Genomic DNA, 61,849 nt, shown 5'->3' with positions numbered 1-61,849 from the left:
CCCTTCAGTTCTCCACATCCGGCTTCAACCACAAACGATGGATCCAATATAACATTTGATTTATGCACGACAGGTGCTTTGCTTTTCAACATACACAGATTGTCAGAGCATTTATATATTTTCGATTATAATCTCATGTGAAAGATTAAAAAAAAAACAATATAAACATAAATCATTTTTTGAAAAAACAAACTGAGTTGAAGCTTTTTTTGTGTGTTTTCTATAAAATGACTAAGTTTCCTTTCCGGTTTGTTAAATCACCGAAACTCTGCCGCCCCCTGCTGGGAGATCTCAGAATTACACGTAGAGTCTCGTCTCAGAACGGCTCTTGTCTGAACTCTCGCGAGAGTGAATGTTTTCTCCTCGGGAGTTTAACTGAATGCTGAAGTCCAGACTGAAGTTTTTCTTTCTGGAAGCTTCTGCTGGAAAAATCTTAATCATGGAAGGTAAAGGAGTGAAGTTCACCTCATGATGAACTGAAACTGTTTTAGTTTAATTCAAACCAGCAGTGAGTTTCCTTCTTTATCCAAAACATTTGAATGAAAGTATTAATAGAAAAAAGAATGTGTTACCTTCTACAGACTTAAACTGTAGAAAGAAAATAACCCTGCCCCACCTATTGAATAATACTTTCTAAAAATATGTTTATTATTAATTCAATTCAAATTAATCACATCGATCTCATGGCACTTTTACAGAGAGACTATAACACATGATCAAGTATAGATGAGAGTGGAAAAGAGAAAAATAAACCTTCAGACCCCGAATGAGGCCCAGTCCACACCAGATAAAAACATCCAGGCTCGTGAATCTCCGTGTGGATGATCGGACGAAAACGCATCATTTATGTGTTTTCGTTTCAGAAAAGTCTGTTTTTTAAACAAAAACATTTTGAAAGCGATCGTCTGAGCAAATGCAAAATATTATGTAGTTTTCATGTTGGGCCACTAGTCGGCACTGTTGTTTACACAACAACAGGGTTTTTGAAAAGTTGCGGTTTCATGGAGACAGAGTTGGAGACTGAGTCCTTCACACCATTCTGTTCACAAAACTCTCACTTTATTCCAACATTTAATCCCAAAATTCAGAAATGCAAACTTCAAAAAAAGATTTGAACCCTAATGTGGTTTTATTTAACAGAAAACCAAAAGAATTTCATTTGATTGTCAAACATTCACAATTCAGTGAAGCACATTTATGTTCAAAGGAGGTTTCATCCCAGATAGACGATTCCCAGATAGACGATTCCCATTTAGACGACTTATTATAATAAGTGAATTATTTGTAACATTTCAGTGACCTAGGATGAATAGGAATGTATTTTTTTTTATACATAAAGACACATAGTTTAAAATCGCAGTGGGGGATGAAAAACAAAACCATGTCGGACGAAAAACATGTTTTATAAAAACACATATGTTTACACATCTTTATGTGTAAAAATATATTACTAATAATCCTAGGTCACTGAAATGTAACCAATAATTTATTTATTATAATGAGTCGTCTAAATGGGAATCGTCTATCTGGGAATCGTCTATCTGGGATGACACCTCAAAGGAACCTGCTTTCCCTCGTATTTAGTGATGATTTTACACTTTTTAACTGTTTATGTGAACTCCATTGAGCAACATTAAAATAATTTATTATTTGTTGCAGTAGAAACCTGATGCTCCTTCAATAATGTTTCCAAACGATTAAAAAGACTAAACAAACAAACCGTATTATATTAATAGTTTGTCTCCATTCATTCGATTCTCCTCGTCTTCGATGTTGTGAAGCTTCATCGGCTGCTGGTGTCGCCTGAGGACGGGCGGGAGTGAAAAGGAGGCTGATTGATGGGCAGAACGGCCCCCTGCAGAGAGGGATTGTTGTGTGTCTGAAGCCTGAGGTCAGAGGTCACGGCCCACGGAGCCGCAGACAGAAACCAGATCACAACAGAAGGCTAATTATCATGCATTGCTGCCGGACCCCGGCTGGGACTCAGCAGCAGGTCACCAGGGACCTGTGGACCTGCAACACTTTAAACCTGCTGAGAAACATCTTTATTACAATATCCCATGTTTGTGTGTCGACATTGTTTGTTTTTTAAAGGTCTTCTTGCATTTATTATTGTTGTTTTGCATTAGTTTGCTTCAACAACATCATCAACAGTTGGTGTGCTTGTTTCCTGTCGTGGTGTTTAGATGCGTGCTTCTGTGAAGTGTGACCGGTTTCTCACGTCCCAGGTCTCCAGAATAATGTGCGGTAGGACTGGAAACGTCGTCGTGTGAGTTTCTGTGGGCGGCTTGTCGCGCTGAGCCCGGCGGAGTGGCGGCGTCCTCGGCAATGAGGACTCATTATCTGTGAGAGTCGCGGGAAAGTGGACATCCACCGTGTCGGTACACTCTCATCCAACCTGGTCGGGTCGTCTGGAGGAGGGAGATCAACGTCCAAGTAGAAGCGTTCCTGTGAGAACCAGCTGTTCCTGTGAAATGAGTCCAGAATGAACCGTTCCCCAGAACGTTCAGAGACGCATTACAATCATTACACAAACTAAAAGGTTCAGCTGAACACGGTCACATGGTCACATGGTCACATGCCTGCCTCACATGAAAGACGTGGTGGTGAAGTGGTTTGCATCGTTCACTCTTAGTCTCTCTTAGTTCAAACCTGCTCCCTTTAGTGTGTGTGTGTGCGTGCGTGTGTGCATGTGTGCGTGCGTGCGTGCGTGCGTGTGCTCGCACAAGTCATAAAATATTAAACAATCACAAATATTCAGTATGACGGTATCACTAGTGCCCACTAACCTCCTCCTCCAACACAGAGCAACAGAACCGTGATGTCAAAAGGTCAGAACACGTCACGCGAGCGGTGAGCCAGCAGCGCCCTCTACTGGCCAGCTCTGAAAACTGCTGCACAGAGATGACAGGAGCCCACACTCTCCTTTTACTCATCTCCATTCATTGTTTTCTGTGCGTGTGTGTGTGTGTGTGTGTGTGTGTGTGTGTGTGTGTGTGTGTGTGTGTGTGTGTGTGTGTGTGTGTGTGTGTGTGTGTGTGTGTGTGTGTGTGTGTGTGTGTGTGTGGGCTCACTGATTCACAGACAGGAATAGTTTTGGTCCCACTTGATTCCTGATGGTCGATCCTCAGAGAGCTGAGATTGGACGTCATGTTGAATATTCAAGGTTCCGGGTAAGTCTTTCTACGTTTCTGACTTTAGTTAAAAAAAAAATATATATATATATATATATAATGCGATAGCCACTAATGGTAAATGTTAAAAATAAAGAGTAAATTTAGGTGATAAATTCTCCTCTGCCTGGTATGATATTTACTCAATGTGTTAATCAAACATATATTTACTATAATAATTATATAATGTATTTCAACACCTGATATGAGCCAATTATAAAACCCAGGCACTGAAATTCTCCTGTTCCTTTGTTTTTCAGTTTAATTTCCTTGGACTCTTTCTACTTCAGTCGTGAGTCGGTGAAAAAGAAAACCTCACAACATGTAAGTGTATTTGATCCTCACAAGTTAAGAACTTCTGCAGATTTATGGGGATTAAATCACAATAAGTGCACAATTTGTAGTGTTTACCACACAGGATTCTGTCATCGGTGGCTGAACAAACTGTTAAGGCAGCGATGAAATGCTGCTTACAGGTAGTAGTAGTAGTGTCGTCAGGCCACTCTGAAACTTTAAACTGAACATTGATCTCAGACGTACCTCATTTTCACTTCTTTAACACCGAAGGGACCATTTCTAACTTGTCACGTCTCGATTACTATTACACTATTAGAAGCTTGTGTTGGCTCTCACATGTTTTTGAATCACGTTTTTGCTCATTTACTGTCAAACTTTTCACTTTATTTCTGCACTCCTCACCCCAGCTCGATCCATTAGCAGCTATGAATTCTCCCAAATGAAGGTGAAGCCAAACTCTGTCAGAGTGGAAATGCTTTATTATCCTGTCTATACCTCCACCACGCTCCTTCAAACCAACCAAATTAAAACCTTTTCACGATAATTAAATGTTCTATTAAGCAAAGCACATTTCTTTTTACCCTTCAGGCCGGAGGTATCACACCTAAAAACAAATGTGGCACGAAACCTTTACTCTCTCCCTCTCTCTCTCTCTCTGTCTCTCTCTCTCTCTCTCTCTCTCTCTCTCTCTCTCTCTCTCTCTCTCTCTCAATGACACACGTGTTGTCTATGAGCAACTGCACTCTCATCTCACATTGCATTCTCCACAGCAGGCTGTGAAATCCTCTGTTCATCTCTTCAGCCTCAAAATGTTGGCCAGGGGTGGAGAAGATGAGTGGAGTTGGACTCATCTCAATGTGTTCTTTTTTTTAGCACACACACACACACACACACACACACACACACACACACACACACACACACACACACACACACACACACACACACACACACACACACACACACACAGGACTGTGTTGGAGTGTCGGGTCGGATGCAGCACAGGGTCCCCGGACCTGTTTAGCAGTTAAGTGGCTGTAATGCAGTTAAGTGTAGTGACTGGGATTATAGGGGGGGGATTGTGGGGGGGGGGGGGGGGGGGGGGATTTGGAGGGAGCTTAGCCGCAGCTCTCCGCCTCATTCTTAGAAAGTGCTCCGAGGTGCTAATACCAGCCGGATTTATGGCGCTCATTCACAAGCAGCCCCACTTCTGCAGCAAAGAGTCGCTCGCAGCCTGAGCGTCTCTTCGTCCGTCCGTCTCTTAGGCCGCCTCACCCCCACCGCCTTCACGCTCACACCTCCGGCCTGATCGAAAGCATTCGCAGAGACTTGAATCTCGCGTCTGCGCCGCCGTCGAATGTCTCCCCGGTGCGAAACCCGCCGCCCCTCCAAGTTGCCTTGCATGCAGAATTCGCCCTACATTTCTCAACACACACTTGTCTGGAGAGTGAATGAGCCGCCGGAGTGAGAGGGAGGCTGCAGTGTTCCACTATAGAGGGTGTAGGAGATGTCTGGTGAGCCCACTCACGATACACTTACATGTGTGTGTGTGCGTGGGCGTTTTCTTCACACGTTTACCGGTGTTAGATATTATGTCTGTGAAATGTGTACAGTAAATACACGACCGCCCTGCTTGTGTGGAGGCGTACATGTGCAAACTAACACCAGTAATAAACCTGTAAGTCCTCTACCTGTTGTGTGTGCAACAGTGGCTGCTTGTGTGTGTGTGTGTGTGTGTGTGTTTGCCAAGAGGACGATCATTGTACACAAACGTGTGTGTGTGTGCGTGCTCCAGTACACGTACAGCTTATGTAACACCCAGGCATGTTAGAACTTCTCTGCACCCGCTTTGTGTGTGTGTGTGTGTGTGTGTGTGTGTGTGTGTGTGTGTGTGTGTGTGTGTGTGTGTGTGTGTGTGTGTGTGTGTGTGTGTGTGTAGGCAGACAGACTGCAATGCCGCAACCAGCCAGCTCTCGTCATTGACTAAACTCGCCATCTGTGCCTGTAAGCTATAGAAACAGCACGTTGCACTGCTACACAGCGACCATTAGTGTCTTACGAAACCACAACGGGACACTGCTGTGTGTGTGTGTGTGTGTGTGGGTGAGTGTGTGTGTGTGTGTGTGTGTGTGTGTGTGTGTGTGTGTGTGTGTGTGTGTGTGTGTGTGTGTGTGTGTGTGTGTGTGTATATGGGTCACTCAGGATTTGGACTAACTCACTCACTGGGGCTTTCACTGATGGCAACAAGCATGATGACCTCACCGCAGCACGCGGTCATTGGCCTGCGGACCCCGAGCCTCTTAGCCAATCACACGCTGCTCTGGTGACGTAGAGCACAGACGGGACGTTCTGATTGGCTGGGGGAGGCGGGACTACGGCTGCTATGTTACTTGGACTCTCTCTGATTGGCCGGAGTCGTCGAGGCTCTGGGAGTTGTAGTTTCTTTTGGGCTCCTGTTGAAACTACATTCAACCTGTGGCTTACGTAGATCCCAGCGGGAATACATACAGTCTCTTAAATAGCACAGTCAGCTAATTACTTTTGCCGAAGCAGTTTTACGAGCGTGGGGTAAAGGTAAATTACAATAGATTGTTTGAGTGCGGATATTTAATTTATATTAAATATAATGGCGTCATGCCGCTGCTATTAAACAGGTGTAAATGCATTAGGAAGCACAGACCCCCCCCGCCGCCGCCCTCCCCCCCACCGTCCCCCCGCCGCCGCGCCTGTATCAGTGTTTGCAGACAAATGAAGAAGGGATGAAACGAGCAGAAAGAGAGACGGGCAGACGGAGGAGGAGAAGGAGCCTTCGTTCCTGTCCTGCGTGCCTGTAGGAAGTCGCAGACAAGCCCACAGAGCGACTCCATTGGCCGCCGCAGCCTCGCTCTCCTAACAGCTGTTCACTGTTTTCCCACACTGCGATTGGCTGCCGCGCGCTGTCACTCACGTTCACTTTGACGCCCGGCTCCGCCCCCTACGCCCTTACGCGGCATCCCATTGGCTACTGTACGCATTCGTGCCTCGTGATTGGCCGCGCCGGCTGGTTGTCAAGGCTTCGGGGCTTCATTCACCATTTTGCGACTGTAGAGTAGAATGTACAGGGCAGTAGTTTTTCCTCCTTTAAGTCGCTTCTGCCGGAGGAACATGAACCGCCGCTGACTGTCAGCCGCGGACGACTGGCCCTCCTGCCGGACAAGAGCCGGCGGACTGAGCGGAGGAGCCCGGCGGAGAGCGACCGCCGCTCCCGGTGAGTACGAGCCTACAAATCTCCTCCTGCAGCACTGCAGTGGGGCTTGTTGTGCTTCCCGAGCCGCCGGCCTGGTTCCTGTTTACTGTGGCCGTAAACAGTGTCATCCTCCGGGCCGAGCAGCGGACTCTCTCCGTGTCAGTGTCCCGCGGAGGGCGGATGGGCTGAGTGTGTGTGTGTGTGTGTGTGTGAGAGAGAGAAAAGGGAGAGGTGCGGTTCACACACAGCTACAAAACTTTTCCACTAGAAATAAATTCAACGCCATAACTGCCACCGGACTTCCCACAGCGATTCTAGTGTTGAAATGTGTAAAAGTCCCGGTTTGACATCCCTCCTCTTCCTCACATTTTCTTCCTCTCTCTCTCTTTCTTTTTTTTTTTTTTTTTTTATGAATCAACGTGGCTGTTCGCAGGTTTGATGCGTATTTTCGGCTCTCCGGGCCTCCTCCGTACTGACACTTTGCCCCTCTCGTAACACGGTTACAACCGTGTAAAAGACGACCGGGGGTCACTGCCAAGTTACCCGGGCAGCCTCAGCCGGGTCACCCGCCGCCTGTCACTCCCGGATGGGACGAACGATCCACTTTGTGCGCAGTTTTCTTGTCGCGAGGACGCGGTCGTCCCAAAGTTGCGACGTTGCGTGCGCTCGGAGAATTTCGCACAGTTTGCGCTGCACGGAGGGTATCTGCCGTTAACCGCGCGGCTGGACGCGTTGTTCCCCCCGGTTCCCCGGAGTTGCGGATCCTCCAGCGGCCTGCTGTTCAGTCGCGGCCTGGTCGCTGCACGCCGCACGGCCTGCAAGTGTTGTGGAGTAAAACTGGTAGTAAACGGTACTACGAGGGCTTGACACGGTCCCTTCCGGCTCCAGAGAGAGCAACACCTCTCCGCCTCTTATCGGCCTTTTGTCCTAATGAAGTTTAACAGCTGTTATTTATACTGGTATATGAGTGAGTGTGTATTTGTGTGTGTGCGTGCGTGTGTGCGTGTGTGCGTGCGTGTGTGTGTGTGTGTGTGTGTGTATGTGTGTATATATTTATACCCACCGGCCCGTCCTCAGTGCAGCTCCATAGTAATCCTGTTATAAAGTTTTAAAGAGCTGCTCCTCAAATAACAAAACTTTAAACATGTTTATCGGGTGATTACATGTCACAAAGGTCATCTTAGTGTCTTGACATTAATTATAGTGGATCCAGTGATGCGATGGAGCTGATGTATGCAACTGAAAAACGAGATTTATTCTTCACATGCTTGAATAATCATGTGTATTGTGGTTGACGCCACACCAGCAACTGTACAAGTAACTGCTCTTTTCTTTCTTTTTTTATTACTTCATTTCAGATGCGTGAAAATATGTGTGTAATCACACACTGATGTACCTTTATCCATATGCTCCATATACACACATACATCTACACATTCATATATAAACCCCTTGATGATGATATAATATAATAATTGAATTAGTATTTTATGAAAATAATATTCACACCAAATAGATTACCTATATTCAAGTATACCCACACATACTTATATACATACATACATCATATATCTAGTACAGCCCTGAAAAGTAGTAGGAAGTAGGAAGACGTAAAACTTATCTAATCCTACTCTTACTTACTTATTCAGTAGTCATATTTTAGAATTCTCTTTCTACTTCTGTTTACAAAAAACACAAGGTTGACAATACACTCAGAATCTAATAAACTCATGTCAGTCACATTTTATTTGTACGGGTTAGAACAGTTTAAGGTGCTTGGAAGACAAGGTGATAATAAAATAGTTCATGTTTTTTTCCTAATTTCATTTTTGAATCATGACTCCTGGTTTAAATTATTTCAGTGTCTATATTTTCCCAGTAATCCACTTTAAGTTTCATCATTATGAGCCATTGACAATTTCACTGTACTTTGCATGTGTACAGCTGTAGTGAGAGGCCTGTATGACTTTATCGGCTTTATAGGTGAAGTTATTATTACTGTGAGAGAGATGTGTGTTACTTGCTCCTTTGCGGGGTCGTGACAGTACATGGTGTGACCTGCATGTTTGATTTGGCAGCAGTGTTTCACCAGATGCCCTTCCTTACACGACCTGAGTAGTTTTGGAGGTAACGGCTTTAGTCACAGATCCCCAACAGTACTCGTCAGCGATTATTCAAACTGGGGAATTTGGGTTTACAAACTGACTTTTTGAAGTTCTTTGCCTCTCGTAAAGTCATTATTACTAAAATTATCGTTATTACTTGAAGTAAAAAAAATGCAAGATAGCATTTATAGTGTAATGTACGTAACACATACAACAGTTTTATTATAACACAATTGACGTGAAATGAACACTGAGTTTTAGATGACAAATAACAATTAAACAAAATGCCAAAGTAGAATAACTCATAAGACTATATCTGCTCGCCTGCAGTCCTGTTTACCACGTACTCATGTCAGCTTCTAAAATAGAGCAAATGCTACTCTGCAAATAAAATATGATTGAACTTGTTACACTGCGCTTTATGTATACTTTATGATCGCTGGATGTGAAACACAAGAGGCACGGGTCCTACTTGAGCTGGGATATGGACTTCCTTGCTCCATATTTCACCTCCAGGAGCGTGCATTGCATCAGTTAACTGTTATCATAAGGCCTATGACTGTGACACCAGCTGTTGTACACAGAGCACTACTGAGTAAACACATGTAAGCATACCTCTATCGTGACCAAGTAAGGTCAGCTGCCAAATTATTTTATATTAGCTGCCCTGCGCTTGTCTGTCCTAAATAGGGATTTACATAGTGCACAATGATGGCTATGAGCTCTCCAGCTCTCTATGCGCACTATCAACTATCATCATATGAATGTTTGCTGTGTGTGTGTGGCCTTGAGACGGGCTCCACTCATCTCGGAAAATGGATTTCTCTCCAGCCTTTATGATGTGGCAGATATTAAAAGGGCTTGAATGAATGCAAGCCTTCACAGACAAACAGGGAGGCAGCAAAAAGGAGTAGACACGGGCAGACAGAGGAAGAAAGAGACTGGTGGGAGGACGACGGATGTAGAAACACGGACAGACAGGCAAACATGCAAGTTAACTGACAGCCAAGCAGTCAGTGACAAGTAGACATGCCTCGTGGAAGGTTGACAGACATCAAGACAGAACATTTTGACAGTGAGTATCACTGCTGGAGTGAGAAATCACCCCCCCCCCCCCCCCCCCAAAAAAAAAGAGAGGACAGAGCATCAAAGAGCTGTGTGGAGTCTCTCTCTTACGCGTTGTTAACATCTTTCTGTCTCTGTGGTGGAGACTTGTGCTTGACGAAATGAGGCAGAGCTCCACCTGAGGCAAGTCCCACACGAATCAGCCACACAGCCAACAAACCAGTCGAATGACAACCGTCGTCAACAAGTCAGCAAAACCAATCCGTTTTACTTCCTAAATGAATACCAAGCTGTGAATGTGTCCGGTGTGGAAACGGCAGATGTTCTGAATGACTCTGGTGTGGAATAACAATTATTCTCAACAACTTTGCTTTTCTGCATGAATGCAGCACACGGTGAGGATAAAGACAAAGTAGGGTAAGAGGGAAGCAGGGAGCTGAGAGGTAAAAATGTAAAAAAAAAATCAATAATGGAGAAAGAAAGAAGGCAGGCAGGGAAAGAAAAGTCTGGTAGTAGCAGAGAGATGGAGGAATTAAGTAACGGGAAGTTAGGTAAATGGGCTTCCACAGGAAATGGAGTTTGTAGGGGCGGATTGACTCCACTTTGAAATACATAGATAAAGGTAGCCAGAGAGAGAGAGCGAGAGAGAGACAGAGAAAGGGAGGGTTTCAGTATGTGAGCGAAGAAGGAATTCCCCCGCCTCTACTGCCCCGGCCAAGAAGTAGTGTGTGAGCGTGTGTGTGCAAAAAGGCTTGTCTGGGCAAATTGCTGAGCACTTCTCACTATTTCCATGCTGTGTTGTAAGCCTGCATTGTGTTTACCCTACAATACGGCCTCCTGTTTTTAATATGTACCTGGTATGGATGCAGGCCTTGTGTAACGTGAGTAGAAGTTATGTAATGAATTAATGTGTAATGAATTTGTAGATGAGTCATGTTACTTACTACTCCCGTGGTGTGGTGGATCGTTTGGGGGGGGGGACACATACCCTGGACTGATGTTTAACTGTTGATTGTTTTTTTTGTTTTTTTTTTAATTTATTGTTTGTGATTTCTCGCCCCTACTTTGCTGTACTTTCATTTTGAATTACCTTGATCTCAGTTGAATATCTGTATAAAATCTCAGGTTAAGCTCAATCAGTCGCTTTTCTTACCAATGCCATGCCATTAGTAGCTGTTATGTGCAGTGATGAGAGCTTGTGCATGTCTGAATGTGTTTGCCACTTGAATAACCCACACTCCCCTTTTCTTTACTTTCAGAGTCTCTGGAATAAGGTGGACATGACAGGATGAGAAACGGAGGCCCTCAAAATAAAGAAAACTGAAAATACCGCACAGGAGGGGGAAGCAGATGAAAAAAACGAGGAACGCTAAAGAGAATCCCTCAGATAAATAAATAGAGTTGTTGAGGGAAAAAAAGCAAAGTAAATGAGAAGATGAAGCCGATAAAGAAGCAGGGCCGGCGCTCTCCTCCATCCACCCGGGCCAAAGGGGGTAAGCGGCGTGGAGGAGGAGATGCCTCTGATGGAGGAGAGAAAAGAGACTCGGATGAGAACCGAGAAAGGAGTCGATCCCCACAAAACTCCTCCTATTCATCAAATTCACACTCGGAGTCCTCTCAGGTGGAGTCAATGGTGAGAGATTCCTCGGAGGGGGAGGGTCTGCACCGAGAAAGCCTGTCAGAGTCGATTGTGATGGATTCTGGGAAACTGTTGTCGTCCTCAGATGACAGATTGGGAAGGCCTGTGGTGAGTGGCAGCAGCCACTGTGACAGTGGCGGCAGCAGTTCTAGTAACAGCAGCACACCGAGTGCCAACAACAGTCCAAACCCTGCCGCCAGCCGAAAAACAGCCACCTTCAAGGCCCGTGTTCCTAAGAAGAAGTACACATCTGAACACTGCTCATCTACTACTGCTGGTAACCATAGCAACCCTGCCTCCTGCACGCCCCCTCCTCTTCCTCTGAGCGGCGGCGTCCTCAACCAGGGGTCAACGGGTCCAGGAACTGACATCAGCATCTCACATTCTGATGGCAACAGCCAGAATAGGAGCCTGATGGATGACTTCCACAACAGGTCAACTGGGAGGGAGGGGCCTCAGGGATCACCAGGACCCCCCACCCTGTCACTGGGAGGGGAGAGGGAAAGGCCTGGAGCAGGTGAAGGGGGTGCAGATGCAGAGCGAATATCCCCGAGCCTGCCCCGCTGCTCCTCAACGGACACCGCCAGCGAGTACTCGGCTGACCTGGAGGTGGTGGGAGATACGCACACGCTCACACAGATGTCTGCACACATGGCACCCAGTCTACCTGATGCACTGTCCGACGCCTTGGCCAAAGGTTTGAAGAATCAGCGCATCTTAGCTCGCCAGCTCAAGAGAAGAAGTGACGAAGAGGGAGGAGGTGAGAGGAGGACTGAAGGGCCAAGTTCACACCTGGTGTTCAGGGCTGGGGTGGTCCGCAAGGTCAGCGGTGAATTCGGAAGCTTGGAGGTGCAATTGAATGGCGAAAAGACACTGTGCCGTTATCCGTATCGACATGACAGCCCCCCAGGAGTCGTGGACATTATCCTAGATGCTCCACCACCTGGTGTCCATGGAATACCTATTGGCACTCGTGTCTGTGTGCCGTTTGGTAATGACGAGGGTAACGAGGGCCACTGGCAGTGGTATCAAGAGGGCGTGGTGACCCAGGTAGATACACATCCCGCAGTGGCCAACTGCTACCGTGTCCTGCTGTCTGACGACCGACCACAGTCCATGGAGGATGAGGACAATGGCAGAGGTGCTCCCCAGGCTGTATGGGTCTCCCGACAAACACTCCGGCTCTTGGTACCACCGTGGGACTTGGACTTGCCTTCTAGTGGGGGACGAGAGGGAGAAGAGGGGGTCAGAGATAAAGAAAGAGAGCGGGAGGAAAGGGAAGAGATAGATGTGGAGCAGGAGGTGTGTCGCTTGAGCCGGGGAATGACTCCTGGCATGGGGTCAGTGCTAGAGAGAGGGATGCTCTACCCAGGAATGGTCCCTGTCTCCTCCACATCAGGTCACAACATTACCTCTCCAGTAACTCCAGCTTCAGTCCTCAGTCTGGCTCCCGGCCGAGAGTGGGAGATTGAAAAAGACCTGGAGAGAGAGAGGGACCTCCAGCAAAAACAGGAAAGAGAGAGGGAAAGAGAAAGGGAAAGAGAGAACAATGCAAAGCAGCAGCAGCAGCAACAACAACAGCAGCAGCAGCACCATCCATACATGCCGCTTACCCCCGAAGAAGACATGGAGGTGTCCCATTTTAACATGATCCCGATGGGGGCTATCACCGCTGGGGCCAAACCCATGACAATTCCTCAACACCGCCATATTGTTTCTAAGCCCCCACATGGCTACCTCAATCCCCACCTGTCTGTGGTGCGGGGCATGGGAATTCCCTCCACTCACCTGCCCATGAACCCCCACCCCCCTCCATCCCCTGTTCTGTTAGGCCTTGACCACGCAGCAGTCATCACTGCCCCTCAGCTCCCACCCCTCCCTCCCATCTCCTCTTCCAACACACCCTCCTCTCGAGTAGAGAAGGCCTCAGGGGGAGGCACTCCAGGTGGTGGATCAGCTGGTGGTGGTGGATCCGGATCAGGCTCGACTTCGTCTTCATCACGTTCCCGGACTCCGCTGACGGCCGCTCAGCAAAAGTACAAGAAGGGAGATGTGGTGTGCACACCAACAGGCATCCGTAAAAAGTTCAATGGAAAGCAGTGGAGGAGGCTGTGCTCTCGGGAGGGCTGCTCCAAAGAGTCCCAGCGAAGAGGATACTGCTCCAGACACCTCTCCATGAGGACCAAGGAGATGGAAGCCAGTGGAGGTGGCCGTGAACGAGGGGGAGCCAGCAGCACGGGGACCTTGACGCCCTCTGACCTCCGGCTGAGTGGTGGCAGAGCCAGCTCAGAGTTTGACTGGGACGAGACGTCCCGGGAGAGCAGCGAGGCCAGCAGCCGCGGAGGAGACTCTCGCCCTCGCCTCGTCCTGCCGTCACTGCTACCACAGGATCTCTCTCGCTTCGATTTTGACGAGTGTGAGGCAGCGACGATGCTGGTGTCCCTGGGGGGCTCTCGTTCTGGCACACCATCATTCTCCCCTATCTCTAACCAGTCACCTTTCTCCCCCACCCCTTCGCCATCACCCTCTCCTCTCTTTGGCTTCCGCCCTGCTAATTTCAGCCCCATTACTGCTCCATCTCCACTTACTCCACGGCGCCCTCGGCAGCTCAGTGGCACCAAAATGGGTACGGCAGTTGCTGAGAGAGAGCGTCACCTGTCGGGCATTGTGCCCACTTTCCCTACCAATCTTACATTCACAGTCCCTATGAGCCCAAGTAAGAGAAAGCTCGACTCTCACCCGCCCCCCCCACTGCCTGCAGTCCAGGACTATCAGACCAAACCCGACCAGCAGCAGCTGGTGGGCATCGGGGGTGGGTTGGTGGGAGATCCAGCAATGGGCCACAACCCTGCTGCCTTCAGAGTTCTCTCCCCTCAGAGTCAGCCCACAACGCCATCCTTACTGTCCTTCTCCCGCCCTCGCAGCGCCACCAGCAGGCCCCCATCCTCTGCTGCCTCCACACCTCCACCCATGCTCGTCTCCCCCACTCCCCCTTCACCTTTGCCCCAGGATCCTTCCCCGCGCCGCATTGTGCCTCTCCGTGATTCCCCCGTCATCGTCCGCAACCCCGACGTCCCTCTGGCCAAGTTCTCAGATGGCCCGTTGGGAAGGAGAGAGAGGAGCAGGTCGAGGGAGCACAGCCAGCCTCAGCACACCGCCCCACCAGGCCTGCAGGCTCCTGTTCCCATCAACGGGGCTACCACCAATGGAGCAGTTCTCCTACGTAACCCCACATCGACACTCGTCCTTGTCACCTCGAGTTCGGTAAGAAATTATCTGTTGTCATGAGTATTTTCCAACGATACCGCAAAATACTATATTTATTAATGTATTGTAAACATTTCCATGCCACTATCTTGAACTCTGAATAAAAAGTAAGCGTCATGTCTAAATTATCTATTCATATGAAATAGTTTTTATTTCTTAATGCAGTTTAGATCAACTTGAACAAAAAGAAAAAAATATATATATTTATTGTGCCGAGCCTAAAATCTAAAACAGCATTGGTTATATCAGGTCACATTTTTTAAAGTCATTACAGGGTGGAGTTAAACTTTAGTCCCAAACAGACTTCGTATTGTTCAGGTCAGAATTTGTGGAAGATTACTCTTGACTCTTTTTTTGATATAATCAAATATACTACTTAATGACCTACTGGGGTGATTTGGAGCAATCATTCTCTCCTTAGGTCATATTGCACACTAAACACAAAGATCAATAGTTTTTGCTTAGTACTGGACCATTTCTTGCCACTTAAGTCTTGCAAATGTTATTATATTAATTGGTTATCGTATATATGTATCCAAAGAACCCAATTCAACCAGACCAGTCCGGAAAAATGTAAAATCTCTTGTATCACTCTAAGCGTATTTCACTGTCTCTTGTGCAGTCCTTGACTCCAGCCACGGCAGGCCACGCTGCTCTCTCCAGCTCCTCCACTCCTGGATCCATGTCGGCCTCGCTCGGCTCGATCTTGTCCTCGTCTGGTTCTGGAGGCAGGGAGAGGGAGAGAAAACCGGAGGGGCACCAGGACGCCTCTGGAGGGGCGCTGCCGCAGCCGGTAGCCTGTCATCCCACGCCGACAGCCCTGCTGCCGCTCATACTGCCAGCCGAGTCGCCCCACCCTGCTCCACGCAAGCAAATCATCATGGGACGCCCGGGGACAGGTAGGGACCTTTGACAAGACCAACGTGAAATCAGGCTGAGCTACATGGCAAAACTGTGATGGGCCTGCAAGCTGCCTTATCCACTCAAACCTGGTACTCCCCGCACTCATTATCTCCCTCAGGGCTACAGCAGTGCCATCACAGTGCTTCAGCTATGACTCACGTACACTTTACTGTTGTTTGCTCACAATACCAGAAAGTAACCACTCAAAATATTTTTTAATTTCTTTGCTGATGTTTTCGGAATAAAGATGAGATGATTTTCCACTGCTTTGGGTGGCATACAGAGAACTCAGTTGTTTTCCAACAAAAGCTGTTTGTTTTGCCGAGTGCACAGAGAAAACAGTCACTTCATGAAAGGATCCCTTAAAATCAGCTGCGGTGGACAAGAGGGGGTGAAGTTATTGCATTCAAGTGTATTATGTTGCACAAACCCCGAGGACTCGCAGATGAAGTTGTTAATTTATGAATTTATTGAATATTCAAACTCAGACCCATCTCAGGCCCCACATATTTTGCTTTGTTTTTGGGAAACACAGTTTATCACTTTCCTCTCAGCAGGCAGAAGACGGCACATACAGTCACATTCAGAAATAAATCAACATTTGAAGTAAGACTGAGAGACTAGTGGCAGTGGTGGCCTAGAGGTTAGAGAAGCGGATTAGGGACGTAGAAATAGAATGGGTTCATGCGGAAAAAAGGAGTTTCCCCAAGGGGATTAATAACGTGTGGCTAGTTTAGTGTATATAACTTGAAACGGACTTTGTAAATTCAATAAGAAAAGAGTTTTGATTAGAAACTTGTTGCCTTACATGGATTCAGATGGAAGCTCAGAATCCAATAGGATTTCAAAGGTTGGACATTTAAAATTCACCTTGCTCACTAATCTTTGAGCTGCTGATCAGAGTCTGAACCAATACCGACCATTGGAGATATAGTGGTTTGACCCTGCTCGCCATACTGCTTAAACACACTCACACTAACCCTGCTCCCACCGACAAGGGTGGAAACAACTGAAAAGATTTCAAGTTAGAAAATTCTGAGTACTTTGCAGGTTATTCAATTTGACAGTGAACCTAACACAAACCCTCTTTATCAGAAGCGAGAATCCAACAGCTGGTGGGATGGAAGAAAATTGGACAGTGAGAAGTAGAGGCGTTCAGGTTTATCATATACCGCGCGCTTGTTTCCATGCCAACTTCTTGTTATTACGCTCTGAGCAAACTCGGGACTCGAAAAGACGGCTTTCAGTCTCAACGCATGATTCCACCTGTTGTGCTGTTTGAAAGCGCAAACGTCTAAATATGAAGCTTGTAAGTGTTACAGGTCAGACTGCAGAGGGATTTTGCTTTCATGGTTGATACAGACATGTGAGGAAACAGCGTTGTGCATCCAGCTCACGTAGATGATGAATATCCTGACATTTTGGGGGCTTGTATGTGTGTACGGGGAGCAAATATGCTGTACAATAATTTGGTTTGAAGTCAGAGCACAAGTGGTGAAATTAGCAGACTCACCTTTGAATTCCTGATTTGAATATTTCACATGTAATGATTTGACTGAGACGGGGAGATAAATATGACTTTAATGTGAAACATTATTTCTGAGGTGTGAATAGCAAACGCTTGGATATATCAGTCGCTCAGGCAACCACCCAGACATACTGCTCGCTGTGTGTAATCTGTGACTCAGTGTGTGTAGTGTCAGAGCTATCGAGAGTGCTTGTGTGTGAGTGTTCAGGGGGGGTGTCACCCTTCGTGTGTGTAGGAGAGGGAGAGGGAGAGGGAGAGGGAGAGGGAGAGGGAGAGGGAGAGGGAGAGAGAGAGAGAGTTTCACTAAACTAAAAGGGCGAGAATATTGACATGTCTAGACATGTAAGATGAATCTGAGAACAAGTGTGCAGAGTGCAACAAGGACATTCATGGCTTTGCTGTCACACACACACACACACACACACACACACACACACACACACACACACACACACACACACACACACACACACACACACACACACACACACACACACACACACACACACACACACACACACTTATTTTCCCATACCCTAAAGGAACATGACATTGATTTATTTTGTACAGAATCCTTCAGTATAACTGCTTGTCAATTAACTTTATTTCATCAAAGTCAAGTCTCACTTTATTTGTCTTTGTCTTCATCCAATGTTTTTTATTTTTTTATTTTTTTATTTTTTTTTAACATTCATTCTTGGGAACTTCCAAATTGTTCCCACAGTGGCATCTGTTTTCATTGGTCAGTGTGCAACATCAAGTTGATATCTCCACCAATATACAGAAAGAGAAAACCACACACACACACACACACACACACACACTCACATTGGTGTTCCAGACAATCAACAACCTCAGACGGGGCGTTAAGGGCAAGTCCAGCGTTATGTGAATGTGTTTCATTGCTCTCAGCAGAAAGAGGAGTAATCGTATTGCTGGCATGTTGTCATGGATACGCCGCTTCCACCGGTAGAATTAGTGCAGTAAAGCGTTCAGGCCTGAGCTGATTACCGGCGCTCGCCTTTCTTTCCCTGTCAGCCTCTCCCGTCCCTCCAGCAGCACCGCTCACAGCCACCTGCCTCTGTAGCGTGGCGTTTCCCTCTCGCCATACATTTTTAAAAACACCTCGAGTCACAGCGGGCCCAGAAACAAACACGCAGGCAGAAGGCAGCGCGCGCCCCACGGCTGAGTTCGCTCCTAAATATAGCCCAGCTCCAGTGCCGCTGCATTAACATCACAAGTTTCATTACCGCACTCTTTGAGTACATCTGAAACCTTCAGGGGTGAAGAAGAAGGAATCTGAGCCCAGCCGAAGCTCAGGTCGCAGGAGGGACTATTAGAGAACTCTGTAGGGTGCCGATGTCTGCAGTTATGTCATTTTTCCTGCTTAAAGGATGAAGACAGCCTGCCAAGGTGCATTTCTTTATCTGCGCCGCCTCTCGCTCACCGTCACTGTCTGCACTCCAAGTGAACCAATGGAGATGGATGATGTCCCAGCAGCTTCCCCTGCCTCTGACATTTCTCACTGCTCTCCAGTAGAAACTCCTCGCTTCTTCAGGTTGTCAGCAGCTCCTTCAAAACTTCAAAGTCTCTCACCTCTGTTTATTTGGAGAGCTAAATGTTGGCCAGTCTAGGTCAGCTCTTCTTTCATGAACAGTGATTTTCCACCTCACCTGGGGGGCATAAGATCATTTCAGGAGGCGGCAGCATCAAGAGAGATAAAATAAAAAAAAAACAATCTGGTTGGCTAATTCATCTCCTGTTCCTGGTATTTAACAGCTGCTTAGTTGTATGGATTATTATTATCAGATTTTATTAATTAAAAAATGCTTTTTCTAACCTCTTGTATTCAGACCAATGTGTAATTGTAGATCTGTGTGAGTGTAGATCGTGACGTTTGATGCTCCACTGCCACAGTGTGTTCTTATACAAAGAAATTAGAACTGACAAGTGTTTTCCAAGGACACTGCACAAGCTATATTTACTGAAAAAAACATCAGATTTTTTACTGGAAATATATTAATGTCTGAGTCTAGTTCTCCGTTCATTCCTGCTTAAAAGGGAATTTTTTTTATTCCACCGTCTTCTATTGTAGCTCAAGTGCAATATTAGTTTTTTTTCTCTGTAAAGCAGTTTGGAGATGACTGGTATTTCTTGTGCTACACAACTAATATTGTATTTAACTGAATTGGAAATATACCTTGTGGAATATTCAGCACTGTCTTCGGTCGGCCCATCCTGATTTATATTCTTAGAAAGTGCAGCGAGTTTTCGATAAAAGGACGATGTACAGTGAAATCTAAAGGTTTTGAAGCTTCGATGAGTATTTTGGCCGCCTGGTGGTGTGACTCAAATACAAACTATTCTGTTTTACTGTAATCAACCTACAAGTCATCTCTCTCAAAAATGTGGCACTTTAATGCATTTGAAAGCCTTCGAGTAACGGCTTACGCTCTATTACACATTATTTAGCCCCTCCCCCCCACACACTCACACACACACACACAATCCTTTAGCAGTCAGTTCGTTGAATTCAATATTTTTATTATAAATTTGAAGAGAAAATGTTCAGTTCTCAACTGAAAATGTCTTGAAAATGATCAAATTAGTTTGAACCGGACGATGTCTTGTGTCGTCTTTAAAAAATATTCAAAATTCAGTGTTTTGGGTAATTTTTATGACTCATTAGAGGAGCAGCAGTCGTGGTTTGCATGTTCTTCCTGTGAGTTTTTCTCAAGTACCTTCCTGTTGGTTATTATATAGAGTAGTAGTGTCTCTGTTGGTGTGTTGGTATTTTACCCACTCGGCTGATGTGTCCATGACTGCGCCACTAACAATTCTTTTTTAAGAGATGCTGTAGTGTAGCTAAATAAAGAAACGTATATTTGTACCGTGAAACAGGCCAGAACTTCTATCCTTGGCATTTCCTGAACACATCACCTTCTGGTGTGTGCAACATTTGAATAAGCTCCTCAACTGGAGTTCCTCATGCAAACATCAGTACGAACTGTTAGCAGTGCAAAGGTCCCGGTGCAGCGATAACGTCCATGTGACACGAGAATCAGCGTTCCAGAGAGTCCATGAACAGCTACGACACGTTCAGGACGTTCTCCAGCCTGTCCCGCTCAGCAGGATCTCAATCTCCTCTCCAGAGGAGCCACGGCTTGCAGAGGCTTCACTATATATAGACCGTTTTAATACTTTATTATAAGATTATTAATGGCAACGGAAACTGGTCACTTCAGTGCTGCAGCATTGGGGTTGAGTTCACGGGCAGGCTGGACCCCAGTCGGGAGGATCCGGTGCTCAAAATGTTTATAACTCGGCCTAATGAGGCTGAAATCTTTATCACAGAATCAGGCAGACGACTCAGAAACAGAAAGAAATATTTAACCCTTTCATTGGGTACGAATAACTGGGAAGGTTGTTTTTTTTTGTACATGAATTGTGACAATACAAACATAGTGTTTTAACTGTTATTGTGTGGATTATTCAAGCATCCTTTCATATATTATTTGATGAATACGTTGTCTTTGGTGTCCTGTTCCATACAGAATGAACTACCTACTGCATGAGACATGAAATACTACTACGCGGAGACAAACGGTTGTATTTGTGGTTTTCTCTGTCATGTTGAACCGGTTTCTGCTGGTTAACCATGAGTACACATGCTTTTATTAACACTGAGACAAACAAGGAACCATCTGGGACTTCTGGTGTTCTTATCATGAGCGTATGCTCTCATCAGTTTGCTCCTTGATACATTTATTTTTCTCAAAATTACAAAGACTTTTCCAGTTTCCTTCATGACTAGTTACAAGTTAAGCTTCATGAGCTGCAACATTACTAACCGATATCATTTCCTGGTGTTTTGCCAGGCTGTGTTTCTGCTTTTGCAGACGTAGTGGAGACTTCAGGCAACATTGTGCAGCATTTGGTATAATTATAACATATTGTTAGTTCAGTGTGTCTTTTCCAGTTTCCTCCTACACGTTGAAGCTTAACATGGTCAATTCTGAAAGACTGACATTCTAAAAGTGGACAAGTAAAGTTATGGCGAGTTCAATGAGCTGGGATCTTTCAAAGTTGATATATATATATATATATATATATTTTATTTTATTATTGTTCCTGCCTTTTCTTTATGTGAAATTCCCACTTCTGAGATGGGAGCATTCTTAAATTGCACTAAAAAAAATATATTGCATTGAGTGAGCTCAATTTAGTTTTTTGGATCGCTCTCTCTCTCTCTCTCTCGCTCTCTCTCTCTCTCTCTCTCTCTCTCTCTCTCTCACACTGGTAAGTTCCCATTACCACAGCCACCAGCTGTGCTACTCTTGCTTCCTGGAAATGGGAACTTTACCACTTCGCAGTTACTCGTGAATGCACTGTTGCACACGGAGGACAAACAAAATTGTGTGTGTGTGTGTGTGTGTGTGTGTGTGTGTGTGTGTGTGTGTGTGTGTGTGTGTGTGTGTGTGTGTGTGTGTGTGTGTGTGTGTGTGTGTGTGTGTGTGTGTGTGTGTGTGTGTGTGTGTGTGTGTGTGTGTGTGTGTGCTGACAGAGGTTGTTGTAGCCACACAGAGTTTCTTTGTACTGTGGTAAACTCTGTGCTGTCTTGACTGAGCGGCCCGGCGGTGGTGTGACACTCGTGTGGCAGCAGTCTCGACGCTGAGTATTCTGGAGCTTCTGTGGATTAAATAACAAGTCCCCTCATCGCACCACATGACCCTTCAACTCCCAGCGTCCCGAGGGTCACTCCTCATACTGTATGTACGTGGATGTGTTTTCCAAGAGGCAGGAGACAAGGGGACCGAATACACACCTCCATTCATGGTGTTCATGCCGAGGTGGTTTCTGTGGAAGAGTAGTTTTTAGTAGTGCTTGAGCTCATCGCTGGCTGACAGTCACACAGGCCTTCACATGCTGCCAGAGGGCAGAACGCTGCCTTCTGTCTGCAGTTCGCGATACCGAGAGAGATAAACATGATGACATTTCACTTTTTTTCTTCTTCTTTTTTTTTTTTTTTACTCTCCCTTTCTCTTTCCTTCCCACAGTTTGGACCAACGTGGAACCTCGCTCCGTGCCAGTGTTTCCTTGGCATTCGCTCGTCCCTTTCCTGGAGCCCAGCCAATCAGGAGCAGCCGCCCAGCCTGCCGACGGCCAGCAGCTTGTCAATCAGAGTAAAGGTAAAAATGAGCCCTTTCCTCCATTCTCCTGACATGACATCATGAGTTTCTGGGATCGCACGACACTTTGGTTTCTGCCCCAATGTCTGTAACAGCATTTTAAACAATATAACAAGTGTGAGAGGAAACGGTTTCTAGGTTCACAAACGACGGCTGCCAAAATACTCAAGAACAAACCAGCAGCCAAGTCAGTGTTTCCCAAAACTGTTGCAACAGAATTGCAAATCACAACAGTTGGTGTTCACACAAATTTAATTCCAGCAGCATTGTTGATAACACCACCACTGACATGGTGGTAAAGTGTATTCATCCACCGAGTCTGGCTGGTTAGGCCAGTGAGTAATCTAAAAGCAAATTAAAAGACACAGTGTTTGTCTTGTGTGAATGGGTGAATGTGAATAACATTATAAGGGACCTTGGGGGGCTGCTGCAGCAGTGAAAAAAAAACCATTCTCATTCTTTTTCTATACTGATTGCTTTCGCTAAAACCACAATCATTCGAGCTACTTCCTCAGGAAACGTCATCTCAACTGAAATTCATCCAATCAACACACTTTTGGTTGAATGCCGGACTTTCTAATATCCATCGTTTACCTACACTCAATCCCAACCCAAACTCAGACCAGGGACTTTCTTGTTCAAGAGATGCAAGAACATTAACCTCTATACTCTTTTCCTGTTGGGATTGAGGTGTGTCAGGTCTTTATATACAGCCTGCAACCATCACTTCACATTTTCCCACAATTTATTCTTTCCATTCATTCAATTTACATTATATTCATTTCTGAAAGTCTGACAGTTTTTATCCTCTGTTTATTCATGTTTTAGTAATAATTCTTTTTTTTTTTTTTTAAAAACAAACAGTAATTACAAGGAAGAAAGCATGCTGGGAAAGGGCCTTCCTTCCCTCATCCACACAGATCTTGGTCTTTTCAATGTCTAAAGGATGAGAGTGTGTTTCAGCTGCTCCCTCATGTGGTCGCCACGGCAGATCCTGATCTGCATGCTTGACTTGACTTGGGTGGCAATTTAATAATGTATGAGCATGTCGGCTAAGACAAAACGTAATTTGCTGAAGATGTTTTTATAAAACACTGAGTTTTAGGTATTTTTCCATCTGGTTTAAAAAGATGGCTGCTCAGTATTACTGAAAGGATTAAAATGAATCTCTGTTTAGCCAGTTTGACTCAATGCCACAATGAGCTATGTGACCAAAATAAACACAACAAAAAAACTGTCACACAAGCTTTATAATGAAGATTGAGGGATGAAAGGCTTCTATGAAGCACAGACTTAATCACTAAACCGTTCCCTTTCTAAGCGTCTTTGTCCTCAGCTGATATGAAGTTTTATTTTCGCTGCTGCAGTAGAATCTAACATGTATAATGTATTCAGAGCTTGTCTCACCTCCCACAGTGAGTTGGCCGGAGTGCAGACCGTCACCACGCTGCATGCCGAGTCGCCCTGTGTTTACACATATGGTGTCGTTACTTACTTCCATGAAGAGTTTCACTAACCACCACCAAAAAACTTCTTCTTGTTTGTTTTTTGTTTTTTTCAGAGCCTCGCTTTGGCGTGGCTCTGGTGAGCGATGGTCGCACCGGGCCCCCAGACCTGGAGAGGGGCTCGCCGTCGTGCCCTCCCCCGACCAACGACAATCCTACTGCGGACAGGGGCGGGGCAGACAGCGAGACTGAGAGTGATACGGACGACCCGTGAGTACAAAGTGTCCGTCCGTCCATCTATCCATCCATCCATCCATCCATCCATCCATCCATCCATCCATCCATCCATCCATCCATCCATCCATCCATCCATCCATCCATCCATCCACCCACCCAGTGGCTACAAATGTAAAAAAAAAGGAAGAAGTGGAAGAAACACTAGAAAGAAAAGATTGAATTTAAATCCCAGTGAGGAGTAGCTCTGGGTTGCATTGAACACATGGTGAAATGAGGCCAGTCCTCAGTGAGACTCAGGCAGCAGCCAGACAACTGTTGATCCAGTTCACCACTTGTTTACACGCCAGTGGAGCAATTTATAGCCGCCTGCTGTTCGCATACGGACCCACTGACGTGAAACTTTGGTAAACTTATGTGCTCACTTTTAGTTTGTTCAGCCGTTTTGTCTGCTCAGATGTAAAGATTCAAGTTTACTTGAGAATTACCGGATGTTTTATATTTACTAAAAGTAAAATTCATATATATATATATATATATATATATAAAATTTCACCTCAGTAGAGACACACAGGGACTCCAAATGGTGCCAACTCATTTTGAGCAAACACTTCTTACATTATGTTGACTTCCTCTGTGCAACTCTGGGTATGAGTCATTAGATAGCAGGTAGTAACTGTAGTTCATGTCACAATGCAGTTTGAAGATGCTGTTTCAAACTGGCTGCTTAAAAAACAAACAAAAACAAAAAAACTCTCAAGGATGTCACACTCCAAACAGGTGCACTGAATTCCAGCTCTGCAAGCACAATCCAGAAGAAACACACAACTCTGTGTGTGTGTGTGTGTGTGTGTGTGTGTGTGTGTGTGTGTGTGTGTGTCTGGGTCTGGGTTATTGCTCTTTCAGAGTGACTCAGACAGGCTGCTGCGCGGCTGTCTGGCTGCTTGTGTGGTTATGAATGTTTCAGGGTCACTCGCCTCACAAAAGGCCGCCGTCGCCAAACGAAAGAAAAGCATCAGCAGTATCTCAACGCTGCAGCGATTACACGGGTTATCAGCCAGCATCTAATGCCAATGAGATAAATAAAATTAGATGCCTTTAGCGGGATGTGGGCTCTGTTTTCTGCTTTTTCCTCCCTATCAGCCGGTTTATAGATGGACACACTTCTTAATTACTGCACTCAACCTGTGGTTTGTATTTGTACCACAATATTTCGTTTTTTTTTCTTACTGACACATGGACTGTCTTCTCTGCATCCACTCTGAATGGTCCTTTTTGTCGTCGTCTTCTTTTGTCTGCCATAACGGCTGAACATCTACAGCAACATTAATCAAGAAATGAGCACTTCTGTTTGGACTTGGTTTCCCAACACACAACCTCTCAGCGTTTACACCCCATGTCCTGGTTTTTACTTTACGCGTCTGCTCGTGTTCGTGTGTGTTTGACAACTTCTACACATGAAGCTAAACACGTCTTGGTACCCCGGTTCAGCGACACACAGGAAGAATGCAATTTAGTGGACGTAGACCCAGCCGTTTCCGTGGAATTAACTGAATAAATACTGTGTGCTTATCACGCACGGAGGTACCGATGGCTGAACAGATAAAATAAACAACGTCCAGTAAGAAAGTGAGGAACAGAAAGCACTCGTGCACAATGATATGGCTACTATATACTGAATTTGAAAATGAGATTTGTTTCTCATACATAAACGCAGCTCTAAAGCTTTCAGAACACAGTAATCCATTTTGTATTGTTAATTATAGGACAATGTGTTTGCATGTGTTGAAAACTTGCCCTTGCTGTGCACAGGACGGTTCATACATGGACCGTCTCACGTTCCTCTAAATCATTTACAACCTTTCGCTTCCTCAGTGTGTCTCCCTTGATTTTCCATCTCAGTTTGACTTTCATTTTCATTTCCCTCTGTGTGTTGATGCAGATTTTCCCCGAGTGTCGCCAACGACCCAACGCCTTCCTCTGGACCCATGAAGCGACGCACACAGTCCCTCAGCGCCTTGCCCAAGGACGGAGACAGGAAGGTCAGTGCACAGTGCAGACACACGCTCAATCAGGAGGAACAGCGGGAGAGAGTTTTGTGTCTCATACTTCTGTCCCGCCAGAGGGAGAAGGACCACATTCGTCGTCCCATGAACGCATTTATGATCTTCAGTAAGCGCCACCGGGCCCTGGTGCACCAGCGACACCCCAACCAAGACAACCGGACCGTCAGCAAGATCCTCGGGGAGTGGTGGTACGCCCTGGGGCCCAATGAGAAGCAGCAGTACCACGACCTGGCCTTTCAGGTAATATCACGCCAACAATTCTTTCATTGGCACACATCTGCTTTGAAAAGAGGAATTACCCGGGTAGTTACCCCAAACAACAAGATTTTGCTGCGTTTGCTTTTTTAAACCCATTTTATCACATGGGGGCCCAAACTCTTATTATTTGTTTGTTTGTTTGTTGGCGTACTGTAATATTGCTGAATATTGGTCTTGATTTGGGTCATGATTTATTATTATGGGATGGTGGCGGGTCTTAAAGCCAGACCAGTTGAGGACTACTGCTCCGTGTTGATCATAGATGTGAATGTGAGTGTGTGTGATCATCTGCGTCTCTGTTTGCGCTGTGATAAAGTGGTGTAGTCACCCACGGTCAGCTGGAATCAGCTTCAGCTCCTCGTGACCCCAAGTTGTATAAAGCAGATGGCTGGATGAATGGAAACTTGTATTTACTCCAAATGTCCACAGCCCAGCAGAGAATTGGAGCACTTACTGCAACAACAATATCAACTGAAACTTAGAAAGCCCCCCCACCCCACCCTCCCACCCCTCCTCTTTTTCAGGTGAAGGAGGCCCATTTCAGAGCTTATCCAGACTGGAAGTGGTGCAACAAGGACAGGAGGAAGTCTCTGTCGGAGGGCCGCGGGACCCCAAAGGAGTCACGTGAGAGGAGCATGTCAGAGAGCACAGGTCTGTGAATGTCTCATGATTTATCAACTCCTTTTTCTATTGCAGGTTCTTTAATGACATATAATACATTTAGCGTACTGCAATATATTCTAGTATATATGATTCTAGCATTAAAATGCACAATACTTGAAATATCAATACAAAGCTGATTTGATCTCTGACAGGTTTGAATTACACGTATCAGAATTTGTTTTGATGCTCCCAACAATCACATTCTTTGACTGTGAGCAATACAAACTGTGTTATTTCATTGATTTATTCTCCTCTGCGTCTCACCAGATGCTCATTCAGAGTCCCAGGTGCTGGAAGGAAGGGGCGGGGCCTCAGGCTGGCCGGGGGGATCGGAGCGTCGAGGGGGGCTGTTCGGGGGCCAGAACCCCCGGCCCCGAGCCTTTTCCCAGAGTGCCGTGCACACCCTGGAGCAGAGGGAGCGGGAGAGAGACCTGGAGAAGGTACGAGGTCGTTAATCCGTAGCTGCAAGGCAGCAAACACACTTTCAAAGATGGTCGGAAAAAAAAACCTGCTTCACATCACAAGCTCACGCCAAGTGGTTACTCAGCCAACAATGTACCTTCTCAAGAGAAGAACTTTTACATTTTGTTGGTGCATTAATATTACTGTTTGACTTTACTGCTGAAGTTCACTTTGAAGGTTTTCTTTTCTTCTTTATTTATTGAAACATGCATTCAAAGAGGTTAATGAACAGCTGAGGGAAACAAAAGTATTGACAATATAACAGTGACAGTGTAGCAGACTGCAGGGATTGCTCATGGAAAGGCAGCGGAGTGTGTGTGTGTGTGTGTGTGTGTGTGTGTGTGTGTGTGTGTGTGTGTGTGTGTGTGTGTGTGTGTGTGTGTGTGTTCAGGACGTCTGTCTTCCACACAGTTTCACCTCAACTCAACCACTGGAAGCAAACAGTTCAGAAACAGTTCAAATGGACTCACTTGCTTCTTTATGTGAGGGTTTGAATTGTTTCTGCTAAAAAAAAAAATGAGAAAAAGAAGAGAAAACTCTGGGGGAGCTCAGCCTTCAGCTTCAAAGCGTTTACTTTATACTTCTTTGGTTCCTTTGAAGGTACAAGACTCTTTCAGTACAAATCACAGAGGAGTAAAACAGCATCTGGGCTCTCTGAGGCATGTATGCTTTGATAATAGCTGTATATTATTGTTGTTATTTTCCACCCATCCATCTTCTATACCGCTTTATCCTGCTCAGGGTCACTGGAGCCAATCCCAGCTTACTATGGCCAAGAGCAGGATAAAAGAAAACCCACGCACACACGGAGAGAACATGCAAACTCCACACAGAAAGACTCCAGCCATTACTTGAACCGATGACAGAACTCTCACCACTGTTGTGTTGTTGTTGTTTTTACTTTCTTGCTGTTCTGTATAAGTTTTATGTTGCTGAACCTGGGGTTTTTAACATGACGAGGAATTTTGAACTGAAGCTTAAAGTTTGATGCTGGACGTCCTTCCTGACACAATCTGAGCACTCGAGAGTTAAAGGCCTCCGTCGGGTACTGGTGGGATTTGGACTAGCAACTTATTACAAGTTCGCTTTAATTAAAAACAAAAACTCTTGGCTGTAAAAACTAATTCTTCCTTTCTTTTTTTTTCCTTTTTAAACTCGATTATCTTGTATCCATGCTGACCTCATTTGTCTTTTTTGTTTTCAGGAGGATGGGGCGGGTTTGTTTCGCTCCCAGCCACCGTCTCAGTCGCTGTACCCGGGCGGAATCTGCGAGGACGTGACCAGCGATGAGGAGCGCATGGTCATCTGCGAGGAGGAAGGTGACGACGATGTCATGGGTGAGTTCGAGACGCTGCAGAGCAGTCACAGCGACTGTCTCATCAGCCCACAGTGATAGTTTCACTTCCCACCTTTTTACTGGTTGTGTCAGCAAAAACACCTTCATACTAAAAAAAACTAAACTAAAGCAGCGTCATCTCGTCAGCCCGCACCTGTTAACTGCCTGTGTTGATATTTAGCAACGACAGTCTCACATAATTTGTAATTTCATGGTGATTCTGGCAGTTTGAGGTCCTTTCCTAAATAAATGTGGACGCACATCATCAGTGTTTAACCTCCTCTGCTGGGACTCACATACAATCACTGACAAATCACTGACAATACGCTGCGTGTTTAACCCCGTATGGTCAAAAGCCGTTGAAACAATCACCTGTGGTTTTTCAGAGGATTCTTGCCCTGAAGGCTCCATCGACCTCAAGTGTAAAGAGAGAGTGACGGACAGCGATGAGGACGAGCCGGACGGACAGGTCGGTGAAGTTAAAAAAAATCACCTTTCCTTAGTGGTCTTCATTTTAAGAGGCAAACCATGTACTGGACACAAACGTGTTTTTGTCATTATTGTGTAGAAGGTCCTTTACACACTGGAGGCTAAAAACCTTTACAACTTTTACACGAAGCAAAAATGATACGAAGCAAGTTTTCTGAGCTCTGAGCGGTACCATCACTAAGTTGCTCTCAGCTCAGGTCTCAGTGTGGTGCTGTGACCTCTACTTCCAAGAAATATGTTTGAAAAAATATTTATTTTCAATTTTGACAATTTGCTTGGTGATTTATCTGGATTGGAGCTGGTTTGGGATCACTGATCTTATGTTTGACACCCCTGTTCTAAGGCCTCGGTGCTGTTGTGATGCAGAACTGAATTTTTGATGAATTAATTCTCCTTGGGAAAAATCTGCCTTATACTCGAGAGAAGGAGAAGAACAAGATCGTAGTTGTAATGGATGAATTCATTGAGCATGTGCAGACCTCAAACCTCGATTCAACATTTCTGGCAGATTTGATCGTAAAAGATTTATGACTAAATATTTTTGTTGAATGTTTTTGATGTGTTGTTCATTCATCTCCCTCACAGTGTGTAAAGATCTTAGGATTTATTAAGTAAGCTGTATTTAAAAAAAACTGGGGATGTGTTGTACAGTTTACAGATAAGGCATCGTGTTGCTGGTGTTTTCATTCATATTAAAGTTTTAAAACCTGCAGAAGCTGTTTCTTCATAAAGAAAAGATGAACTACACATTGTAACGTCTCCTCTTTGATCTGTGTGCCTCTGTCTCCCCTCCAGCATGGCTTCAAGCCAGTGGCTCGCTCCTCTCTCTCCTCCTCTCCCTCTATTCCTCAGTCCGACTCCACATCTTCTAAAGGGACTGGAGGAGGTGGGGGAGGAGGAGGAGGAGGTGCTGCTGCTGAAGACGGGTCTGAGAAGAAAAGGAGGAGAGGACTGGATGGAAGAGAAGAGGGCGGTAAGGGAGGGCAGAAGAAAGAGGAAACGGTGACAAATGGAGGAGATGGAGGTGGAGAAGGTGGGCCGGGTGTCTCCTCTCTGTCCATCACAGGCTCGGCGTCCGCCACCCAAACTCCCGTCACTCAGCAGGGTTTAACCCAGGTCATCGGCAGCGTCCGCATGGCCTCCACGATGGTGACCAATGTGGTTCGTCCCATCGCCAGCACGCCCATCCCCATCGCCAGCAAGCCCATGGAAGGCGCCATCACCCTCAGCTCCCTGCCACAGGACAAGAAAGCCACTCACCTGATTGGAGGAGGCGGAGCTCAGCAGCTGCCAATCACAGCAGGGGGTGGGTACCTGTCGTCCTCCTCCCCCGGTGCGGTCAGTGTCACCCCAGTGGGAGGCAGCAGCCTGGTCACTAGTCTAGTTCTGGGAGGGTCCTTCCCCGCTGCACAGCCAGTGCAGCTCCTCACCCCACAGCCACAAACTCCCCTCCCCGTCCTCCAGCCTCAGCTCCACCCATCTGCAGCCACCTCTGCCCTCACACCCACCGTCTGCCCCAAGCCACTAGCGCAGGTCCAGTACGTCCTGCCCGCCGAGGGCCCCCCAGCCCCCCAACTCACTCACCAACAAATCCTCTCCCCGCCCATCAATGCCGCTCTGGCCAATGGCGTGCGCTCGGGGGCAGGAACCAGAGTCAGCCCCGGGACCAGAGGTGAGACAGAGAGCAACGATTGGCTGAGAGGAAAATGCTAGTTTCTTCTCAGTGACAAATGTGGCATTTCTTTGAGCTGTAGTTTCTTCTCTCAGTTCAGTAGATCTGATTGGCTTACATAAGATTTATGATTGACAAGAGAAACGCTGTTGACTTGAGTTATGAGAGCCCACCGCCCACCCATCGCTCTCTCTTCATAAGCATGTGAAGCAACAGGACTCTGTTCCACCTTGTTATCAGCGAGGAATTTCTCTCCAATCAGTCTTTGAAATGTTCTCAGTGTGTCTCCACCCACCGTCGCTCCTCTGCCGGCTTCACCTCCTCCTTTGACTCCATTCGTCTGTTCCTCACACTGACTGATGTGACTCTCTCTCCCTCTCTCGCCCTCTCGCTCATTAGTCCAAACTCAGTCACCAGTCTCGCAGAGCAAGATGTTGGTTCCCATGGCAACAGTGAGAACAGGGTCTACTCCTCCTCATCCTTCCATCTCCCTCGTGGCTCCGCCTCTTCCTGTGCAAAACGGCCCTGCAACAGGAAACAAGGTGAGTCGAACTTACTTCAGCACATCCAAACAACAGGATCAGTTTACTGATGTCAGTGCAAAAAGATGTATACAAACTATACTGTGTGTGTGTGTGTGTCTGTGCGTGTGCGTGTTCACGTTGTTAAATGACAGACGGGTGTGGTAGGTAGACAACACCGCAGCAGCATTAAAGCCAGACTGTGACGACTGTTGTTCTTCTGAGGGAACAAATCAGATGACAGGAGGTCGCTGGAGTGAAAGAAATAGTCCATGTTTTAGTTGTGGGTGCTGCAGGCTTGCTACGATTTGGAGAAGATCTGAGGGACTCAGGCTTTGAGTACAGAAAGTAAAGTATCTTTGCCTGGCTTGACTCAAAAACACATTCACTCCAGCTTAAATGCAGATTATTTCAGTCAGACCGTCAAGCGGCCGACTCATAAACCTGGAAGTTTCGGCCTTTATTTGCCTTTTTCAGAACATTCTGTTTGATGTAAACATTGTTCAGTGACGTGACTTTTCTTTGAAAAACTGAACCACGTTGTTCCTGTTTGTCGAACCAGTAAAATGATATTTTATTTGCTACAATCTGCTGGTTCAAGCTTTTGATTTGATGAGACTGATCAAGTAAATCAAGTGTAAGTGAGTTGTATTTACAGCTCTACTGCTCTGCTGACCTTTTCTTTTGACGACTCTTCAAAATCCTAAAGAACATAAAGCCACACTTGATATTTTTAAGTTGACCTCACTGGATACGTAACACAGTGCAGAGGAAAATTGGGGGTGTTTTCAGATGATGGTGAGACATTCATTTTGTTTATGTTTTTTTTCTGCCCACACAGATCATCCAGATTGCTCCCATGCCTGTGGTGCAGACCAACGTACATGCTGGCGGCGCGGCGGCGGTGCACCCTGGGAATCCCTTTCCAGTTTCCGTGGCAACGGTGATGGCTCCCGGAGCGGCGCCCCCGCAGACCGTTCTCCTGACCTCCCCTCCTGCCAGGTCACTACTCACACAGCCACCGACACCTGAACGACAACTGTGTGTTCTGATGCGTCGGATCGTCGAGAGGCCTCGCAGATACTAGAGGTCCTTTAGAAAGGACGTCACATTTAAGTAGTACATAGGCCAACGTATTACTGTTGCTACTGAGAATGCGTGGGCAGTGGAACCGAAAGCAGAGGCAGACGAAGATGTATGAACAAAATGCAATCGACAAAAACAACATAAGGTCACACACACAGAGTGGTGAGGTAATGAGGCAAAACTAACAACACTGAAGGAGCAATCGAGGTGAGACACATGGAGGGTGCAGCTGAGGTCAAAGAGGGACAGGGCTCATCGCACAGTCAGGGGAAACCTTAACTGTTAAAACCCTGGTGACCCAACCTGAAACATAAAGACATGAATAACAACAACATGACAAGACCTTAAACTGGAGCAACCATGAGGGAATCAACCAGAAGGGGAGCGCACTGGGAAAACACACGACAGAATACAAAACAACACAATGCCTTGACAATTAATGTGTAATAAATGAAGATGAAGGAAATCAATGATTTGCACAGTTAATGGGATCAAAGACGAAAATTGGCACAAAGTCAGTTTATTTACAATTTTTTTAGAGGAAATGATGATGAAAAGCATCAATATCGAGCAAAGTGTCAATGTTAAACAACAGATGTAATCACTGCAACAGCTTTTCATGTCTTTCATTGATCCATCTTTTAATGTGAATCATGTGGTGACTGGTCACATGTCCAAGGTATATTCTCACTTCACCCATTGTAGGACTATTGCTAGACTCAGCTCCAGACTCGTGCATTTGAGTCATTCAATGCATAAAACCGAATCAATTTCACAATCTGTGTTACTGTGTTTCAAAGTCTGGCCATATTGTGTCATAGAATCCATGTACCTGTATTCACCGAGGTCACTTGTCCCTCAGGATCACCTACGTTCAGTCTGGTCCAGGAGTCACCGCTGCATCGCCGCAGCCTCCCGGCCCTGCATATCTCCCGTCATCCCTGGCTACGCTGGGCTTCACTGCCATCGCCCCTGCTGGCCAAGCCCTGGTTCAGCCGCTCGTAGGTCAGCAACCGCTGCTCGCTCCAGCTCCGCCCCCGAGTCAGTCGCAGTCTCCGCCGGGCCAGACTGCAGCGACCCCGGCTCGTCAGGTAAAGCAGGTCCACAGCAGAGCGCAGTCTCAATGCCAAGCCTGATGTTTGAAGTCACCGAAGAAATTATGGAACTGAATGACGTTAATGATGTTAAAAGGGGTTATCTGATTGAATTAAATTGACATAAGTAGCCAACCTTCAGACATCCTGTTTCATATTAATAATTTCCTTTTCAAATAAGAAAAGTAGGTTACTGCAGCAGAGCCGAGCAGCAGCTGAATAATGTGTGTCTTTTTTGCAGTTTGGGGTAAACACAGGCAGCGAGAAAGTTCAGACAAACACTGCAGATTTCTTAATTTCACAATATCTCAATATTCTACCAGCGCTCTGTGCAATGATCAAATCTCTGTACACTTTGAAAAAAAACCTGTTTTATCTGCAATTCCACTTCCACGTTTCTCACAGAATACTGTCTGCTCTCTCATGGCACGTTTTGCTGTTCCTTCTTCTGCAGGTACTAACTGCCATCTATCCTGCACCGACCGTCACGCTGGCCACCGGCGTTGTGTCCGTGACGTCCGTACCGCCGGCGGTGGCAGCGCCAGCGCCAGATGTGGCGAACCCCTCCTCTCCCGTGGCGTTGGGGGTGCAGGGCTCTGCGGTGGTGACCCCTCCGGTGTGTGGAGCGGTGGAGGTGAAACGTGAGAGCCCGCTGGACGCTCAGACTGAAGACGGAGCTCAGGAGACGTCGAACTGTTTCAGCTCCTCGGCAGCTTCCTGTAACAGCGGCGGAGCTGTTAAAGGTAACGCTTCAGTGGTTCAGTTGATGATTCACATTCCTGAATTTCTGCCTCACAAGTCAGACATGGGCAACTACGACCATTGTTATGGCCACAAAAATGTCATCTTCACCACCCGAGGGCCAAATTCTGACCAAATACATCAACGAAAAGGACCTGGCATTGTCGCTGATTAAATAAAAAAGACTAACAACATCCATGTGTGGGAGATTTTAGCTTGAAATAAAACAGTAAATTCAATTGATAACCGGTACACTTTTGCTTTTGACTACCAATGAACCATTACTTAAATTACTAACGATTTATTTATATTTGGAAATTGGTTCATCAGTTGCCCCTGACTGATTTAGAGTCAGAAAACATCCCATCGTGTCTTGTTGGGATTGTGGGAGGAAGCGAGAGCCGCTGGAGAAAACCCACAGAGAGGAAGAACATGTAAACTCAACACAGAAATGCCCTGAAGCCAGACTGTCAATCATTGTCAGGCATCAATCGAACTATTAATAGTCTTTGCTTTAGATCTTCTGACCATTAAAAAAATTACAAAAGTATAAAAACAGCAATTTTCTCCTCCGTTCTGAGGCGTGTGATGAGAACAAAACGTTTCAGGTTCATTCTGGTTTCCTGTTAATGTTTCCACAAATAAAATGTGATCCTGTTTTTGTTCTGGGCAAATATTAAAACACTTTTTCATTTATTACTGATTTGTGTCTCTTTTAGTGAAACAAGAGGAAGAAGTTATTCTGCACATCAAAGAAGAGAATATGAGGGACGGACATGGACAAGAGAATCGAGGCGAGGAGGAGAAGAAGAGAGAGAAAGAGGCGGTGGAGAGCAGCGAAAAGAAAAGAGGCGAGAGAGGCGAGAGAGAGGACCACGGCAAAGAGGTGAAGATATGTGCGGCATTCACTGTCTGTTTCCCTCATCGCTGTACACTCTGTGTGAAGCTTTAGTTTTGAACTTTCAGGTCTAAGTTTCTTTAGTGATAGATTGAAAAATCTGTGATATTTACAACTATACTTCTTACTTTCCGTTCATTTAACATCAAACCAGCTTGATCAGGACAGGGCAGAATAGAATAGAATGGAATGGAATAGAATAGAATAGAATAGAATAGAATAGAATAGAATAGAATAGAATAGAATAGAATAGAATAGAATAAAGCCAAGAAGCTGCTGTCTGTTAGCAGTGCAAAATGAAGCCAGAGTAAAATATATATATAACAGAAGGATTCCAGATTATAGAGCAGTCATTGTACATAAATGAGGCGGTCTGGTCACAGAAGCGTTGCCATCGCCACACAACAGGAGAGGTGCTAAAAACAGCTCCACGTCCCCTCACAAACAAACAAGCCTGTCCTGAAGTGACTTCACACTCCAGCTGCAGCCTCTTATAACTTTGATCATAAAGAAAATGCTCACACTCTCTTTCCAGGCGAGACCTCGCTCCCCGGCTCCGCCAGCCTCGGGCCTGGACCCCCCCTCCCCCGCCCCCTGCGGAGAGGGACCCCCCCACATCCTCGAAGAAGACCAAGTTTCGACCGCCGCCACTGAAAAAGACTCCCGACTCTCACGACAAGTGAGTGTGAGGAAGACGAGGCTGTGTATATTCGAGGAGACAGGAGAGTCGGTGTCAGGATTCACCTCGTCCACTCAGTCTCGTTCTTTCTCAACGTGCAGGGCCAAAACAAATTAATAACAAAATAAGCAAAACATGGGAGAAGAGACGAGAGAGGGGAGCTGGAAATGAAGGAATATACCCATCAACCTCAACACTAGGTGGCATGTAAAGTTCTGCAGGATGACCCATAGAGGGCGCTCCCTGAGGTCACTCACTGTGTCACAACATAAGTTGTCGACTCAACAGTGTTTGTCACACCCGACTGTTAACTTTTTCTTGGAAAGCCTCTTTAAGTGTAACCCTCTGTTGCATGAATTATGAAAGCCAAGATCAAGATTTCTTTTCCCAAAGATTTCTCAAAGTTACGAAACATCCACTCCCGTGGACTATATGTCCCTGAGCTTTCAACACGAAACATTATGAACTTACTGTAAAAATGAATGACTTGTGTTTTATTGTAAATATACAAATACCTTTATGCTTAGAAAAACATTTCAACAATTTTTTTTTAGACATTACAACACTGCATATGTGCATCGACCGACAACGTTTAGGCCTGAAAAGGAAACTAATGACATTCATTCCTGTGAATTTCACACCTAAATGGGTCAAACCATCTCCAACTGGAGAAACATTGTCTGTCTTCACAGTTGTTTAAGATGCAGGACTGGCATGGCCGTGCACTGAGACCAGCATGTTGTTTTCTGTGACGAAAACTGACATTTTAGTCATTCTATGTTCATCAAACCTCGACTGCAGGAAAGTGTGCAAAGCACAAAAATATAAATTGTTAATATATTTAATGACAATTAGTCATTTTTTTTCTTTTTTTTTACAAATCACGTTGTTACGTCATATAAATTCTGCTAATTATGTTTAAGTATTGCAAAGTTCTCAAACACCATCAGAAGTGTCGTGAAAAAGTTAAAATTTGACCTCATATGAGTTACCACCAATAATGTCAAATAACCCCCACGAAAATGCTCAGAATTCATCTCGAGTCTGGATTCGTTGCCCTCGGGGGCTTTGAGTGGCCCCCACACACCCGGCTGCAGGGGCTTCAGCCCCTCAGGCCTCGCAACTGATGATCCCGAAGTTTCATCCTCAAAACTTGGCATGTCCGCGTGCGACTTGAAACTAAGCCAGGTCATGAGTTATCACATAGTTCTTACCACATCTTCGACTGGGACAAAAGTCTTTAATGAAATTAAAGCAGAACAGAATCAGTCTGCCAGCTCCTTCTGGCTTTCTGCTCCCGGTGAAACAATGCTCTCTTCATTTTAACAGTTTACATACTCTCAAGCTGAGCGAGCTCATACAGCAGGAGCTCATCTTATGTAATTCTGGCAGGAAGCAGCTTGAAGACGAGCACCCCACACAGGACTCCGTTTGTTGCCTCTATGAACAAACACTCATTTTCCAACCTCGCGGCGTCCTGTTGCATTGTTAGCTCTCAGCCAATCCTCCGACTTCACAAACTGATGGTGGAAACTCTTGTTTACTGAATGTGAGTGGGCAGAGTTGCTTACCCTTGATATTCCTTATTCACACTGCAGGAGAGTGGTGGGGAAGCCACAGAGGGAGGAAAAGCCTGGCAGATGAAAGACGGAAAATGCTTTCAGAGGCCATTTCCCTCCTTTTTGTTTTTAAACATCCGCGCCTCTTTAGCGCAGGACTGACGTGGCTGCTGTGTTTCCTGTGCTCAGGGTTTTATCGGAGACCTACTTCGAGGAGCGCTTTGCTGAGCTTCCAGAGTTTAACCCGGAGGAGGTCCTTCCCTCGCCCACTCTGCAGAGCCTGGCCACTTCACCGAGAGCCATCCTGGGAAGCTATCGCAAGAAGAGGCGCAACTCCACAGGTGAGGCGGGAGAGAGTCAAGTCCCGAAACCTCGGAAACATCAAGTGAATTGAATTAGACTGAGTTCAACTGATCATCGATGTTTCTGAAACACCAAGAAAACATTGAGGAGCTTCCACCGGCTGTGTGAAATCAAGCGAATATCAAATGAAAAACATGTAAAAAAAAAAAAAGTAGTTATATTTTGACATAATCGATGAATCAACAACTGATGTTCAAAGAACGGCTTTTTTTATTTATTTATTTTTTATTTGTAATAATATGACATCATAAAATAGCACCTGAATAATCAAAGTTATTAGTAAGAGAGGCTTATTGCTTTAATTCTCACCTGTCCTGAGGAGTCGGTGGAGAGAATGTGGAAGGAAAGAAATTGTTTGGAAGCTGAACTACAAAGGCAGATCTGAGATTAAAACGCTATCTTCATGATTATATATTATCTCTTTCTTCATCTCTATTGTTGTTAATCTTTCTGCGGTGGTTTTACTGCAACCAGACCTAAAATGTGTTGAGTTTGTAGAACTGTTGGAAACACGCCACAAACCTGAAGTCCTTCTCCTCGTTACTTCCGTCTGCTCCCGTCGTCTTACTGTCGTTCATCCCCTGGCCCCCTCAGAGCTGGAACAGCCCGCTGAAGACCCCAGCTCCCCCAGGAGGAAGACCCGCCGCCTGTCCAGCTGCAGCTCGGAGCCCAACACGCCCAAGAGCGCCGCCAAGTGTGAGGGGGAAATCTTCACCTTCGACAGAGCCGGTACGACAGACACGGTCACCACACCCAGGAGCACACTTCACATCCACTGCCTCCTCAACCGGATCCTATTCTGATCTTATGGCTTCTGTCTGTTGTTGTAACTGTATATTTCCATACACTTTTCCTGTTGTTTATATATTTCCACTTGTGTCTTTGGACTGTCTGTGCAACGTTTGCTCGAAGGCAAACTCCTCTCGACTCTTAACCTCGAACATACCGGCGTCCGCACACGCAGTGACAGAGCTCTGAGTAAGCGTTTTGCTCTCGCAGGTCCGGAAGCCGACGTTCCTCTGGGGGAACTGGACCGGGTTCCCTACTCGTCTCTGCGTAGAACGCTGGATCAGCGTCGGGCCCTGGTCATGCAGTTGTTTCAGGAACATGGCTTCTTTCCCTCTGGTAAACAAGCAGCAAATAACACATGACGACATGTTTCAACATGTAATAAACATATAAAGGCACAAAAGAATTTCAAAACTTAAATGTGACAGAGAAGCTAACAAAATGAGTAACTTTATAAGAAGCTCAAAGTGTTTTAAATAGCGTAGATGTCAACTGTAACACAGACAAACCATCATGGTTAAATGTAATAAAACATACCAATCAAAAAAATAGAAAAGAATAATAAACTCAAGAGGAATTATTAAATGCAAATCAGAAACTAAAACATTTTTAATATGTAAAAATGACTCGATGAATATTTGCAAGAAACGTCTATTAAATTTCTCTCTTCCTTCTCTCGCCTTCAGCTCAGGCCACAGCGGCCTTCCAGGCTCGCTTCTCGGACACGTTCCCCACCAAGGTGTGCCTGCAGCTGAAGATCCGTGAAGTCCGTCAGAAGATCATGCAAACGGCCACGCCTGGAACTCTGGAGTCCGGCGGGATGGTCGACATCAGCCCCGCCCCCTCCCACAGCTCCTCTTTCAATCAATCAGCTCGGGAGGACGGAGGGGCGGAGCAGCAGGGAGACAAAGGCCGGAGCGCGGAGGAGCCGAAGAGCGAAGGATCGTAAGCTGGAGAGGATGACGCAGCAGAGCAAGCGAGGAGAGGAGAGAGAGAGTGAGTAGTGTGTGAACAGTACCAAGGACAACTCCGGGAGGAACAGTCGTTCTGGCACTAATCTCCACCAGACCTGGGCAGAAATATGGAAATGAAGTTACAAATACTCAAACTACTCAAGAGGCGCCTGGATCTTCTACAATCAGAAAAAAAAAAAAAAGAAGAACCCTCAAATGTGGTGAAAACACATGCTGAGTCATGATGAGTCATGTGCTTCTTCGTAGTACTGTTTCCCTTTTAATTTTCAATCTCCTCAATATTTTATAGCAAACACTTTTGCCCAGGTCTGCTCTCAGCACATTTGTACAGTAGTTTGTAGTTTGACACGACACAAACTCTGTGGTACACACACACACACACACACACACACACACACACACACACACACACACACACACACACACACACACACACACACACACACACACACACACACACACACACACACACCCCTACCAAATCAGACTGTTACTCTTGGTTGGTCGTCCCCAGGAGCCGCAACCAAGGAGCACCACACACACAGAGGCACTTTGTCACTTATCGTGCAGATGCAGTTTGCTGTTGCCAGCCCTCAGATGCCATTGACTTGACCTCCTTTCTTCGCCCTTCCACTCCTCAGCACAGTGGATCGGGACACAACCGCAACCCCAACGACCTCCACTGATATTCCACAGCCCCTCAATGCTGCAAGACAGACAGCACACACACACACACACAGACACAGACACACACACAGACACAGACACACACACACACACACACACACACACACACACACACACAGTCGACCCCGGTCAGACCAAGCCATCGGCCTGCACAATCTTTAGTGATTGTAGTGAGAAGAGACACTGAAAGCGAAGAATCGAGCCGCTCCCGCCAAACATAAAGAAAGAAGCGGGAGCCGGGACGTAGTGTGACCAATATTTGCACCTTCAGTTATTGCCATTATGAAAGACTGAGTCCTCACTGACAGGGGCTGGTGATAAATGTCTGTATGTCTGTGGGGCTCCGGCCCCTGAAAACCTGTGTCAGCAGGCACCGTAAGAGATTATGTAAAGAGACTATTGATTGTGAGGCTTTGAAGAATCAACGTTAAAATCCCAGCGGCTCCAGACAGAGCACAGAGGAGAAAAGGCAAGAAGAGGAAACTGGACGATGGTCATTGGATGCAAGATTCGTACTCCAATAATAGGAAGAGTTAAATGTCGTGTATAAGGACAATTACCACCCGACAACTGAGAGGAAAAGTAGAATTTGAATCAAACTTCTCTTAATCTCCCCGTGGATATGATGTTGCTTTCTCTCGTTATTGTTGCCGTATCCCAGTTTGACCGTGGCCTGTTTTTCTCTCTCGTGGCTCTATTGTGTTTCTCCTCCAGTATACAGAAGAAAAAAAAAATAAATCTCAACAAAAAATGTTTTAAAAAACAAAAAACAAACAATCTCTGGACAAAGAAGAGGACAAAATCAATCTGCGGCCCCACCTTCACTTTAAATTGTACCCGGGGGCAGTTGTGCCGCACTCCCCTCCCCGACGATTCCTCACCAGACACAGAAGAACTGGGGGAGCAGAGGCGTTTCTTGTTTTGTAAAACGTTGAAATCAGGTGTTTGCACAATTTGTGCGGCCCTACTTGTCTGGGGCCGCCACAAGTTCAATCAGGAAAGTATTGTTTTTAGGGATTGTTTTAGTTTTAAAAATAATAACCTTGTTCCGTGTCATCAACACCCACCCCACCCCCACCCACCCCTCCTTCTTTCCCCCTCCACCCCTCCTTCGAATGCACTTCTCCTCGGCCCCCCCCCCCCCTCCCTCCCTCCCTCCCTCCTCCACCCCACAAGTGTTGTTAGAAAGTGCCCTTAAGCACTGGTCCCGGGTCAAGCGCTATGTAGCTCAGGATGGTTCTGGTTAGGGTTAGTTCAGGGAAAGCAGATCCTAGACCAGCCCTGGAGGGCAGTCTCTGGAGCCCTCCCCTCTTCCCTCTCTTCTCGACACTTTATCCTTTCCCATCAAATGGTGCAATAGGACTTTTTTTTTTTTTTTTTTTTTGGGGGGGGGGGGGGGGGGGGGGGTTGTTTTTCTTTGTTTTTATTCTTTCGGGTCAAGGCTCTGTGCCATAGATATTAAATCCAGTGCAGTCAGTCAGTGAGAGGAATGAGCTGTTGTGATACTATCTTTAACTATGGTATAAAACAAAACAAAAAAGAATCACACAATTATTGTTCTTGTTGAAGAGATAGAGAGTATAACTTACTAAAAGTCAAAGACAATTTTTGAATAGCACTTTTTTGGCTCTTTGCTTCTTTGGTGAAGAGTGGGGGTAGTTGATATTATGGGTATCTCTTTTATTTCTCTGTATACAGTTGGATGTGTGAAAAAATATATACTGGTATTTCCATATATGTGCATTTAGGTCTGTGCTTGGGTGTGTGTGTATGTTTTGGCACATGCAGGTAGCGAGTTAACATGACAACCTCTTGTTCTTTCACCACACAGCAACATTATCAATAGTATATTTTTCATTGTAATCTACATTCTATATTCTACGCTAGAGACAGTATTTTTATAGTCATCATGACTATTGTGTCCGCCATCTTGACTGTTATTGAACCCAATTGATTCAGGATATATATAAAATATATATTCAGGATATACAGCATATAGAAATATATATAGATATAGATGTAGTTATCTATATATATATGTAACCACACAGGTAATAGAAGACTATCAGTTCACATCACTTTGGGGCTAGGGCTGTAAAATGTCTGCCTGCATGCATGTGCAATCACATGCACGCGTGCTCACACCCACTCAGACAAATGTGCATACACACATGTATGCGTGTACACTGTATGATTGTGCTTCAAAATAAACTGTCCTTACTTTGGAGAAGGAATTTTAGGATGAGCTAAGTGAGTGTTATCTCATAAGCAGGCATGTTGACCATGTGCAATATTTCTAAACAACAAAAAAACTAAATATTGAAAATATTAAAGATCTAACACAAAGTGTGTCTCATGTCTTTGGATTTGTATTTCACAGATCTAAGAATACCTTTATGAATGTTTGGCTGCTCTCATCTCATTGCACTGTCCACAAATGAGAGAAACCGAGAGAGAAAAGCTACATGCAAAGTCATTCTTGAAAAAATTTGGTCACCTTGACCCATCAGGTGAGTCTCTACAATCCCTGGAACGTACAGTGTGTACTCCTGCTGCGGTCTTTATAGAGCATATCAGTGTTAAGAGTGCTTATTGGATTAGAGCAGCCTTTCAGATTCAGGTCATATTGGGTGAGGAGGTGGGTTAAGGTAAGGAGACCTGGTCAAAGAGCTTCTTGTACAATAAACATACACTGTGAGAAACAGCTGGAGCCAATGGCTGCCTGCCCACATCCAAATCCCAAATAAGTCCATTGCCCTCTCAACAGTCCACATTTGAGTGTGATGTTTTTTTCCCCCTCAAACAAAGACTATGAGAAGCACAGTGTAGAAACATTGCATTTAAAGTGAGCTACCTGTAAGATTCAAATATTACAATGGTTAAATAATACAAGTATAGAATAGTTTCATAGTCTGTTATTCAATTTTTATGATTATGTCAACATTTGCAGCTTATTGAGAACACTGCAGCCAGAGTCCTCACCAACACATAGCCTGTGGAGCACATCACACCTGAACTTCACTTTCTGCACTGGATGCCTTTATGTCAAAGGAAACACTTCAGATCTGACTTCTTGTCTCAATAGCTATAAATGATATCGGGCCTAAATACCTCACAGATTTAGTTGGAGAATATGAAACATCCAAACCCTTGAGGTCCTCAGGAAGAGGTTTGCCAAGAGTTCCCAGAGTCAGAAGAAACAAGGTGAAGCAGTTTTTTTTCTCCTCACCTGTGGAACAAACTTCCTGAACACCCAAGAACTGCTGACACACGTCAATCTTTTAAATCAGGGCTTAAAACATTATTCTTTGCTCAGGTTTTCCATTTGAACAATAGATTTCACTTTTTTTGTTACCTTTATTTTAAGGTATTTTTTTTACTTTATTCTCCTTTAATGCTGTTTCTAATCCATATGTTTTGATGTTTTGCATAATCCCAAACGTTTAAGATTAAGACTCTGAATTGCCTCGCTTTAATGTATTTCCTTAATTTCTTTGTGTCTGAATGGTGCCACAGAAATTAATTTTCCTTGCCATGTGGTAAGATTTTGAATGAGTGACTGTTAAGTAGGTTTTAAAACAGATTATAAAGTTATATAAAAAATAATATATGCCGTGTTAAAGCAAGACGAAAGTGCAATTTGTCCCTAAATGTAAACACTGGATGATTTATGTGGTGATATTTTTTTCCTAGTGAGTCGCTACAGTTTTCAGATTAATTTTTGTACTTCATTGCTCTCTGGTTGGCCTACATCCTCTGTTAAGTAATTTTAAAATTGTAGTTTATTTATTTTGTGAAGTCCAGAGCAGCGGACGCGGGGAGCAGCTACCTCGAACTACATCTCCCAGGTGGCCTTGCGAGCGAGCTGTTTCTAGGTGTCTAGCAACAGCTACCAGCCCAGACAGCCGGCGGCCACCGGAGCGCGATTCCTCGCTGTGTTTTCCCACGATTAATCCCCGACCGGTGTTCATTTTTAAAAAGTCGCTTGGCTGAAAACGGTGAAAACACAACCCTGAGCCCTGCACAGAGATATGAGCGGCAGCGGGCGGCCCAGGACCAGCTCGTTTGCTGAGCCGCCAGGTGTTCCAGGAGCCGCCGCTGCGTCCACCGGATCAGCCGCTGCCGTGGGGAGCAGCACAGGAAAGTCCGGGGTCCCGCAGGCCTCCGGCAGCAGCTCGTCAGGATGCTCCAACCTTAAGCTAGCGAGTAAGTCCTACATTACCGCTTCATGTTTCCAGGGCCGTGTCCCTTTGTTATATTTCATTGTGTGCGCTCAACCTAAAAAAACATGGGCCCTCGTTTAAAGCCCCAGCCCGAAGGAAAGTGGCTTTTTCACCAGAGTGACGGCTAATGGACCTGCTAGCGTGCTAACGTTAGCCACTTGTTTTGTGCGTTCCGAGTTCTCAGTCCGGCCGCTGGACGCATTCACCCCGAGTGGTGCCACACAGCTGCTCCGCTCGTTAGTTTGACCCGGTGTGACTTCACTCTGAAAGACGAATCATCACATTTATTATCTTTTCTGCTTCAGTTGATGCTCGGGTTGATTTGACTGGCCGGTGTGAGCGAGCACTTCCATCGGCTCCGCTGTGCTTTGTGGCCAAGCTGGACTCAAATACCTCAACGTGAGTGCTTCATGGACGGGTTTTCCTTTGTTGGCTGCTCGGGTAGAGCTGTATCAACTCGCATTTTGGCACGACGAGGGTCAGGGCAGCAGCAAAGTTGCCTATTCACCAAGGTCACCTGTGGGGCGAAACGCTTTAGCAGCAGGTGGCCGATGGATGGAGGATGCAAGTGATGCACGTCCAGCCCCGGAGCTCTGCTGCCTGCTGGGTGTCAAGCGGTGGGTTTACGCTCTCTGAGACCGAATTATAGCTTGTGTCTTTCCCACAGGAGTAAGCAGTGTGCGTGTGTGTACCTGAGCTAATCCAAACCTGATCGTCTATTAGCAGGCGGTGGCTTGTGTCTTTACATCAGAACCTGAATAGGAGGACATCTCCACACTCCAAACTCCACATTCTGCTTTTTGGCTGCTAGAAATATTCCCCATGATGGACTGACAGTTTGTGATACCTTATAATTTCTGTGTGGTTTGCATGATTCGTCTGTCCATTCTTCCTCCTTCAGTCCAAGAAACATGCATTTAAGGTTAGTAGTTGACTCAAAAATTGTAATTTGGCATGAATAGGGAGTGTGTGACTCTCCGTCTCACTGTCTGTCCTGTGATGGACTGCTGACTGTTCCAAATTGTGACCCAGAGGTGTCAAACTTATTCATCTGGAGTGGTGCTGGACCGGTAAAACAGTGCCTTAATAACCTTTAAATTTAAACTTAAAAATGTTTTCTTTGTTGTGGCGCAGAGTATATGTGACGTACATGACTATGCTTTCACAAAACCAATGACTACAATTTCAACATTAAGCCAATTGTATTGATAACCCCAAAATACAGAGAAATCCCCAAACAACTTCTATAGCTCTTGAATTATGCATGTTTTTATAAACTCACCCTGAAAGCATGGCTTTTAGTCTGGTTTGATAACAACAAGGCAGCTTTCATGGCAACATCACTTACATCTCAGCTCAGGTCTCAGTGTTATGTCCACTACTCTTGGGAATTATTTATTTATTTTATCTTCCCTTTGAAATTCTTACAATTTGCTTGGTCGTTTGTTGAGTGGAGCCTCTTGCGGGCCGGTTTTGGTCCTCAGGCCTTATATTTGACACCCCTGATGTAACTTGCTTTAAGCCATAATCAGCTGTGATCGGCTCCACTGACCCTCAAATGGATACAACATTATAGAAGATGGATGATTAAAAACATCACTTTAAGGCTGCTGTGCTGCCATACCGGCAAGAGGTCGGTTATTGCAAACAGATGCCTTTTCATGAAATGTTGAGAGCATTTAAGTAATCCTCTCATCATGACATGAAATGCTCATCATGTTCTAATCCCATGTTTCAGCAAGAGCAATGTTTTAGGATAATGTTTTTTACTTCATACAGAGGACATTTCTATGGATGTGTTTGGGGTTAGGTTCATTTCGTTGATTGTCTCGTGGTATCACATCCTGTAAAAGTTTTATTTTAGACTGACTTTAAAAGAAGCACATAGTTTGATTTGGGCCCTTGTTGTGCCAATACTATACTTATACCTTTATGGCACTGTTGATTGTATTTTCACCATTTTTATATTTGACTACATATTACTTTTAAACTAGAAAATTAGCAGAAGTTAAAAAGATCCCAATGTTTGTGAAGAAAATATAGCATTATTCAATGTTGTTCTTTTTTAAACTGTGCATGCACCGTTTAATGAATTTCAATTCTACGCTCTTCTTCACTAAAGCAGATACCCCATAGAGCAACGCTCACAAACCCGGGGTGTATTTCTTCCCCCCTGCAAAGGTGCACAAGTTGTGATGTCATTATGTCGGTGACATTATCACCAAGTCAACCACAGCGAGATAATCAAAAGTCAGGTCTCCTGTAATTTGGCGACAAATCTCCTCCACCGATCAGCAGAAGCTCCATCGTCTCTGCGTCTCATCAGTTCAGGGCCATTTTCAACACAATTTACTTGCTCCTTAGTAGCGACAATGTTTCTGTTGACATCATAGTGTTGAAGGCGTGATTGAACCAGGTCAGTCCTCATGGTGTAGCTGCAGGTCAGAGTCTGACCCATTACCAGCCCTGCATGGTTGACCAATCGGCTGACTCTCCTCCTCATGCTGATTAAACACGTTCTCATTAACTTTGGACCCACCAAGAGAGGTTAGGATCAGCGGGTTGCTGGGTGTTTGTGAAAATGACTATGTGGCCATCTCTCCATATATAACCAGTTATTTCGAGAAGTTCTAGCATGACATGAGTCTGATGCAGTAATACTGTATCAGGATGATGTAAAAATGGATGCATGTGTATTGAGTTTTGACGATAACTGCTTCTTGTTTCGCTGGAATATTTTTAACTGGTACTGGTGTCTTTTACAAATTAGTCATCTCGAGTGGATGAGGATCTGAGCTGTCTGCATGTGACACATTGGAGTGAGGTAGTGAGTCTTTGTGTAATGTGCTCATTTTTACATCTACACATTAGGGAAATGGAGCTGGCTACTATAAATCAGACTGTTTCTCCACCTCACTGTATAGTAATTACTGCAGTCATAGTGTCCGAGCAGTTGTTCTATTACTCACTGTCTGTGGAGCAGCTCCTGCTCTCAGGATGACACCACTATCACAGGCAGTACGCTAAAAGGATCTCTTTCAGATTCACAAGATGATATGAGTTATACAACATTTTATGAAAAAAGGATCGGTGATGATGACTGCACAGGCTGGAACACGAAAAATGTGCTACTCGCTCAGTGGTAGAGTCGGTCGTCCAATAACCGGAGGCTTGGCAGTTCGAATCCCACTCTATTGTCGTTGTGTCCTTGGGCAAGGCACTTTATTCACATTGCCTTGTATGAATGGGTATGAATGTTGGTGGTGGTCAGAGGTTGGTGCAAAATGGCAGCCACGCCTCTGTCGGCATGCCCCAGGGCTGCTGTGGCTACAACCTAGCTTACCATCACTGGTGGGACTGGTGTGAATGAATAATGGTCTCTGTACGCGCTCAGCGCAAAATAAATCCAAGCCATTATTATGATTATTATTAGAGCAAAGGAGGAACAAATGGTAATAACCTTCAATTATTTCATTGTTCCAGGTATTCCTTCTGACAAGTGATGAAAGGTCTCGAGGCAAAGGTTTGAAGCTGTGGAGCATAACAAAGGTTACATGTTGTGGGATCATAAAATCAATTAATTTCTCACGAGTCTTCCGAAATGTGATTCATTGTTTCCATTGTGATTCTATCCAGAACTACGCAGAACAGTTCCTACCCTGTAGGTGGAGCTGGTTTTATCCACCTATCCATCCATCCTCTTTATTTCCGATACCAGCTGAGTGTGGTTTAAGGCAGGTTACACCCTGAACACTCCTCCAGTCCGTCACAGGGCAAACTGAAGGAGACGAACAATCACACAATTTTACAATCAAACTCCAACATGTTTTTGAACTGTGGGATGAAACCAGCTTACCTGAAGGAAACCGGGAGAACAGGGAAACTCCTCTCAGAAAGGCCTCACTGACCAGACTTATACCAGGGCTGTTCTTCATGCTAACCACTTCACCACTGTGCCGCCCTGGCTTCAGTCATTTCCAGAGGTGAAATTAGAGGTGAAAATTAGAGATTTTCACCTCTAATTGTGATGCTGTTTATTGAGAGAAGTGCCAGATGAGCACAATAACTCAAACAATAGATACTTGATAGAAGCCTCACTTCCTCCTGAGGTTCTCCCCACAGAGTAGATGGCCTGGTTAGATTTTAGAGCTGCATTAAACTGCATATTAATGAGGTGAACTTAATTCACTTGAAGGTACTTTTGCTTAACGATGTGGAGTTCGTATAAGTACAGTTTCCTTTTGTGTATAAAGGCAGGACATTACCATAGAGATATGCTGGTTAATCAGATTACTGTGAAGAAATGCTTGTTTTTTTTTTTTTTTAAATTGCACTGCGTCAGTAGTGGAGCAGTGGAGGACAGGTGTGCTTCCACTCCTTTCAGACTTTGCTGTGTCAGGCTTGCCATTTAAGCGTCTGGTGGAGATAAATAGATGTGGAGGTGACGGACGTTTTGGGGACTTGAGTTTTTTTTCTTCTGTAAATGTCTGGTGAAGGACGTGAAGCAGAGTGCCTGAACTCTGAAGCCGTGATAAATCTGTAACAGACAAATCTGGGTTCTGATAGATTATTGACCTCCGGCGTGCTGCGAGCCGCCTGAGGAAATTCTCTTTCATGCTGTAAAAAATAAATGGCGGCAGGACGAGAGGTCTGATTTCTCCCGACACATCAGTGAGAAAATGTAAGTGGAGTAGCGCTGGAGACGGCCAGCGTGAACGTATCCGTTAACAGTGTCCCACTTTTAACCTGCTGCCCAGTGCGTCTGGATTGGTTACTGTCCAGAAGGTGAACCCATGCATTGAGGGAGAGAACCCACTGACCCGGTCACTCTGCACACATCACCGATTCAGCAGTAACGGATATGGCCAGCGTGTGTATTGAATAACCGCAAGCTGTGTTTGTGTGTGTGCGCGCACATGCACCTGCACTCTGAATGACGCCAACAAACTATTGTAAAATCTACATAGTGCACTGAGAAATTCACCTGTTTGAGTCCAGGGTGCAGGAGTTTCCATGTTTTCCCTGAGCATGTGTGGGCTTTTACGTGAAATAATGTCTGTTTAAGCTTTTGTATGTTTAAAAGGTCTTTTGTGTCTTCTGCTATTAATTATATATTTATGAATGGGACAAAAAAAGGTTTAAAAAAGTACTTTAGTTTCTCCACCAAATGCCCTTCCTGCTGCAACTGCAATTCAAGCTGCACGTGCCATCACAAAATGGTGTAATTAATTAATGATGAAGCTGTTTGGGTGACTTCGAATAAATCACTGCGTCTTATCTCCTTACGCTTTTCTAAGGTTCCTGGTATTAAAAGATGACACAAAGTCTCGCCACACACTTAAAAAAAAAAATTGCTTTCTGAGACATTTTGTTTTGGTTTTAAATAATAATTTTATGGCAGCTAAATCAAGTCAATTGCCAGCTCCTGCTCCTTCAGCATGTTGCAAATGGATTATTTCAGAAAATAATCCTTTTATGGCCGGCGGGCGTCACTGAAGACAGCTCACCAGGACGGACTATTTTTGGGTCCTTTCCCGGTTCAATTAGTCACGGTGTCTTGAACATGAACTCTGCCAGAGTTCTCCGTCCTCGGAGGCTTTAAAGTTGACATCCATTCACAAGGCTTTCTGTTATTAACCTGAATCTTCATGCAGCCGGTGGAGCGACGGCCCAGATGTCAGGCCGGGCTGCGGGAACTGTCCTCGCTTCATTAATGTCATGGTGATTGTTTTGTCCGTTTTGTGGACTCTGTTCCATGTTAGTACTTCTTTCAGAGCGGAGCTTGTAGCTTTTTCACAGTAAAGCAATTATCAGTTTTCTTAGCAGTAACGCTTCGTTTCTTCTTCTCCCGACCTCATGGTAACCCTGTTGGCGCTTGTTTCCTAGGAGACAGCGGGAAGGTGACTACAGTCGTGGCCACACCGGGTCAGGGACCGGACCGCCCTCAAGAAGTGTCCTACACAGACATCAAGGTAAGCAAAGAAAGTCAAACTGAAAGACATACAACATCTCGCAACACTTTACTACTTTCATTTTCCACATATCTCTCCCACTTTCCCACTCGTCTGTCCTACATTATTTGTCCCTCTAACGTTGTCATTTCTTATCCAGATTCTGAAGGTTAATCATCTTTTGTCGTTCAAAACCGTTTATTGTGAGAGGGATGCATTAGTACGTTTTTCTGTCGTTACAGTACAGACCCCTGGGTAAAGGGTAAAGTCAGTAGAACTAGTAAGTGGACACAGAACAGCCAGCAGCACAATACTGCTGCATGTCGTAGACTGATGGAGGAATGAAAAACCTCTGGAGATCCTGAAGGAAGCCACAGAGAGAGAGAGAAATCTGTGATAACGTCCCCCAGCAGTCAAAACGTGTAGCAGCAGCACTAGGGAAATGGTCAAAGGTTAATTAAACAGGAGACCCCCTGATAATAATGAGTAACTCCAATCTGTAAGTTACAAATGCACAAGCTAGTCAATCTTGGCCATTGTATATTTATTTATTTTATCCTCATGTAAAACTGACATCATCACACAGCATAAAATGATTTATTTCCCAGCATTCCCTCTGTTGACTGGATGTTCGCTTGCTTTGCTTCTGACGGTGGAGATAAATGAGAGGTGTTGTTTTGTATTTTCACAAACCTCATTGGAGCAAATGCTTGATAACAACAAACTATAGAAATGCTATTAACTCATTTATAAAATCTATGAAGTGTATCATGTAATAAACCTTAATTGTGAAATCAAGGAAAATGCTGCGTGTGAAGTTGGCCGGGGGTAAATGAATCTTCTCTTTTGTGAAATACAGCTTTTTGTTTGTAATTTAGTATTTGATACTGTACAGTAGAGGAGCACATTGCTTTACTTTCCTGTCACAGCTTGTACTCGTATCCAAGTAAAAATGTTAAAACCCAAACAAGTTCTCCACCAGACAAAGTCCGTGTTGATGTGTCTTTAGCGGCGGGCTGTTCAGTATCACAGTAGATGTTGTTCATTGCTGTACGATCAGTCACTAAAGACTCTGACCGTCACTTAAAAAAACTTGGTACGTTGGTTTTGCCTAGTAATATTAGGTACATGTCCTCAGTTATTGTAAGAACAAGAATATTCCATAAAGCCCCTTTTTGAGGGGGTATTTGAGTACAACTATACAGTTTGTTTCTATTAAATGAAACTGCTGAAGCCAGTATAAAAATGCAGTTCAGACACTGATCGTGATCATTTGTCATCTTGAACTTTGACAAAGCTGCGAATCTAAATTAAATCTTTTACTGTAGCTGAACTGGCACAAAGATATTTCTCCGAATGTTGTCCAAGGAGCTTTCTGTGTTCTCCTGAGTTTGATGTCTGTTGTGTTTCTTGGAAACCTTGCAGGTCATCGGCAATGGCTCGTTCGGTGTGGTGTACCAAGCGCGCCTCATCGACAGCCAGGAGATGGTGGCCATCAAGAAGGTTCTGCAGGATAAGAGGTTCAAGGTGGGGCTGTGATTCCAGTTTTCTTACCAGTCAAGGGTCAGACAGTTGATATTCATGTCATGTGATTTCTTTCTTTCTTTTTTATTCTTGTGTCTTCTTATGTCTTGTCAGAACCGGGAACTACAGATCATGAGGAAGCTGGATCACTGCAACATTGTCCGACTACGTTACTTCTTCTACTCCAGTGGAGAGAAGGTGCTTGTTTCTGTTTTCTCCTCGTAAAGTTGTGGCATTGATTACAGTAAACCACAAAAACACGGTGCCTCATCTGGCGGTTCAAACCATCAATTGTTGCCTTATTCCAACGCTTTCTGCTCACATTGCCACGGTTTCAATAAGTTATCAAAGTGAAGTGCAGGAAATGTCTGCACATTAAAAACATTCCTCTGATTCAGCATAAAAAATACCCGTTTCACAAAAAGAGAAGTGATCTAGTTCTTTAACAAATATAGAAACTGCTTTATGGTACAGAAGATACTTGCTGGACTTTGTGAAGAGATTTCATTATAATCCAGCAGATTAGTTTGGTATCTTCACGTCTGGAAGTTTTATCTCATGTCTCTCGCTTTTTTTCCTTCTGTCCTCCTCAGAAAGATGAAGTCTACCTGAACCTGGTGCTGGACTTCGTCCCTGAGACGGTCTACAGGGTCGCCAGACATTTCAACAAGGCCAAGAGCATCATTCCTATCATATATGTGAAGGTGACATTCTTTTCTCCGTCTTTTAAGAATACAAACGCTGGCCTTTCCTAAACCTCTCACAAGACAGTGTCTTTCCTGTAAAACTGTGGCTTTCAAAGTGTGGGGTGTTGTTCTTCTGGGGCGTCAGGGAACACAGGAGCAGAAAAATGTGAAACTAAAACAGTAATTCATAGACTTTTTGAATTACATTATTTCTTTCTAAGGAGAGTTTGTAGCGTTGTTATTAAACTGTGAATAAAAGGACTTTACAAGCTTTCCTCTCTTTTAAACTTAAGTAAAAGCCGTTTTATATACAGTATTGATAAGACCAACCTGATTCTAAGACATATAATGTTTGGAAAACGTAAAAATATAAAACTTAAAACATTGAAGTACCTGTACTTAACGACTTTAACAACTAAGTTTTGTAAGCACACAGGACCACAGGTTTAACTATACTGAAGCTCTCTGATGTTCTCTGCTTCTGTATAGTTTTGTAAACCTGCCTCGTTGCTCTCCTGCTCTTCATCCTCGCTGCCATTCAAAGCATTTTAGATGCAGAATGTTAAAAGTCTTTAAATGGCTTGTTAACAACAACTTCTCGCACCTGTACCTGTTTTCAATTGTTTATTGTGCACACCCAAAATCTATCGGCTCAGTCAGGTGTCTGTGGATTGGTGATGTCCTGAGAGTCTTGTATTTGGACCAACCAGACATGCAGCATGTTGGAATTGTATGGAGCTGATCCTCGGTGTCTCGCTTCCTCAGGTGTACATGTACCAGTTGTTTCGCAGTCTGGCTTACATCCATTCCCAGGGCGTGTGCCACAGAGACATCAAGCCTCAAAACCTGCTCGTCGACCCAGAATCTGCCATCCTGAAACTCTGCGACTTCGGCAGGTGAGCACAGGAGACGTTTAACCACGGAGGTGTTGTGATGACTGCACTGAACGGTATATCAAAATGTTCACCCCTGATGAACCTGCTGGATGTGAATCCCGTGTCTCCCACAGCGCCAAGCAGCTTGTCCGCGGGGAACCCAACGTGTCGTATATCTGCTCACGGTACTATCGCGCTCCTGAGCTCATCTTTGGTGCCACAGACTACACGGCAAACATCGACATCTGGTCAGCCGGCTGCGTCCTGGCAGAGCTGCTGCTCGGGCAGCCCATCTTCCCCGGAGACAGCGGGGTGGACCAACTCGTAGAGATTATCAAGGTGAGGAGCAGCAGGACCACATCTGATTGTCTCTTTCCAATTAAAGCCTTTGAAATAAGAGAAATCTACTGCTTGTGTCTGTGCTCACTCATTTTCAATGGTTAAAAAAAGATTTGGGACTAAATTAAGAATTGAGTTGGAACATAGGTTTTACTTCCCCCTCTTCTTTTTTAGATACTTTGTATTTCCCGTGTGTATTTTTACCTGTGTGTCTTCAGAATGAACCTCATCCTGCTCCCATGTCTGTTTTCAGGTGTTGGGGACGCCGACGAGGGAACAGATCCGAGAGATGAATCCAAACTACACAGAATTCAAGTTCCCACAAATCAAAGCGCATCCTTGGACCAAGGTGAAGTGTCTCCTGAGGACATATACCAGCAGCACAGTCTACTGTCTGAAGGGTGCTGTTAGGAGAACACCTTGAAATGACTGAGGACATATTTTGCTTTCTTTTGCTGACTTATACGTGCATATGAAGAGTTACAGTAGTCTAGCGTCGATCACCTGGCTCTTCCCCTTCAACACATCCATGAATCATGTATTCTGATAGTTCCACTAATCATCGTTGGAGGTTGTTAACTTGACAGATAACATTAATGAATATGGTGCCTCCGATTGTGTATAATTTCATAAACATTGAAAACTACAGTTTAAGTAAACTCCACAAAAGCTGAACATTGTCACACTATTTTAGACATTCCTAACTGGGAACAAAATGACTTCAGATGTGTTAAAGCCTCAAACGCTTTTTAACAGTCGAAGCAGAAGTGGCTTAATGTTTTAAGTGTTAATTAACCTATACGCCAAAAAGCCCGTCAGAAACCACGTCTAGCCAGTGGAAGCAGCTCTTTAGCGTTTACTGCCAGTTTCTAGATAGAAGGCAAGAATTTGTTGAGTGATTGGGAGTCTCACTGAGCCTCCGCTTGCTCCTCAGGTGTTTAAGCCTCGCACCCCACCGGAGGCCATCGCTCTCTGCTCTCGGCTGCTGGAGTACACGCCGGCCTCACGCCTCTCCCCACTAGAGGCCTGTTCACACGCCTTCTTCGACGAGCTGCGCCAGCCGAACACACGACTGCCCAGCGGCCGAGATCTGCCCATGCTCTTCAACTTCAGCACCACAGGTACTGAGTCTTTACCATCAGGATAGTAAGGACTCACACTGACCGGGAAAGTTTCATGTATAATTCCTATATTACTTCCTTTGCATCAGGTACTGGAAATGACTTCATACTTTACTATCTTTCCAGGACTCCCAAGTTTTTCGTTGACAGATTTAATTTGATTGAATTTTTCCCTGCATTATTCCTCTGTGTTCTGTTTACCTCCGTCACCATCACCTCATTTCTCAGTTTGTTTTGTGGCTTGACTGTCGTTCTCCTGCTCTGTGATCGGTGCTCATAAAAGTTCTTTCGTTGTTCTCGGCAGAGCTGTCAATCCAACCTCAGCTGAACTCGACTCTCATTCCTCCTCACGCCCGCTCGCACTCAGCTGCTTCCGCCCACGGTCAGAAACTCTTTTTTTAATACCATTTGTGACGTTTGGTGATTTTTATTATCAGAAACACTTTTAAAGAAAAGTTGCATTTTAGATCCCTGAACGTATTGCAGTATTCCAGGCACACAGAGAACCTGCAAACTTCACACTGTTTTAATGTATGGCAACAGTACTACCAACTGCAGGTATTTTCATGTAAAATGTTCACATGTGAAACTGTAAATTTAATGTTTTGGCCATGAATTAACATGTGTTTTGAGATGTTGAAGGAATTTTCAAGAATCTATTTAGTTTTGTACCATTTCAAAGTCATAAATAATCACCAAAATATTCTATTTGCATATTCTGAAATCCTTTTGAAAAGCGTGACACTGTTCAAAGTGATCCGATTGAAAGTTTAAAGAGATTCTCAAAGTGGGACGATATTCTCACTGGATGTCCTCAAAATACCTTCACAGTCCTGCTGTCTCACTCTATGTCCTGCATTATTACCTGAAAAGTCTTCCATAACTGTTGATATTCTAGAAAAGTAAAGTGTCTGAATTACCATACATGTGTCTAAAGTTTTGAAACAACTTTAAAACTCTGGCATAACTTTGAATTTGATCAAAAAGTTCAGAGAATTCATGACATCAGAAAAAAACCAACACGTCAATGTCTGTTTTCTGACACAAGATGGCAGTATAACCGTTGAACAGAGTGAAACGTGAGTTTCTAATGCAGAGAAGGAGGATTGCCTGTGGTCTGTCCTGATGAGTCTCGTCTCCTCCTCAGATGGAACCGGTTCAGACTCATCGCAGCACAGTTCAGTACCTGGATCTCTCAACAGCATCTGAAGCAGCTTCTCACCTGTCTGCCTGCAAGCCTCCACCTCCCCACACACACACACACACACACACACACACACACACACACACACACACACACACACACACACCCCGCAGTTTTCCTCCATGCTGCTTGCTCTACTCTTTGATGCTCCTTTTTTTTTTTTTTTTGTACATTAAACTGCATCGATCAAACCGTTAGCTCTTTAGCCGCTGCAATGGAAACTACAGCAGGAGATTGACACACACACCAACACACACACACACACACACACACACACACACAGTCATCCCGCTGCTGCTCAGGTGGTTTGAGAAGGTTCAATAGTGGGGGCTGGTCCTCTGTAATATAACCTTTTTTTTTTTTTTTAAATCAACTTTTATTTTCTCTCCCTTTTTTTTTTTTTTTTTTTTTGCTTCATTATATTTGTGTTTATTTATTTGACTTGTTGAAATCATCATGTCGTCACACAATATTTTTTTGGTCTCTCTTCCAAATAGGTTTTTTACTCTCCAGTGTTTTTAACTCCCCCGTTAATAAGGGGCTGACTGCACACTGCCTGACACAGACTAAAGCTGAGCCCGTGGCGATCCACACAGTAATACAGGAGTTTTACTTAACTCAGGTTTAGGAGTGCAGATTCAGGCACTGGTGGTTTAAATCAAGCTTCTGTCTCTTTAGTGGCAAACAGATATTTGATAAAGATATATCTCGAAGCTGGTAACCGGTATCAGTGGCACCTGAAAAACGAAAACACCAGGAAGAAAAATGAATACTGCTGTTTCTAGTATCACAGATGTTCCTGCTAAAAGCCAGCCTTTGCTTGTAAATAAACCTGGAAGGATCTTGATTTTCCTTTGGGTGTATTTACATGGCAGTCACCTGAAAATGAGACTTGAGGCAAGTATTGTCGTTTCATTAATTTGCATTTTGAGGTGACCGGAAAAACTGAGAATAAAGAAAAATGTTCTATTCAAGATTTCAACAGTCATTTGTTTTTTGACATCACAAATTAACTCAAAATAATTACAGAAAAGAGAAACATTTCCTGGTGTGATTTGTCCCTAATGGGGCGCCACGTAATCAAGTCATGCCTCTCTTGTACACTGGGTGGCAGCGTTGAGTCAGTCTATATTTTGTCCGGCTTTCCGAGTTTCAGCTCTCGGTTGGTAGTTGCAGCGGTCCAGATTGAGTCCAGTGGGAACGTGTCCTGTGGAGGAGCTTCAGCCATTGTTGAGTTCCATGTTCCTTCTGCTGCTTCTTTAAAAGACTCGATACACCATCTGGGGGTGCAAATCTGTATTACAAGACTAAACAGTTCTGGTCCGAGTTGGAAAACTAGCTGAGTTGTGGCAGAAGTAAAGCAACATATCACCAAATTGTATTTGAGATAACATAGTGCGTGTTGTTTTGTATCAATCGGCTGATTATTTAAGGTTGTATTGATTTGTATATGGTGACCCCCGTCCCATCTCGAGCTACCATCTAAGCTAGAAGTGAGTTTTCTTCTCGACAGCAGGTCAGGCTGAAACTGAACGAGGACCGAGGCTCTTTTGTCGGCTTTTAATAGTGATTTTATATTTCTATTTGCATTTTGGGGGCTGATGTTGGAATGTCAAACATCCAGAGGAAACATACATTGTTCCATCTCCTCGTGTGTTTTTGTAACTATAAATGTCAGTGGTGAGATCTAGAGAAATAATTAGGCTTTTTAGTGATAGAGGAAACGGATTAAACGTGCTTCTAGATGGCTGGACTGTGGTGTTGCTGCTCCGTGATCAGTGGCTTCGTGTTTCCATCCTACCTGCCGGTTCGTTGTGTTCACCAAGGTGAGATCAAGTCTGAGAAACTGACAGAAATCACACTCCCTGATCTAAACCAAAGTCCAAACTCTGATCCAAAACAGGCCCGCCAGAAGAGCCATTCAAACCCCCGCGAGATCAGCATTTCAAAGTGTAGTCATTTCAAAAGAAAGAGATTTTATTTTTTCCAGTACAATTCCCTTTTGTTTCAGATTTATTTCCTGTGGATAGCACTGTTATAACAAGTGTAGCGGAAATAAATCAACACTGACACCCGAGTCGAGACGTCAGTGATGCAGCAGCGGACGTTTCCTTCCAGCGAGTGAAGTCGAATCAAAGCCAAACTGAGCCTGAATTTCTTAAAAAGTGCTGAAGACTGCAAAAAAGCTGCTATCAGATAACATGGCTTCCTGGACGTTTTACATGAATCACATTAACTTGAAACTCTGATATCAGACCTGAATGGAGGGTGGGGAACACACACATACATTTTATGTGAGGCCTTTGGAATCTAAAATCCTTAAAACACACTTTCTCACATCTTTTTGCATTCATCAGTGTAAAAAAACAACAACGTGACAGCCATAAGTACTATCAGGTATCTTCCTCTGTGCGCAGTTTTCAGCAGTCACGCAGAATCAGCATAGCGTGGAGTCCAACCAGCGCGGTCGATCGGCTTCACAGGCGTCGTTTGGCTTTCAACACACATTCACTCACTCGCGAGCGCCGGAGGTAAAACGTGTCGCTGTGCCAAAGTTTCAGTGGTGAAGTAAGAAAGAACAAGAAGCTCAAAGTACGTAGGCATCCTGCATCCCAAATGAAGAATAAAACCGAAGTGTTAACGCCATATTCAAAATCAAGTGCACTTTCAGCCACTTTGCGGAATCGAGAGCAGACGTTGGAAACGCTGCTTCTGTGTGACGGCGAGTTTGACCTCCAGCGTTTGGCTTCACTGTAATGTTTGATATCGAGGCTGCAACAGAAGCCTTCAACATATCCATCATTACATTATTATGTCAACATGGTGCCGACCACAAGCTCTTGTTTTTCCAATTGTACGCTTCCTGAAATCAGACCTCATCCACTTGAATCCTCTTGAACGAAGAAGCTTCATAATGAAACGTCTGATCGGAGGGTTTTTCAAGTATTGCTGATTTGCGTTGCGTGTTAACGTGCACGCGAGTCGGCTGAGAGGAAAAGCCTTTAAATTTGATTTAGAATTCTACCAAAAAAAAACCATCTCATTTGCTGCCCATTTTTCCATGTCGAGCTTCCAAAATCTGTAATCTGTAGAATATGATGTGATCACCGTCTGATAGGATGTTGTTGTTGATGCAGAAAAAAATAACGTTTGAAATTTAGGGTAATTGTGGGTGTTTAGGTTTTTTTTTGTTTTGGTTTTTTTAAATGGCTGAAATTGTTGAGTCATTTTAAAGGTTTAACAAATGTCAAAAGTTCAAGTTATAAATTGTCCACTGCTTCCCCTTTACAACTTTTAAAATGTGCTTGTTGACACATATTCACGTCCAGAACACGAGGCTGGGGTGTGTGTGTGTTTTGTTTCTTTTTTTTTTTTTTTCTTTTTAAAAGAGCTCTTTCTAATTCTCATGTAAAAGTTGAGGGATTAGAAACAAACTCCTGCCCTGATGTTAATGTAGAAAAGCTGAGTGAATGTTTGTCCCCGTGTCCATTAAACTCAGCAGAAGACGAAGAATTTCATGTGCGTTTATTTATTTGTGGAGCAAAGGGGAGGTGAAATGATATGGAGTGTGTGTGTGTGCGTGTGCGTGCGTGTGTGTGCGTGTGTGTGTGTGTGTGTGTGTGTTCCCACCCTGCAGTGTTTTAGGGTTAGTTCAGCCAACAATAGAGATTTCTTGTGCAGACCACTTGAAAGTTTGAAGTATATTTGATACTCCGGTGCCCTGCCTCCGCCTGCTGTTTTTACCTGCAGCCACGTTTGATTTAAAAACCTTTTTCTTTCATCGTTTTTCCTCCAAAGCGAGGTCTGATGTTTTAGACGCCTCTTCACATTCACAATGGTTTTATATGAGCAGAGCCGCTTTCACTCGCTCTCCCTTTCCCGGGGTTTCCTCTGTGTCTGCCGGTGTTATGGCCAGTTCTGCATGACTGCTGAAGAGTGTACCCCCTCAGGAACTCCTGCAGGTGACGACGTAGTCAAACGGATCGAAATGAAATGTACGACGTGCACGACTCAACTCCATTATTTGAGCTCATTTCTAAACAAGTGTCACCAGTTTTCAGATAATTATATTGAATTAAATCACATTTTCTGACGTGAATACAATGTCAGAGTTTTTGGTTTCTGAGAGCGACTAGATTGAAAATGAAGAATTGTTAATTACAATGCAAACTTTCCCTCCTTAAACTGCCTCTAGTTTTGCATATTCTAAGGAAAAACTGAAATTGATGTTTGGCTTGAATAAAGGCTGTGATATAATCTCTGAATTAATTAGTACATGGTGGCCACCATTAGGGTATTCACATGTTACCACAAGGGGGGTGGTTTTCAGCAGTCGTACAGAATTCAGCATAACACCGGCTGTGTGGAGTCCAGGCAGCATGTTGGATTCCCGGGCAGGTGGCGTGGCTTCAACGCTGTTCACACTCAGAGCTGTCAGACTGTCTGTGGCCATGAAACAGTGTGAACTTGCCTGAACAGGAAGTCTCAATCACGTCTGACTGGACTTTTCTCCTCCCCTGAAGTTTGAATAAGCCATTTATTTCCTCTCCCTTTCTCTGATCGCACGTGTAAATATCACTGATTTTTATTTTTCCTCTTTTTACTTTTTATTACAGAGTTGTTTATATCTGATTTCCCTCATCCTGTCGATGGAGCTGTCTTAGTTTGTGCATTTTTGTAAATAAGTTTCTTTTTTTCACGATCCAAAATGTAAATACTGCAAAAGAGAAAAAAAAAAACAAAAAAAAACAGCGTACTCCTCATGTTTGTTGATGATCTTTCTCTCTCTTCCTCTCTTTGTCCTGCAGAAACTGTAAAGCAGCTTCTATGGACGCTCCCTCCTTTGTTCAGTCCTCTCTGAAACCGTCAGTGTTGAATATTTTAAAGCTTTTCTTCATATTTTCCCCCACACATTTGATTCATCAAACAAATGCCTAGTTTAAATCTGGCCTCATCTGCACGCAGCACTGCCTCTGACCTGCTCGTACGATGAGTCACAGAATAATACATGATGCATGTGTGTCTGGTAAAGATGAACTGTTTCCGTCTGTATCGCAGAAACTGGAACTTTGTGCTCATCCATTCTCTGAACACCCGGCTGTGTGATTGCTTTACCTCTTTAATTTAACAAGGTGTCAGTTCTGTTGATGTAATTGTATTTGTTGTGGTTCATTCTGACCTCATGGACTGATCTCTGAGAGGGGGAGATGGAGAGAGAAAGAAACAAACCTGTCCGTCTCTGTTCTGTGTGTGTATGATATGGCCTCATTTACTGTAATAAAGTGATGAAACTGTGTTCAGAGAGTCACGACTCATTTCTCCTCCCTGAATCCTTCGCCGTCACACTGTAGTCATCCTCTCAAACTGAAACGCCAGCATCCCTCATTCAGCTTAAATAGATTGTCGTCATTCACAAGTCACCTTCTTCTACACACTGATGTTTATGCAATGTATTAACTTTCCTACAGATGGAAAGTTTCTTGTTTCCTGATGTTAGTTCTATTCCTATTCATCCATC

The 61,849-nt window shown here is 44.7% G+C and overlaps 2 protein-coding genes across 3 annotated transcripts; both read left to right on the top strand.

Annotated features, from left to right (window-relative positions):
* Positions 1-6,553: 6,553 nt before the first annotated feature.
* On the top strand, positions 6,554-39,889 carry cica (capicua transcriptional repressor a). The gene is given in 23 exon segments (XM_080485109.1): positions 6,554-6,717; positions 11,126-14,769; positions 15,395-15,671; positions 22,261-22,392; positions 23,954-24,107; positions 26,014-26,113; positions 26,195-26,377; positions 26,920-27,046; positions 27,326-27,498; positions 28,725-28,857; positions 29,243-29,325; positions 30,141-31,017; positions 31,417-31,559; positions 32,380-32,540; positions 33,487-33,715; positions 34,173-34,461; positions 35,179-35,345; positions 35,893-35,934; positions 35,936-36,036; positions 37,785-37,936; positions 38,553-38,687; positions 38,958-39,083; positions 39,434-39,889. Coding segments are annotated over 22 exon segments (7,515 nt in total). The 5' UTR covers positions 6,554-6,717; positions 11,126-11,301; the 3' UTR covers positions 39,697-39,889.
* A 4,393-nt stretch (positions 39,890-44,282) lies between these two features.
* LOC308123345 (glycogen synthase kinase-3 beta-like) lies at positions 44,283-61,627 on the top strand. 2 transcript variants are annotated; one of them, XM_080485777.1, is made up of 11 exons: positions 44,286-44,614; positions 50,518-50,603; positions 52,008-52,109; positions 52,221-52,304; positions 52,700-52,810; positions 53,558-53,688; positions 53,802-54,006; positions 54,260-54,355; positions 54,941-55,127; positions 55,432-55,509; positions 56,275-56,377. In XM_080485777.1, the coding sequence occupies exons 1-11, from the start codon at positions 44,440-44,442 to the stop codon at positions 56,334-56,336; spliced, it is 1,317 nt and encodes a 438-aa protein (XP_080341903.1). In that variant the 5' UTR covers positions 44,286-44,439; the 3' UTR covers positions 56,337-56,377. The 2 variants fall into 2 exon arrangements, with proteins under 2 accessions (XP_080341904.1, XP_080341903.1); XM_080485778.1 differs by lacking the exons at positions 55,432-55,509; positions 56,275-56,377 and adding an exon at positions 59,977-61,627 and having other exon boundaries at positions 44,283-44,614.
* The last annotated feature ends 222 nt before the right edge of the window (positions 61,628-61,849 follow it).

The sequence above is a fragment of the Lipophrys pholis genome (assembly GCF_963383615.2).
Source record: "Lipophrys pholis genome assembly, chromosome: 17".
Taxonomy (NCBI): Eukaryota; Metazoa; Chordata; class Actinopteri; order Blenniiformes; family Blenniidae; genus Lipophrys; species Lipophrys pholis.
This window is presented reverse-complemented; position numbering and strand designations above follow the sequence as displayed.

Excerpts from the sequence above, each read along its gene's own strand:
- LOC308123345 (XM_080485777.1), top strand. The coding sequence starts at position 44,440 with ATGAGCGGCAGCGGGCGGCCCAGGACCAGCTCGTTTGCTGAGCCGCCA. Across the intron at positions 52,305-52,699 it reads TCTACTCCAGTGGAGAGAAG|AAAGATGAAGTCTACCTGAA; the intron begins GTGCTTGTTTCT and ends TGTCCTCCTCAG. Across the intron at positions 53,689-53,801 it reads AAACTCTGCGACTTCGGCAG|CGCCAAGCAGCTTGTCCGCG; the intron begins GTGAGCACAGGA and ends TGTCTCCCACAG.